The sequence below is a fragment of the Trachurus japonicus genome, chromosome 18, assembly GCF_045865225.1.
Source record: "Trachurus japonicus isolate A0001 chromosome 18, Traja_1.0".
Taxonomy (NCBI): Eukaryota; Metazoa; Chordata; class Actinopteri; order Carangiformes; family Carangidae; genus Trachurus; species Trachurus japonicus.
Genome location: NC_140924.1, coordinates 27,914,838 through 27,986,926, shown reverse-complemented (window position 1 = coordinate 27,986,926; position 72,089 = coordinate 27,914,838). Strand labels below are relative to the sequence as shown.

Genomic DNA, 72,089 nt, shown 5'->3' with positions numbered 1-72,089 from the left:
AGGGCGTAAGGAAGTGAATAAGGAACAGTGAGAGATCCAGAGAAGCCCTTTGGACACTATGACAGACATCTCGTACTGCCCGAGCCTGTAGTAGGAAGACCAGTCCAGCTGTAAGTGCAGTCGCCTCTGTTGTGGCCCGGGTCCGAACAGAGACTGACATGCACCACATCACTGCACGTGATCAACCCCCCACGGGATCGGTATCTGTATTTAAGGGAACGGGGTGCCTGACGGCCCACGAAGCCCCAGCTGCGGAAAACAAGTGACTTGTATTCCGATTGATTACTCTGCAAAGTCTGTGCTCACTGGGCCACTGAGTGCGGGCTACGAGTTGAGCTGAGACTGTGTCACATACATGTAATGCAGTGAGATGTTAACAGCCAGCTCTGTATCCTCAGGAACCATGTGGTAACTTCCACAGTCAAAAAAAAACACAACCGAACACACCTTTTAAACCTGAATCCCAGGCAGGGGGAGCTGGCCAGCTCAATGGGGAGGACTGGGTGGCACGCTGGTCCATGAGAAGGGAGGCCAGGCCAGTCTAACAGCAGGGGGAAAGGCGGCGAGGGGGGTCGATGCAGGCAGCGGCTGGTGCAGAGAGATGGAGCTCCGGCGGATCTGCGGAAACACAGAGAGAGAGTGCGAGACACCAAGGCCAAACTACAAAGTACAACAGAAATTGACAGTTCAAAAATGTACTGAGAAGAGAGAGCTATGAGTTGAGATTTCACTGCATTACATGTATGTGACACAGTCTCAGCTCAACAGACAGCTCTGTATCCCAAGTGACCTTAGTGAGTTCTAGACAGAGTAGAGTTCGCTTAGTGCAGGGTTGAGTACTCTGAACAGTGACCAGGAACATCTCCATGTGGTAAATTCCACAGTCCAAAAATACAACCAAACGCACCCTTTAAACCTGAATCCCAGGCGAAAGCACCAGTACCACGGAAACAAACAGAGAGTATGTGCCCCACGTACTTGGCCCCGGAAGGGAATGTGGAGGGCGTAAGGAAGTGAATAAGGAACAGTGAGAGATCCAGAGAAGCCCTTTGGACACTATGACAGACATCTCGTACTGCCCGAGCCTGTAGTAGGAAGACCAGTCCAGCTGTAAGTGCAGTCGCCTCTGTTGTGGCCCGGGTCCGAACAGAGACTGACATGCACCACATCACTGCACGTGATCAACCCCCCACGGGATCGGTATCTGTATTTAAGGGAACGGGGTGCCTGACGGCCCACGAAGCCCCAGCTGCGGAAAACAAGTGACTTGTATTCCGATTGATTACTCTGCAAAGTCTGTGCTCACTGGGCCACTGAGTGCGGGCTACGAGTTGAGCTGAGACTGTGTCACATACATGTAATGCAGTGAGATGTTAACAGCCAGCTCTGTATCCTCAGGAACCATGTGGTAACTTCCACAGTCAAAAAAAAACACAACCGAACACACCTTTTAAACCTGAATCCCAGGCAGGGGGAGCTGGCCAGCTCAATGGGGAGGACTGGGTGGCACGCTGGTCCATGAGAAGGGAGGCCAGGCCAGTCTAACAGCAGGGGGAAAGGCGGCGAGGGGGGTCGATGCAGGCAGCGGCTGGTGCAGAGAGGTGGAGCTCCGGCGGATCTGCGGAAACACAGAGAGAGAGTGCGAGACACCAAGGCCAAACTACAAAGTACAACAGAAATTGACAGTTCAAAAATGTACTGAGAAGAGAGAGCTATGAGTTGAGATTTCACTGCATTACATGTATGTGACACAGTCTCAGCTCAACAGACAGCTCTGTATCCCAAGTGACCTTAGTGAGTTCTAGACAGAGTAGAGTTCGCTTAGTGCAGGGTCGAGTACTCTGAACAGTGACCAGGAACATCTCCATGTGGTAAATTCCACAGTCCAAAAATACAACCAAACGCACCCTTTAAACCTGAATCCCAGGCGAAAGCACCAGTACCACGGAAACAAACAGAGAGTATGTGCCCCACGTACTTGGCCCCGGAAGGGAATGTGGAGGGCGTAAGGAAGTGAATAAGGAACAGTGAGAGATCCAGAGAAGCCCTTTGGACACTATGACAGACATCTCGTACTGCCCGAGCCTGTAGTAGGAAGACCAGTCCAGCTGTAAGTGCAGTCGCCTCTGTTGTGGCCCGGGTCCGAACAGAGACTGACATGCACCACATCACTGCACGTGATCAACCCCCCACGGGATCGGTATCTGTATTTAAGGGAACGGGGTGCCTGACGGCCCACGAAGCCCCAGCTGCGGAAAACAAGTGACTTGTATTCCGATTGATTACTCTGCAAAGTCTGTGCTCACTGGGCCACTGAGTGCGGGCTACGAGTTGAGCTGAGACTGTGTCACATACATGTAATGCAGTGAGATGTTAACAGCCAGCTCTGTATCCTCAGGAACCATGTGGTAACTTCCACAGTCAAAAAAAAACACAACCGAACACACCTTTTAAACCTGAATCCCAGGCAGGGGGAGCTGGCCAGCTCAATGGGGAGGACTGGGTGGCACGCTGGTCCATGAGAAGGGAGGCCAGGCCAGTCTAACAGCAGGGGGAAAGGCGGCGAGGGGGGTCGATGCAGGCAGCGGCTGGTGCAGAGAGATGGAGCTCCGGCGGATCTGCGGAAACACAGAGAGAGAGTGCGAGACACCAAGGCCAAACTACAAAGTACAACAGAAATTGACAGTTCAAAAATGTACTGAGAAGAGAGAGCTATGAGTTGAGATTTCACTGCATTACATGTATGTGACACAGTCTCAGCTCAACAGACAGCTCTGTATCCCAAGTGACCTTAGTGAGTTCTAGACAGAGTAGAGTTCGCTTAGTGCAGGGTTGAGTACTCTGAACAGTGACCAGGAACATCTCCATGTGGTAAATTCCACAGTCCAAAAATACAACCAAACGCACCCTTTAAACCTGAATCCCAGGCGAAAGCACCAGTACCACGGAAACAAACAGAGAGTATGTGCCCCACGTACTTGGCCCCGGAAGGGAATGTGGAGGGCGTAAGGAAGTGAATAAGGAACAGTGAGAGATCCAGAGAAGCCCTTTGGACACTATGACAGACATCTCGTACTGCCCGAGCCTGTAGTAGGAAGACCAGTCCAGCTGTAAGTGCAGTCGCCTCTGTTGTGGCCCGGGTCCGAACAGAGACTGACATGCACCACATCACTGCACGTGATCAACCCCCCACGGGATCGGTATCTGTATTTAAGGGAACGGGGTGCCTGACGGCCCACGAAGCCCCAGCTGCGGAAAACAAGTGACTTGTATTCCGATTGATTACTCTGCAAAGTCTGTGCTCACTGGGCCACTGAGTGCGGGCTACGAGTTGAGCTGAGACTGTGTCACATACATGTAATGCAGTGAGATGTTAACAGCCAGCTCTGTATCCTCAGGAACCATGTGGTAACTTCCACAGTCAAAAAAAACACAACCGAACACACCTTTTAAACCTGAATCCCAGGCAGGGGGAGCTGGCCAGCTCAATGGGGAGGACTGGGTGGCACGCTGGTCCATGAGAAGGGAGGCCAGGCCAGTCTAACAGCAGGGGGAAAGGCGGCGAGGGGGGTCGATGCAGGCAGCGGCTGGTGCAGAGAGATGGAGCTCCGGCGGATCTGCGGAAACACAGAGAGAGAGTGCGAGACACCAAGGCCAAACTACAAAGTACAACAGAAATTGACAGTTCAAAAATGTACTGAGAAGAGAGAGCTATGAGTTGAGATTTCACTGCATTACATGTATGTGACACAGTCTCAGCTCAACAGACAGCTCTGTATCCCAAGTGACCTTAGTGAGTTCTAGACAGAGTAGAGTTCGCTTAGTGCAGGGTTGAGTACTCTGAACAGTGACCAGGAACATCTCCATGTGGTAAATTCCACAGTCCAAAAATACAACCAAACGCACCCTTTAAACCTGAATCCCAGGCGAAAGCACCAGTACCACGGAAACAAACAGAGAGTATGTGCCCCACGTACTTGGCCCCGGAAGGGAATGTGGAGGGCGTAAGGAAGTGAATAAGGAACAGTGAGAGATCCAGAGAAGCCCTTTGGACACTATGACAGACATCTCGTACTGCCCGAGCCTGTAGTAGGAAGACCAGTCCAGCTGTAAGTGCAGTCGCCTCTGTTGTGGCCCGGGTCCGAACAGAGACTGACATGCACCACATCACTGCACGTGATCAACCCCCCACGGGATCGGTATCTGTATTTAAGGGAACGGGGTGCCTGACGGCCCACGAAGCCCCAGCTGCGGAAAACAAGTGACTTGTATTCCGATTGATTACTCTGCAAAGTCTGTGCTCACTGGGCCACTGAGTGCGGGCTACGAGTTGAGCTGAGACTGTGTCACATACATGTAATGCAGTGAGATGTTAACAGCCAGCTCTGTATCCTCAGGAACCATGTGGTAACTTCCACAGTCAAAAAAAACACAACCGAACACACCTTTTAAACCTGAATCCCAGGCAGGGGGAGCTGGCCAGCTCAATGGGGAGGACTGGGTGGCACGCTGGTCCATGAGAAGGGAGGCCAGGCCAGTCTAACAGCAGGGGGAAAGGCGGCGAGGGGGGTCGATGCAGGCAGCGGCTGGTGCAGAGAGGTGGAGCTCCGGCGGATCTGCGGAAACACAGAGAGAGAGTGCGAGACACCAAGGCCAAACTACAAAGTACAACAGAAATTGACAGTTCAAAAATGTACTGAGAAGAGAGAGCTATGAGTTGAGATTTCACTGCATTACATGTATGTGACACAGTCTCAGCTCAACAGACAGCTCTGTATCCCAAGTGACCTTAGTGAGTTCTAGACAGAGTAGAGTTCGCTTAGTGCAGGGTTGAGTACTCTGAACAGTGACCAGGAACATCTCCATGTGGTAAATTCCACAGTCCAAAAATACAACCAAACGCACCCTTTAAACCTGAATCCCAGGCGAAAGCACCAGTACCACGGAAACAAACAGAGAGTATGTGCCCCACGTACTTGGCCCCGGAAGGGAATGTGGAGGGCGTAAGGAAGTGAATAAGGAACAGTGAGAGATCCAGAGAAGCCCTTTGGACACTATGACAGACATCTCGTACTGCCCGAGCCTGTAGTAGGAAGACCAGTCCAGCTGTAAGTGCAGTCGCCTCTGTTGTGGCCCGGGTCCGAACAGAGACTGACATGCACCACATCACTGCACGTGATCAACCCCCCACGGGATCGGTATCTGTATTTAAGGGAACGGGGTGCCTGACGGCCCACGAAGCCCCAGCTGCGGAAAACAAGTGACTTGTATTCCGATTGATTACTCTGCAAAGTCTGTGCTCACTGGGCCACTGAGTGCGGGCTACGAGTTGAGCTGAGACTGTGTCACATACATGTAATGCAGTGAGATGTTAACAGCCAGCTCTGTATCCTCAGGAACCATGTGGTAACTTCCACAGTAAAAAAAAAACACAACCGAACACACCTTTTAAACCTGAATCCCAGGCAGGGGGAGCTGGCCAGCTCAATGGGGAGGACTGGGTGGCACGCTGGTCCATGAGAAGGGAGGCCAGGCCAGTCTAACAGCAGGGGGAAAGGCGGCGAGGGGGGTCGATGCAGGCAGCGGCTGGTGCAGAGAGATGGAGCTCCGGCGGATCTGCGGAAACACAGAGTGCGAGACACCAAGGTGACCAAAATGAAAATATATGTAAACCAGAGCGAGAGAGAGAATAAATAAATAAATATTCGATTCACAAAATGCAACCAATAGTAATGTTCAACCTTATTTGTGAAAAGTAATTCAATAGGGAATGGGCGCTGTAACGTCACCCCAGGAACTCGTCGCTACTCATTACACAGTAACTGTGAAACCTTTGCAGAAAGACACACAGTTGCCCCCGAAATGAACAAATTATGTTTCTCTGCATGCATGTGTGACATGAAGGAGTTGGTCAATATCAACATTTACAGGCAGGGGTAAGTGTACCTCTTGAGTCCACCAAAACTGAGCAGCGTCGTAGTTTTTAACTTATTTTTGGTCACTGATGTTGCCTGTTTTACAATCTCAGGCAGAGCCAGCTGTTTTCGATGGTCTGCTGATTGGAAGGTAAGTTAAATAATAAGCACAGTGCTCTGGCATCCTGTTACTTCTGCTGCTCAACTGAATGACCGGTCCAAGATGGCGGCCGCATTTCCCGCGCCCCAGCGTTCGATGCGGCGTCTACTCTTCCTGTGTCATGTGTTAACAGCAATCTCCGTGTGTCAGTGCTCACCTGGTGCTCACACAGAATTTAAAACAAGCGCCCCTAGAAGACGCACACAGTCAGACTTGCAGTGTGCCTGCGCCATGCTCTATACTAACTGCGAATAACGTAGTGTAGGGTGTATTTGAAAGAGGAAAGTCCCCCGGTAGTTGAACCGCTTTTCTACAGCATAATATGACCGAAATAAACGAAAACATGTCAAGACTGTTGCTTCGACAACCAGAAAAGCTCCTACCAAAAAAACCTGTTGCACTCTCATTATCTCTCACTGCAGACAGTTCAGTTACCGTAGCTAACGTTACCTCTGCTGCAGCCCTGCTATGCTAGCACAACGTTTCCTTCCGGAGAGCGGCAGAGCACATACAAAAAACACAGACACGCACCCACAATAAATGTTAGTATGTTAACAATATACTAATATTAACATTCAAAACTTACAGCAAGTCCGGTGATGCTGGCTGCAGTCCTCCGCGTCCTCCGCTTCCTCCGTGCTGTGTTTGCTGTTGCTGCTAACCACTGCTCGCCTTGGGTCAAGGGTCAAACCCTCCTCTTATGTTGTTTTCCAAAGAGCGGTAAGCAATCAGTGTATTATGCGCATTAGCGCCACCTTCAGCTTCGGAGGGTGAACTACCCTGGCAGGGATAATGATCCTGCAGCTGCTCAACACTTTCTGTCGTTCCGCCCCCGGAAGTTGGGCGGTAGCGACAACTTGTTCTGAACGTCCCATGCTATACGTGGTTAGAAAGCTTCGGTTAACCCGATTATTTCAAGACCATTCACGAATTATATGGTTGCTCACAGCTGTAACAGTATCAGTGGTTAGGTCGGCTAACCACCGCTAAGCTAACGTAGGATCGGCAGTGACGCACATCCGCTTTCTGGCATTTTACAACTTGCACGTCAATCCATGAGCTCAGTGACTGATCGTTTCAAGCTGCAGACCTCCACCGTCAGGCTGCCTCATAATAATCAGGCCCAGTCGTGTAGCAGTTTGCTTGAACGCTCTCCTGCTCTCCCTCCCCTGTTCTCTGAATTTACGCAGACACAGACCATCCTGGAGCATCTGAAGTCCCAAGAATAACGTGTTAACAGGAAGAGGAGTGGATTGATTGGGTAAGTATGCTACTTATTAGCTGGTTAACATGTTAAATTAAATTACGTGTTGTCACCGTGTTTAGACGACCGCGGATTGTCGCCACATGAGGGCTGTACATAGATATACGTAGATGCCGCATTCGGGCGAGGAGTAGTTCCTCCTGACAAGCAGTCAACAACAGTCAGACCGTCAGACAGGTGTTGTGCCGTCGTATGCACCCTTACCGTGAAAAGCACCCCCTCGCGGGAGCGCGCTTAAGCCACTCCGCTGTTGGAAAAGTGAAGCAATTCGCCTGAATATCGCAAACAAACACTGGGGGAAATGCTGCCTCGTGATTTTATTATTTGTGAAGGGAATAGAAGAGAATGACATTGGTTCGTTACACTATTTAAAACTCTACCAAAGAGTGCAAGTAGCCTAACCGATGTTCTTCTTAACACAAAATCAACACAAGGAGCGCAAACCAACACGTTTTCAACCGCAGTGAAGTTAGTTTTCGCTCCTTCTCAATACATTAAAAATTCAGAGAAAATATAAGATGTGTGCAATAAAAAGAGGTATAAAATATATTTTAAAAAATAATATAAAATATTACATGTGTTCAAATGCAATAAAAACAGGTGAGTGTCATGGAGGAGGCTTAGATATTCTGTTCTGTGGTGATTTTGAGCAAATAGGTCACATGGCCTGGGAGTTATTGAGCTAATCCTCATATTTACAATATAAAATATGTTTAAAAAAATAATATAACATATTACATGTGTTCAAATGCAATAACAAAGGATTGTATCATAGAGCAGGCTTAGATCTACCATCCTGTATGATTTTGAGCCAACAGGTCACATGACCTGGGAGTTATTGAGCTATAAGTCTCATATTTAAATGAAATAAATGAATAGCCTATTTAGAGATGTCAATCCAAATAGGTCATGTGACCTATTTGCTCAGAATCAACACAGGACAGAAGATCTAAGCCTTCTAAGCCTCTTTTTATTGCATTTGAACACATTTTTAATGTATTGAGAAGGAGCGATTGTCTGTCAAATATTCAACTTAAAACTAACTGCCAGCAGCCACCTTTTAGTAGGCTATGCCATCATATTGTGTGGAAATATACCCCAGCTATAATTACAAAATGACATTTTTTGAGCAATTTCAAGGCATTTGACGTGGCAAAATGGTCGAAAACAATAACATTCTGATCTAGAATGTGGCCTGCAATGAAAAGGATGCTGGGATAAGAGAGGCAGGGCAGGGCTGTGTTGTTATACTTGCCACGATGTGCACCCCTGGTTAACTTGAACTAGGAAAGTGCCACATGGATGAAACTCACTCTGGTTACACATAATACTCCCATCTCTAGACTGTGAAAAGCATTTGATGCTGGGATCAACCAAAAAGAAATACAGGGGGGGTGCTTTTCAGGGCAGGGCTGTGTTGTTCCACTTGCCACAATGTGCACCCCAAGGCAAAATTGCTTTTCAGTCTAAAGATGGGAGTATTATGTGTAACCAGAGTGAGTTTCATCCATGTGGACCTTTCCTAGTTCTGGTACCGCTGATCCAGAGTGTCAGTGTTGTGGATAGGTTCAGCTCATAGACAGCTGGATAGGCTGAGAGTAACCCCGGGTAGGCTGAGCTCGCTTCGTGATACATGCACATACACTCACGTATTGATAAACAATGCACTTGATAGACTCACGGATTCAAATCAAAATGCAGCACCAGGTGACAGTTTTTTTTATCGGCAGCAGTGAAGGTGTGTGGTGGTGGTGGTGGTGACTTGGCTCTTAAAAACACAGATACAACTTTTTACTACAGCTTTTAGGCTATTCATAAAATAATCAGAGCACAAAAGTTACCCGGGCCATGGCCCCCCTGGCCCCCCCGGTTCCGCGGTGTAGTTGGACTTGGGGTTAATCCTATTGAGTTAATTTTTGCTTTATAATTTACCCCACCACCCCTTTTTCTTTTTTCTTTTTTTTTTATCCTCCAACGATTAAGAAAGAGGCTTCTGTCTTCAGTCATGACGAGGTCAGGACACCTTTTTTTTGCTCTCATTTTTTTTTCTCCCACTCCTCATGAGTGATCATTGACTTCAGAGTCTATAAGTAAGGCGATTTTCTCTCTCTCTCTCTCTCTCTCTCTCTTTTTCTCCTCTCACCTTCTAACTTCAAGGTAGATATTTTTGTAATAAGATTAATAATTAAAATGAACTATATAACTGATTTTGGGGAATTACTTAAAGAAGCGGCGTGGACCCGTTCTCCCTTTCTCTTTCTTAAAGTGTGTTACACCTCCGCACAGATGTGGCGGAGCGAGAGGAGTCGGCATAATAGGGCAACACTTTTTTTTTTATGTTGCAACTTTATTTTTGACTATATGTTTGTCCTATTTGTGGGTGGCACAGAGGGTTGGGGTGGGGGGATGTACAGGACCTTCTCTATATCTTTGTATTCTACTGTGCTGGCATAAAATCAGCGTTTATCAAAATATTTTGTTACTCAGTCTCTGTTTATATATTACCTTGTCCTGAACTTTTTGCTTTTGAAAACCAACATGGGTAGTTTGAAGATCTTTTGTTGCAACTTCAAGGGTCTTAACGGTCCTAATAAAAGAGTAGCCTGCTTAGATTTATTAGCAAGAAACAACATTGATTTAGCTATGCTCCAGGAGACACATCTGCAAAAAGATGATGTCAATAGACTGGAAAACCACCTTTATAAAGTATGTGCTTCCTCTTCTGCACTAAATAAAACAAAAGGGGTTATAATATTAATACGTAGAGCACTACGAATAACCATCATTGATAAAGGGGGTGATAAAGTTGGTCGAATTGCCTTTTTGAAGTGTATTAATAATGAAAGAAAAGTGGCATTCATCAATATATATGCCCCTAACTTATATGAAGAGGTTTTTTTTACTCAGTTGAATAGTATATTGGCTGAACTCTCTGACTTTGAGTTAGTAATTGGCTCGGACATGAATGCTATATTGGATCGAAAATTGGATAAATCAAGTAATTCTTACTCTAATGTACAATCAACTAAAGCATTACAACATCTACTTTCTGATTTTAATCTTATGGATGTCTGGAGGTTACATCATCCCACTTCTAAGGAGTACACTTTTTTTTCAAATCCGCATAAAACCTTTACAAGGATAGATTTTATTTTTATGTCTGCTTCTATTATCTCTGTGGTTAAAAACATAGAAATAAGGAATATGACATTAACAGATCATCATGCATATGTATGTCATTTGATGTTCTCCAACTTGTCTAGGAGAGCCACAAGGTGGCGGTTTGATTTAACTTTGTTGCAAAATCAGGATTTTTGTGAACAATTTGAACTGGAACTTTTAGAGATTAATCGCCACTCTGTGTATGATGCTAGATATCTTTGGGACTCAATAAAAGGCTTTATAAGAAATTATGCCAGTTCATATTCTTCTAGACTTAAGAAAGCGCAGCTTCAGAGAATTGGCGTATTAGAAAACTCAATCTCTGACCTAGAACGATCTCAACAAATACTTTACTCTGAACAAGCAGCTAAGTCCTTAACTGAAATAAAAGTGGAACTAAACTTATTACTAACGCAGAGAGCTGAGTCTGTTATACATAAAAATAGAATGAATTATTTTTTTCATGGTAATCGCCCCAGTCGGCTATTAGCCAATAAATTAAAAACAAACGATCAATTTACAAATATAGCAGTTATTGCATCAAAAACTGGTGCTATGATATCTGACCCTCACTTGGTCAATCAAAGATTTTCTAGCTTCTATAAAGAGCTGTACACTTCAGATAATATTTCATCAGCATCAGAGAAGGACAACTATCTGCAGAAAGTTGATGTGACGGGGTCAGTTTTAGTGTTGTATGTTTTGATTCTTTGTTTTCTTGCTGTGATTTAAGTTTATAGAGCATGTTAAGTTTTGGTGTTTTGTTATATTGCATGTTGTGTTATTTTGCAGTAGTTATGTTATTTTGTATATTTTATAGAGTTCGTTATTTGAGATTACTTTGAATTGGTGTTTCTTTTTTTACAAGCTGACCTTGAACGTCACACAGCCAGCAGACTAATCACCGCAACAAGCCGCAGCTGGTGGCATGTGCAGGTATAACCTTTTTATTTAGGCAGCGGCAGTGAAGCAGCAGAGGACGCCAGGCAGAGAACCAGCCAGATCACCAGGAGACCACCATCGTAAAAGACCCTCAGACCTGAAGTGCAGCAGCCTGTGTCTGTTCGGCGTAACAACTCCAGCCTGGGTGCATGACGTAAAGTTATCACCCAGGAAAAGCGTGAGTGTTATTTTCCCAATTGAGTTGCAGACACTAAGAAGGCCGGCTGCAGGGCCAGGCGAGAGGAGGGAGTGAGAGTGTGGACAGGTGTGTCGACAGAGAACTGGTGGCTGTGTTCTGCGTCTCTAGGCGGAGTGCTGGATCCGAGGGGACCCGCGTGGCCATAGATGGAAGAAGACGGCCGGAGTTGAGAGGGAAGCATCGTGGGATACTAGAGGGGTGTTGTTGCGATATACCCCTCTCCCGGTTAAGTACCTCTCTATTGCCTATTTTAAGCTTTGGATTTTATTGGGATTTTAAACCGTGGGAATTTCCCCTTTTAAACTTCGGAACCCTGTTCTTGACCACTCGTTGTTTCCTTTGTCCCTTTCAAAGGCCTCATCCCCTCCCCATCACCTCTGAAGATTGAGATCAGCATCTGGTCCTGAGAAGGATTCCTCCGGGACTATCTGAATCCGGGCAAAGAGACTTTGGACTGTTTACAATAAACCTTGGTGAACTTTTCATTTTAACTGTGGTTTTTAACTCTGCTCGAATCTGATTTTAAAAAGAACCTGTGCCAAATAGTTAGAGTCCTGGGCTCTTCAACCCAGGTGGCGTTGTCGGCAACACTTTTAACTAAATTATTATTTTTAGTTCGAACATCGCCACGTGACATTTTCTGGCGTTGTCGGCAGGATCAGGTACCTGAGCAGAGTTGAAACCAAGGTATTTTTTGTTTTACACATTTTTATTTATTATTGGATCCTTTTAACCAGTTTTAAAAATGATGATGATGATGCCTGTGTTTCCGGGTGCGCCATGGGTACCAAAGTTTGGGGGCCCAAATTTGGAGCTCAAATATGAGGATTGGAAAGAACAGTTAAAAGGGCTAGTGCAATATGTTGAGACAGAACAACAGAAAGTGGGTGTTTTAATGGGGGCACTAACAGGGGAAGCTAGAGGGCAAATTAATGTGTTGGAGGAGGAAAATCGCAACACAACTGCAAAAATCTTTGATGCATTGAATGGTCTTTATGGTGGGCGGGCTCCAGTGTCAATTGTCAGAGCACAGTTTTATGGATGCCGGCAGAAGCCGGATGAATCTGTACAATCCTATGTTCTCAGGTTAAGGGAGCTCAATTACAAGTTGCAGCAATCCGACCCAGACGGAGCCCCCACCGATGTCCACTTGAAGGAACAGTTTCTACTTGGGTTGGAGGAAGGACCTTTAACCCAAACATTGAGGAGATATGCCCGTCAACACCCAGATGGGACTTTCAATGCCCTTCGACAGGAAGCCCTGTTATTAGAGGAGGATGGATGTGGACACAAAAGGCCAGAGGTAATATGCACTGCTGTGGGGGGGGCAAATAATCCTCATTCTCGCCCGCAGGAAACGGATTGGAAAACAGAACTTAAAAAAGAAATCATGATGGAACTTAAAGACCAGTTAAAAGACTGGACACAGGAACTTGTCCGCGAACTCAGGCCAAGAAGCCCACAAAGGCAGACCAGCTACACACAGCGACGAGAACCGGAACGACATAGAGTGCCTGCTTCGTCCAACTCGTGGTCAGCCGATGGTAAGCCTATTTGCAGACGTTGTCAACAAGTGGGTCACATTGCTCGTTTCTGCAGAGACTCTAACCAATCAACATCACCTTTAAACTAACTTACCCTAGTCTGGGGCCGTTGACTCGCTGTTTTGGTAGGAAACGGATCCAGGGCGAGAGAGACAGACCTTTCCTTCAAAATAAAAGCACCAAGCTAATAAAATGGGGTAAAACTCTTTAATTTAAGGAATATAATTTACAAGAAAGTCTCCGAGCCATTAAGTTAACATTTTGCTTTTATTGTATTACAAGTTAATATTTATTTTATAAGTTTTATGTTGGTGAATACTTTTATTTTGGTGAATTTGGTGATTTCGGTATCCCTACTGACAGGAACCAGAATGCAGACTAATTGGGAGGTAACTGACACCAGGCTCTTCGCTTGTCTGAAGAGCCTGGTGATGCGAGGCTAAACTTACCCCACTACTGAGGCTCGAGCAGTGGGGTTAGGTGAGGGTGAGAGGTTACAAGAGCCTACTGATGCCTTAAGTGGACAATGCCCACATGTTGAAGTGAAGATGGATGGGGTTACACTGTCAGGACTGTTAGACACGGGCTCACAGACCACATTGTTACAACATAGTGTTTTTTCTCAACATTTCCCTGAATATGCAGTTAAAGAACTCCCAGCCATGATTAAACTTAAAGCTGCCAATGGCCTTCGTATCCCGTGCCTGGGTTATGTCACAATGGACTTTGTCATTGAGGGTCATAAATTAGACCAGCGTGGAGTTTTTATTGTGAAAGACGAGTTTTCAACTAACCCCCTCATTATCGGCATGAATGTGATACGAGCATGCTGGGATACTGTGTTCAATAACCCAAATGGTCCAGTGTCTTTTTCCTGTCAGAACCCAAGATTTCAGAATGCCTGGAGGTCGGCCTTCGCTGTGTGCCGCAGAACTGTAGCCTCAGGGGACGGTTTCCTGGGCTACATCTGGCCAGCCTGCCGCCGAGGAGTCACGATACCAGCGAGAAGTGAAGTAGTGGTCTGGGGCCGTGCCAAGACAGGGCCGCAAGGGCGTGATTATCATGGACTGGTAGAGGCACTCCAGGAGCCCGGTGCTGTTTCTGTTGCCCGGACACTGGTTGAACTGAAGCAAGGCCGACTTCCCGTCCGCCTCCGCAATTTGCATGATTTCCCTGTCTCCCTAGGGCGCTACCAGAAGCTGGGCAGACTGTTTCAAGTGGATGAAACGGATGTCCATGGAGCACGTGATGTCAGCCTAATACCTGATACTGATGGCATGGTGGAGGTGAGACTGGTGGATGTCTGTGATGAGGTAGAAGAAGACCAAGTGTTCAAAGTATCGAAGTTGGCTGATCGGCCTGACCTAACCCAGGAGGAACAAGGTCAGTTAACAGCCCTGCTGCAAAAGTGGGAGAAAGTTTTCTCCACACATGAGGAAGACTTTGGGAGGACAGATGCTGTGAAACACTCCATCCCCACCGGTGATGCAGCTCCTGTAAGAGAACGCTTCCGACCTTTACCACCTCTGCTGTATAAAGATATGCGAGCCCTACTAGCAGGTATGTTACAAAATGGCATTATAACTGAAAGTTCTAGTCCCTGGGCAGCTCCCATCGTTATGGTGAGAAAGAAAGACGGCAGTTGGAGATTTTGTGTTAAACGAAGCAGAACTACAACACACGCAACTAGAACCTAGGTACACAATGATGATAGACATGTTGAAATATTTGATAGGGTAGAATCCGGGGACACTGATTCTAGTTAACCAGCTCTGTGAATTTTTGTGAAAATAGCTTATATTCAGCGACACGTAGTATTAGTAGACAGTTGGTGTGGGTGGGACAGTTTTCTTTGATTTTTTTACAAAGCTCCACTAAAATGCATTTGATCCTGATTTGGGAAAATTTTCAAACACTCATTGTTTAACTTTGAAAGAAGTCCAGTTTTAAATTGATGAAAAAGGATTTTATTTGTTTGTTAGGTTTATCTTTGATTTGTACACAAGACGGGGTATAAGTGAGATAAGGGTGGAAAACTATCAATGCTTTTCCACCACCCCGACACACAACTCATGTTAGAGGGGAAAGTACCCTCCCCCTGCTCTGTTGTGCTGCAGCTCCGAGCACACACACACACATTGACGTCACATGCCCGCGCTGCAGTACAAACACACACATCCTATTATGACAGTAAGAGTATCACTATGAAATAATGCTAGGCGGGGATTGTTTGAATTCAAATAGGTTATTTTGAGATAATGTTAAATGTATTGCCTCAACAATCTGAACCACACATCTCATTGGTGAATCCTGCATGTACAAACTTGGATAATTGAGTACAGAAGCTAGATGCTTCCTTAAACTAGACGGCTACAGTTGATCCTCAAGTGCACTTTAAAGAAGTCCTGAGGGCAAATTGCACATTGTTGAATAATGATGTTGAAGTTGGGGATAAGATCATATTTTTCTTTGACTATCCCAATTTTCACATAGACAAGAAACTGTTTAAATCTGTTGAAGAGATCTCGGAATTAAAAGATATTCTCAGTCATCTCTGGGCTAAACGTAAGCATGAAGTTCTGATTAAAAACAATTATGAGCCTGTTGTTATAACAATTAAATCACACTGTTTTTTGTCCCTGTTGTAACCAGTATCCTCTCAGACATGAAGCAGTTGAAGGCATTAGGCCTGTGCCTGATACTTTGTTGAAAGCTGGTGTGATTGTGCCATGTGCTGGTTCTCCAGTGAGAACCCCCCATTTTTTCTGGTGCATAAGATTCGACCTGAGGGCGAGCCTGTGGAGTGGAGATTTGTGCAAGACCTGCAGGCTGTAAATATTGCTGTGCAGGCCAGGGTGCCGATGGTACAGAATCCATACACTATTTTGTTTTGAATTCCAACACATAGTATATGATTTTTTTTTTTAGTTGTTGATCTTTCAAACGCTTTCATGTAGTTTGACAGTCAATTTTGGTTTTGCCTTGTTGTTTTTTGGTGGGACGCTGTATGCGTTCGCTCGTTTTGCGTGAGGGTCAGTGTGAATCTTCAACGATTCATAACTGTGCTCTGAGGGACAGACTGGAGACTCTGGAGCGGCCAGAGGGGAGTGTTTTGGTTGCAGAATGTTGATGGTATTTGGATTGCACGTGAGACCAGAGAGAGATGCATTAAAGCTGCTCTGGCTCTTTTCACCCACCTGGCTGTACAGGGGCACTAGGCCAGCCTGTCCAAACTGCAGTTTGATGCCACAGAGGTCACATTTTGGGTCACGTGATCTCAGCAGAGGAAAAATCCCTCTCATTCAAGAAGAAAATTTCAATTCGGAGAATCTCCAAACCTTTTAAAGAAACAGGTATTATGATTTTCTTTGGCCATGGCAAGCAAGCAGAAAATGGGTTGTTCATTGTGCAGTAATTTAGGCACCATTAGCAGCAATTGCTCATGGGAAAGGCCTAAAAGCTCAAACCCTGTCACTTAGATGTGACACTGACGACTGTGGACACTGACGAAAGTTTTTCAGTCACTTTAAAGTAGTAGTAGAAAAACCTCCGACACTTGGACTACCTGACTGCTCATGACTTGGACCATAACTGTTGACGAGAAGGGTGGGACTATGATTTCTGACAAATACTGTTTTAACCCTGTTTCTCTCCTGCCAACTGTTGAAGCTGGAAAGCCACTTGACCATGTGACCATCATAATGTCTGTTTGCTCCCACAGGCTAGACTTAAAGGATACTCCACTCAGTATTTGTTGTACATTGTTCATTTAAAGTCCACATTAACGACATTGACCCCTTCCCTTTTTAGGTCTTACCAGGACGAATGTAGCTGCACATGTAGCTTCAAGGCTATTTCTTGTCTCACAAATGTTGTGCCAGTTGTTTTTCTCTAACATCCCTGATTCCATCCCCACAGTTGTGGCTACCACTGGCAGACGCCACCCGTTTGATAAGACTGTCTCTGGGCGAGGGCAATCTGTGCTGTTTTTCTCCCTTGTTTACATTTTCCTCCAGTGTGAAGGTGACACATGGGTTGAACCATGTGTCAAATGGGGGGATGACTGATGATTGAATGATTGAAGTATGTATGGAATCACTGGCCAGTGTGTGGATGAATGATGTGATATTGTGCATTCTCGTTGTTGTCTGTTTGTTTTTTCCTGTTGTTTGTTTTTCGTATAAATTTTACCAACAGGTGAAGGTTGCCCTACAGGGCCAGCAGACACAGAGCTGTGTGACCGCAGGTCAGGCGACTCCATCGTGGTGAACGACCATGACATCCCTGTAAGCAGCTCGGGTGCGGCCTAAGGGTGGCGACCAGTTTCCTGCTGGTTATCTCCATCACCGCGTGGCTGTCGGTGCTGTTACTGAAGGACATCTACAACCGCAGGACGAGCAACAACGTCATGACAGATTCACCTCACCCAGACCACAAATCTACACCACACGCTTTGCACTCTGGTGAAGACATCTGCTGTTACTGTGAGTAACACAACATCGAGCTGGAGGACAACGTTGGATGCAGGGCAATGATGAGAGCTGCAAGGGTGCTGACCAACGCAAGCTGCCGTGCTTGCGTTGGCCTGTCACATGAGAAAGGTAACTCTGTGCCGTTGAACACCTCTTCCTATGATTGATTTTACCCAGAAAGAAATGGCCCTGCACTCGTAGCTCACAACCCGACAGAGGAATGGCTGAGGATTCAACGCAACTGTTGTGAGTTACGAGGGGCTGAAGGTTTGTTCCTGGAGTGTTTCCACAGTTGTTGTTTTGAGAACAACTCCACTTTTCCCAAAGGACCACAAATCCTACTACTCAGAGAAGCGCAGTTTGTTCACTGTTACACCCAGAGAGCAGTCTCTGGGTACATCAGCACGTGGATAACCTGTGATGGCGACAGGTAATGTGGGACGAGAACTTGGACATCTTCAGATGTGACCTGATATGGTCGCAGGTTTCAATTCTCATAAACATTGACTTTAGGATCACTCTCACTCTCACAAGAACTACAGAGTTGCAGGATGAGCTCCTTTAAGTTTTCCATATTCAGTGTTGATAATTTTTCACATTGAGTGATGTAACCAATAAAGTTTTTTTTTTTTTATGTTTTCAGTTTAGGATAATCACAAAACACCATGTTTGGTTTTCATGCATTGCTATATGTGTGGGTTTGATGTTTTTGCTTATCTTTAACAGTAGTAATTTATCATTGCTTGTGATTTTGTTTCTACTGCTGGACATGACGGTGATTACTGAAAGTCTGAATTTCACAAACACAGTTTTGATATCTCCGATTGTTTCATGTTTTTGGTTATTCGTACCATTGGTGACATCAGTGGTGGACTGGAATGTCGAGTGGGTTTCCCCCCCTTCTGGGGAGGACGATGAGTTGCTTTACCTTTGTATTTTGCCTTAATCATTCCTCACTGATGTGCAACTTATGTTTTATGTGTGTTGTTCTGAACTATATTGGAGCTGTCATATCCTGTTGATGTATGAGAGGGAATCAAGCATTAGCCTTGTCACGAAGGGTTAACTCATGGAGAACTGTGTGCCAGGACGTGTGAAAAGAACTGTTACATTTTGTTTTTTTTATTATTAGTCTAATTACGCTCGTGTAATCAATGTTAGTGATTTCTACTTATAGTTGAACAACGATCATGGTTTTTGGAGATGTTTGATTTATCAGCTTACACCGTGTTATGATTTTAATCTTTTTCCTTACATTTTAGTCTCACAATTTGATTTGTTTTGTGTTATTCTGGGTCGTCTGCATATTATTTGAAGTAGATTAGTTTAGTATTGATTATGGGATTTTTTTCCTCATCATATTCGAGGTTTTTCCCCTTTTATCTTAAGTTAAGAGCAGCTAGACGGATGAGTCTTTTACCCTCCTCTTGTAAAGTGAGGGGAGGGGTTTTGGCTCTTCTGTGCCTGTGACCTGGGGTCCTCTGCCTGGGGTCTGTAAACTCCCGAGTTGGAGACTGGGGTTGCTGGCGTTTGGCTGGTGCGGGGCAGGGCACCAAAGGTCATGGGGTAGTTCAGTACAAAAATTTCCTGTTTCTTGTTTGGTTTAGCATAAAAATGCTAAAAAGGGTGGAATGTAATGGGAAATTTTGGCATAGCCTGTTATGTGCTTTAAGACTGGGGCACAAACATGTTATTCAAGTGAACATTCCTATGCTGACAATTTATGTGGCCTTATCAGGGGAAGCAATATCCACACAGAGCAGGCCCGAGGTCAGGACCTGAAGGATCTCTTTGACACAGTGCCTGTGGGGATTTACCACTATCACTATCAGGTGGTAAAGCAGGCATGGCTGTCAGGGCGCCATATATTTTGTCTGTTCAAAGCTTTGTTTTACTATAAGATAACGTGTCTCTAAACTTCTTCAGCTCACTCGCACACTGACTGTACTCCCGTTTGGTTGTGTGTGTGACTCCATTCATGAATGCCCTTTTATTAAAACTCAAGAAAGACAGCTGACGTGTCCAGTTATCTTTTTTTTTAATACTTTGGTGAAGGAACAACATTTTTTGCCACCACAGTAGATGATGAGATGAGAACTGAACCTCACATTAGTATCTGGATCACAAAGGGACTACCAGGCCTTTGATACTTGTCAAGACAACGCCTGCTTTTCTGTCTCCTCTGGTTTGGTTTTTGCTGCCACCTACTGTACCACAATGTGAAACACCATGACTGACTTTCTAAAGCCAGAGGGGGCTGACATGAAATCTGGATGTGCCAATGAGCCTTAAGAAGAACTGTCTGTGGCAATGTTCATGGTTGTAAAATGCACAAAAAAGTACTACAAAATATTGTAGTAATATATGCACCATTCACCATGGGAACCACCTGGTTCCAGTTTTCAACAAACACCAACAATGAAAAGAAGTAACAATAATAATAATAATGGATTACATTTATATAGCGCTTTTCTATTGTTACCTGATACCCAAAGCGTGTAAGTAAAAGCTTCAAAGCTTTCATTTCCTCAAACATGACCGCTGATCACTGTCAGCGTCTGGAATGAAAAACCTAACAGAGAAGCTGACTGAATTACACCTCAAGAAGGAAGCATCATATACCATTGGTTTGTATATATTGATTTTATTTTGGTCCAACATATGCTGCATTTTATCATTTATTACAACATTATCATACATTCTGTAGGATATTTTAGGAATAAAATCTACACATGTAAGAATACAGATGTTATCATGTGAATTACAGTTTCTTCTTATTAAAGAACATTATGACAATAATCAACAGGTGAAAACAACATCTGTCCACTTGAAGGTTGAGAAATATAGAAATAACAGAAGTTAAATGTGTTTATTTTGTATTATTTTGCATTATTGTTTCTACTCCTCAGTGTTATGGCTGAGCCTAAAATGTTGTACATGTGTTTATTCAAAGTTGCAGCTTCATCAAAGCTCAATCTTTGTCTAAAATCCAGTTTTATATTGTTTTTTTATTAAAGGAAACTCCTGATTTTAATATGCACAACACAATCCCCCACTGACCTGACAGTTACAGTTCAGCTTGATTCTCCTCAAGGAATTTGACCAAGTTTTTCAGTTTTTCCAGTGTGTTTTCATGTTCTTCCATTTCTCCACCTAGTTCCTCATTTTCTCTGTCAACAAAGGTCTTGGTTTTCTTCACGAAGCCCTTCACATTCTCCAGATATGTCGCCACTGGTGGGAAGTCATCGTCGAATGTGTTACTTTTCTTCATGTAAGTAATCATTTGGTCCAGCAAGTCGATGGAATCATCAAGGAATGCTGAACTCTTGGGCATTTCTGTCAGTTTTTCCTAATGGGGAAAAGCAAAACAGCTTTGTGTAAGGCACAACATCAGTTTATGTTGTAAACATAACACAACATACTAATGAAAAAATCAGTTTATTCATCTTTCATCACAGCATGACATCATCATGTTGTGAACATGATAGTACTGGTTCACTCACCTTTACTCTGTCAGACTGTTTTTGGACTTTTGCAAGGTTTTCCTTCAGCTGGTCCTGTAGATCCACAAGGAGTCAACATTCAGTTAGAGTTTAGCACATGTGACAGCAGCTTTAATGTAGAGCAATCATTAAGAATTACAAAAAAAAAAATCAGCTGTAAACGTTCTTGTCATGAATCACAGTGGTTGTAGACGTGAACATGCACTTATTTCCTGTAGCAAAAGAAAGTTCAAAGTTCATAATCAATTCACCAGTTTGTTCTTGTCCATCAGTGAATTTGCGAAGCAGATCAGACTCAGCAGAGTGAAGATGAGGAACAGGCCTTTAGTTGCTGCTGCTGCCATCATGCTCTAAACAGAAAGTATACAATCAATGGAAAATTGAAAATTAAATACTGATGTTACTATTGATCATATATTTATTATTTTCATTTTTCTGATCTTACCTGTGATGTAAAGGAAGGAGAGCTGCTGTACAGGTGATGAATAACAAAACTGATGAGAACAGACCCTGCAGGAAGCTTTATACTGTATGCTACACCTGCTGTCACCTCCCTGTTGAACAACGTATCTGTGTGAGTGTATGGGTGTGGGTCTGTGTGTTGGTAAATGTCATGAGAACGATGCCAGCCTCAACTGCCACATCTCATGTTGCTTCATGTCACTTAAGTTTCATTATGTAGAAAGTTATTGATAAGTTTCATTTCACTGGCACTTTACTGTTAAACCTGTAGCAAAATACAGAATGTCATACACATTTTACAATAAAACACAGTGCAGTAAACCACAGACAAGAAACTGATACATGTGGCTTTGTAGAAGAAAAGAAAAAGAAAACCATCACTTCCTGTTGTCTCAGGTGTTTGTGAGGAGAAAGTCAGCGTATGAAGCTCCCATACGCGCGGGAAGGGGGGTGCTGCAGCCCCCCCTGTCAGAGCGCCCGCCACCCGTGCCGGAGTATCTTAAATGCTTGCACTATTTGTGCGGCGTACTGCTTGCACTATTTGCTAATTCTGCAACAGCGTTCAGCTGCTTTCAGCATTCACACCATTTCCATTCTTGGAAATGCTTTTTCTAGTTAGTGTGAATGCTGAAACCATTCACACTAACTAGAGTGAGTGGGTGAGTTCTTACTACTTTCCGCCGTTCTGTGGACTGCTTCTAGTCCTACATACTTTGTGCTATTTCAACAATTAAAATATCAAATTGTGCAGCTTTTTCTGGACAAGAGCGGCATTACTTTTCTCATTTCAACTATTTATACTTTTTCAAATATTTAACTTTTTCTGATTTTTTTTGTCCCATTAGAAATACATTGGAACGGTCTTCAAACTCTGAAACTACTGGTCCTACTTTGAACCTCATTTGCTTCCACATACTTTCACCTACAGACTTCATTCAAATTCTGAGCTGTAGACAAACTTCTAATGTATTCATCCTGTGTGTACAACTTTTTCATAGCTTGTACCGTTTTTGAGATAAATCCTTTAAAAGCACATGAGGATTTCTGACAAATTTCACACTTTTCAATGAGTGTGTATGGGGTTGGGTCAGAGTGGGTGACGTCATCGTAGAGTGCAGTAGATCCAAAAAAGCGACTGGAACTTTTCTTCTGAAACTACCAGCAAAGCTACAAATGACACTCTACACTCATGATTTTGGAAACAGTTTGTAGCCACACTTGTCTTCTGTCTTACAATGCCGGCAAAAATGCACAGAGACTCAGAGAATAATTTAAAATATTTTTTAAATGCAGCCTGGGTGCTCTCTCTCTGCCATTCGGCCCAATGCAATTTTTTTCACAGCAGAGTAGCAGGAGCTCAACTTTTTAATTCGCTGGAATGGGCATTATACTTTGTTTGATTTCATCAAAAAATAGCCACAAGTCACAAAAAAGTCCTCTACTTACTTGTTTTCTACTCTTTTCTTTTTTTTTTTAAAGCATCATTGAAAAATCTCACATTCATCAAAGTCTCAACCTCTCTTCTCCCCAACTTCACTAGTGGGTAGGGTGGCTGCTTGCCAACCCCAAGGTCACTGGTTCGAAACTAAGGGAAGCACTCTTGTTATAATATTCTGCATCTTTTATCTCCCTCTGTGGTTGAGAGGTTAGTTTGCTGGGTTGCCAATCATGAGGTCCAGGGTTGTGGACATGTTTCTTGTTTATACTACTGCTCTAAGATTTAAATGCACTGGAGCAGCAGAGAAAAGCAAAGCTCTTGAATGATTTGTATCCATCATTTCTTGTCCTGCGCTGCCCACTATTGGACGTCACTGGCAGAATTAACCTCCCCTCCCCCGCCTTCAATTGGTTACAGGTGTTTGTTATCTCCTTGATTACTCGTACCAGTTTGCAGCACATCATCACATTACAATGAATGACAACAGTCTTGAAAGCTGTGTGCTCTCTATAGCTGAGTGGCAGAGTAAAGGTTTAGGGATCATGAGGTCATGGGTTCAATTCCTGCCTTAGGCATTTCACATCATTGCTTGATTTTTGATTCCAATTATTCAGCTGTCATTGGACAGTCTTTGATTCCTCATAGTATAAAGCTCATTGTAACTCAGGTCCTCTGTGGCCATATGGTTAGTGTGTTAGGTTACCACTCATGGAGCTGTGGGTTCAATTCCTTCCTTGGACATGTTTCTTGTATGCCATTCCGCATGTCTTTGTCAATTTATTCTGCTAATTCAGCATGGTTCAGCAATGGCTTTCAGCATTCACACGCATGTTCCCTTAGGAAATGCTGTTTCTAGTTCTTTTTGTAATATGTACTCGCTGACAGACTGTTGACCTGCTCCTGTATAGGGGTGTAAGAAAATATCGATACGGCACAATATCGCGATATTTTGAACGGCGATACTCATTTTCATTTTTTTTTTTTTTTATTGTTTATTTGTGATGGGACTTTGCATATTAATGAACATTATAAAAAATGTAAATACACCAGATACTGTATCGATACAAGGACGCCAAGTATCGATTTTTTATTATATAAATTGAGATGAAAAAAAAAGGTGAATTCATTCATTCAGGTGCTCCTAGTGAAAAAATTGAGGAGCACAGAAAAAAATTAGGAGCACTATTACATTTCTTAAATAACACAATCTTATTGTTTACACACAATTTCTGGTACTTGAGACACAATGGCCTCAACATCTACCTCATGCACCAACCCCCTGAACCAACTCTGCTAAACTGCAAGCACAATTCCTGCTTTACACTCAAATTGCAGTTCTAAAACACACTTCTTTCAAAACACAACACACAACTCTCTGCATTTGGCTCAATTTTCATAAAGAAAATATCTTGTTTTCACGAGTAACACACTGTTATTCAAAATTCTAAAGTTAGTTTCCCTACTATGCACACTGACTCATCACATGGGTAAACACTTGTCACACAGTTTTACAATTAGCAATCAGCTTTAGCAAAAAAGGCAACAGGCAGTGATGGACTGGAACCAAACAGAAAGAGGCCACACATACTGTAACACAAACACACACACTGATATATATAGCAGTGATCATAATGATGATGAGAAAAAAAAATGCATTTATCACCAAAACTGCATGTTGATGGAAGGATTCAAACCTAGAATAGAACAAAGTATTATGTGTTCAGTCTTTCAAAATTGTTCGGCCGTAAACCAGCTGACCCCGACCCACTCTTTTTTTTTTCTTTTGTGGTCACATCAGCACGGCTGCATCACGACCACCTCGGTTGCGTCTTCACTCATTTCATTTGTTTCGGTGTATTTGAGTGTTCTGAGTATAAAAACAATATTCTAAAATATTTTACAACACATTTACAGTATATACTGTCTGTAGTTGCTGCAAAAAAAAGAAACAAAAAGCCTACAGTAAGTCATTATGATGAATGGAGTAGAAGTGTTTTCCATTCATCATAGTGTTTTACACAGAGCATATCAGTGTTCAACTGGTTCTTATAAATGTCTATTCATATGATGGTGTGTGTGTCATTTGAGACTAAAATAGCATTTTGAGAATAAATAACATTGTTTTGAATTGTACTGTAAGTTTCATTTTGCAGGAGAAGTTAGGGGTTTTGCCCATTGTGTGTGTTTTTTTGGATTTGTGTGTAAAGTTCTGAGAGTACAGTATGAGGCATACTTTCAGAAAATGTGTGTAAACAATCGAGAAAAACTGTATTACTGTAACACTCAGACAACGTACACACACGTGCACAGTGCCATCATAAGGCCAACTGCTCTGTCAAAAAAACAAAAAAAAACAAGTTGTAGGCTACAGACAAACAGATTAATCCAGAGGGGTATTGCACAAAACCTAGATAAGGGATTAAGCCGGGATATGTTGGTTATCCTGGCTTAATTTGGCCTCAAGTCAGTTGCATGAAAGCAGCTCAAATCTATCCTGGTCAAGTTACCATGGTGATTCATTCTCTGCAGCTAGCCTGCTCCAGACCAGGCTAACAGCAAGGCTTAGTTGATTCTGTTGTCTTTATCTGTGAAGTCAGCAGTCACTCTGATCAGAAATCAACGTGTTTCAGACAGTTATTCCATGTCCTTATGTTCATATTGGCCTGATTTATAAACAAACAAAATACATTTACAAATCTGTGTCCATCTATGATATTTTATGACCACTAGTAGCTATATATTACTGGCTTCTCATAAAAAGCAATGTAGCAAAAATGGCATATAGATTTATTTTTCTATTTTTTAAAATAAAATGTTAATATATTGGCCTAAATATTGGTTGAGGTAAGAAAATGAGAATAAAATTGAGTGACTGTGAGCAACCACCTTCCAAATAATTTATACACCTCATGTGAACATTGTTATCAGCAATTTATTGAAGCAGCAGACTGCATAATGTTTTTATATTTACCGGTAATTCATTTTCACCTGTTGAACTTTTGGTCACTTTTGCTGTATGAACTTGTATTACTTGTTATGTACTTAAGATTATAAGGAATTTGGACAATGAATCAACTTCCACTGCTCATCATTTAGGCAAAGTGCACAACTGTTCATTTGTGAAAGGAACTTGAGTTGTGATTATAGTTTTGGATTATTAAATCAGTCCACAGTTGTGCGCTCTCTCTGAGCTTTATGACAGCGGTGCTTTTTTTTTTTTTTTAAGAGGTGAGTCACCTGACGTCAGCACTAAGTTCCTGTTGATTGGAGGAAAGTAGCCACACCTGTCCTCTCATCGGTGAATCTGTGATCAATGTCTGTGGTCTACTGACGAGAGAATAAGTTCCACCTGGCTTGACAAAGCCGCTGCTCCTCAGCCTGGCTCGACGTTAGTGCAACCAATTAAGCCAAGATGCTCCGACCAGACTAAGTCAAGCTCGCGCTTGCTCAGTTATCCTGGATTTCTTTATTCTACTTTTGTGCAATAGCCGTGTCTGACCTCACAACAACGGTCAGACACACCTGGAATAATCAGTTTGTTCAATAATGTAAGACAGGAAATAAAGGAGCTTGTTGAAGTTCAGGAAGTAGTGGAGCTGTGTATAAAGCCTGTAGGCTACTGTATATTTGATTGGTTGACAGACTGACAGATCAGGTTATTTCTCTGTGTTCACCTGATGATGCCTCATTACTTTCTATTTCACAGAAACATTGTAAACATCTTTCCAAACTTTTCCTGTTTGGGTTCTGGCACTAAAATACAACCATTACAATATGCTCACAATGACACACAAAACCTGTGAACCTGTATGAATGCCAGAAAAAAGAAAAGATTGTTGTTATGACTCACAGTGCCTGTAGATTTAACCTAATTCAAAATGTATAGGAGGTTAAGCAACAGAACATTTGCCAGTTTCTTCTTCTCTCTAGTGAACTTACTAAAGGGATATTTCAACATTTTGGCAAATTCACCTATCTACAGTAAAGGCCGCTTTTTATTTATTTATTTTTTCTCTCTGGTTTGTTACTTCTCTTTTAATGACATGTATGGACCGAAATAAACGAAACGAAACACTGACAGCAAACCACAAACATTTTTCTCGTGGCTCATGTCAGCACAGCCCAGATACTTTACATGACTTGAAATAAGACAAATGAAATGTTCATGTTGACAACCCACATCAAATGAAATGAACATGCAACCATCAGTCTTACTTTTTATTTTTTTAGATATAACCATTTGTACAAAAAGAGTCTCTATTGCAACATTTTGTTCATTTTCATTGTAGCAGGTTTTATTTAAGAAATGTATCAGAAATACATGGATTTAATCATTTCTACAGTTTAGGGATACTCTCAATATGTTGACAATGAAAAAATCCATACATTTAGCAGATTGAACATTATAATTTGAATTACAATTTCTGCTAATGCACGAAAAGTGTGAAAATAAACCAACAGGAAGAAACAGCAACCGAATATCAGCTACCTGTCCATCTTAATATATGAACCAACCAGAAATAACAGAAGTTAAAAGTGTGTATTATTGTTTATTTTGGAAATTCTTCCTCTGATAGTGTATGGTTACACACGTACATAATATTCATTAGATTTTCACACTCTGTTGATAAGTGTTTAACATGAGTCATGAGTTGAGAAACAGCAACAGAATATAAGATACATGTCCATCTTAATATATGAACCAACCAGAAATTTAATTAAAAGTGTTCATTGTTTATTTTGGAAATTCTTCCTACACATGTTGTACATAATATTCATTAGAAAGTGTTAGTGTTTAACATGAGTCATGAGTTAAAATCCAGCTCAATGAAGCTGCACAACACAATCACCAGCTGATCTGAATGTTACAGTTCAGCCTGATACTCCTCAAGGAATTCAATTAACTTTTTCTGTTTTCTCAGATTCTTTTCTTGGATCTCTATTTGTTCACCAAAGTCCTCATATTTCTTGTTCACATAGTCATTGTATTGCTCCAGGTAGCGCTTGTTGTTTTCAAAGTATGTGTCCAGTGCTGGAAAGTCAGGAAGACTCTTCTTCATTTCTTCCTGGCTTAATGCCATCTTTTGGTCCAAGTCTCTTCCAAGCTCTGCAGCTTTGGCCATCCCTGCCATGAGGTTTTCCTAATGGGGGGAAATAAAACATGAAACACAAAGTCCCTTAAGAACAAATCACACTTTTTTCATCCTGTCACTGTATCTCATTATTCATGTAAGTCCACTTTCATGATGAAAATTTAATCTGCCTGTGTGACTCACCTTCAGTTTATCTACTTTAGTTCGCATCTCTTCATACTCTTCTTTGATCTTTTCCTGCAGATCCACAGTGAGAGTCAACATCCAGTTACAGTTGTACACATGTGGGTTTTAATACAGAGCATATTGTAACAACTGCAGATTAAATATGAATATAAAGATGTTAAAGGTAAATGAATGAGAATAAAACATTAATATGTCAGTAAAACAGTAAATATTCGTGTTCTGACTCACAGTGGCTGTTGTATTATAGCAGAGAAGATTAGAAATTATTCATTTACCAGTTGGTTCTTGTCCATCAGTGAATTTGCGAAGCAGATCAGACTCAGCAGAGTGAAGATGAGGAACAGGCCTTTAGTTGCTGCTGCTGCCATCATGCTCTAAACTATTAAATTAAATTATACAATGGAAAATTGAAAATTAAATACTGATGTTACGATTGATCATATATTTATTATTTTCAATAAATTCTAATATGTAAAGTGTGTGAAACAGTTTCTGATCTTACCAGTGATGTAAAAGGAAGGAGAGGTGCTGTACAGGTGATGAAGAAAAAAACTGATGAGAACAGACACTGCAGGAAGCTTTATATACTGTATGCTACACCTGCTGTTACCTCCCTGTTGAACAACCTGTTTGTGAGTATGAGTGTATGGGTGTGGGTCTGTGTGTTGATAAATGCCATGGGAACGATGCCAGCCTCAACTGTCTTACATCTCATGTTGCTTCATGTCACTTAAGTTTCATTATGTAGAAAGTTATTGATAAGTTTCATTTCACTGGCACTTTACTGTTAAACCTGTAGCAAAATACAGAATGTCTTACACATTTTACAATAAAACACAGTGCAGTAAACCACAGACAAGAAACTGATACATGTGGCTTTGTAGAAGAAAAGAAAAAGAAAACCATCACTTCCTGTTGTCTCAGGTGTTTGTGAGGAGAAAGTCAGCGTATGAAGCTGACATGCTTTTCTCTGTTGTTATCAGTTGGTCCGTTACAGTTTTTGTTGGTGTTTTGTTGTTGTTTTGCTATCACAAAAAATGTATTCAGTAACCACTATGAAATATTAAGAGTAGATCCCTGAACTGTTACAGTAAGAAATGATTAAATGTATTTCTGATAAATGTATCAAATAAAACCTACTACAATGGAAATGATCAAAATGTTGCAGTAGAGACTCTATTGGACAAAATTTGGAAAAAGTAACGATGGTTGCATGTTCATTTAATTTCATGTCAGTTGTCAACATTGTCTCATTTCAAGTTATGTAAAGTATCTGGGCTGTGTCTGTCAGTGACAGGGCTGACATGAGTGAAATGTTTGTGGTTTACAGTCAGTGTAGTGAAATACACAATTCACAGATTAACACATCCACTTAAACACTCCTCATTGTCTGGGGGAATCTGTTGGTCTGGCAGAACAAACAAAGGTAAGTTCACCAGACAAGAAGAAACTGGTAAATGAGCGGTTGCATATCCAGTTGCAATACCATAATCTTATTTTAAAAAGTACTTAAAAAGAGGATGATTAATTTATATAAGTTAGAGTAATGAGTGGTGATATGTGCTATGCTGCTGCTATTTTTGTTTTATTTTGTTCTGTATGTTTGATTGTCTTTCTCTTTTCTTTTGTTCCTAATTTTTTGAGGAAGGAAGTAGGGGAGGAAGAAGGGAAAGGAGAAGAAGAAGGAAGGGAAATCAAATCAAGCAGCTTCTCTCTTTTCACTCTTTTGTGACTGCTTATTTCTTTTATTAATAAATAACAAATTGTACATTTTAAAATTTTAAACTAACTTGAGTTGTAACAGGGTTTTTTTTTCTCTCTGGTTTGTTACTTCACTTTTAATGACATGTATTGACCGAAATAAACGGGGGGGAAAAAAAGTCTACATAAGATAACAACAATACTTCCCTTTTTTTCTATTGATACATGTTCATATGTTTTGTGTGTCGTTGTGAGTATATTGTATGGTTGTATTTTAGTGTCAGCACCCAGGAACAGACCAGGAAGAGTTTGGAAAGATGTTTACACAGTTTCTGTGAAAGAGAAACTTACGAGGCATCATCAGGTGAGGACAGAGAAAGAACCTGTTCTGCAGATGAACATATTTGGACATTCTCAGTTACACAATTGGCTGGTGACACTGGGAGTATATATTTATTTATTTATTTATTTGGTTCATTTCGGGCATGTCAATTAGTCATCATCATCACACATCATCTTAATCCAATTAATACAATACACATGACCGAAAGGGAAAGCGGGAGAAGCAAAAGCTTATCTAGTCCCGCCCCCAATACTCACATATTCATTTTTTCTGCATGTTACATTTTTGACATAACATTCTTCCAGTATTTTCAAAATTTAACAATTTGACATAACATTTTTTGTTTATTTTTTTTTAACATGACATTTCTCACTTTTTTTTTTTTTTTTTCAAGGAGTTTGTTGAGTGTGTCATCATTTCCCATTTCTTCACCTGTACAGCAGCAGGTAAGATGAGAACATTTTGCTATGAAAATATTCTTAGGCAGGTTCAACAAGTTCAAATGTTCATTTATAGTTTATATATATATAGTTAGTTATATATATAGTTAAGAAAGTCACATACAAAAAGTCTGTATTTATACCTAAAGTGCTCTATTTTTCTCTTAAGTTTAGAGACTGTTTGAATGACAACAGCGATGGCGGTGGCAGCAACTAAAGGCCTGTTCCTCATCTTCACTCTGCTGAGTCTGGTCTGCTTCACAAATTCACTGATGGGCAAGAACCAACTGGTAAATGAATCTTTTCTAACCTTCTCTGCTATAATTCAACAGCCATCGTGAGTCAGGACAAGAATATTTACTGTTTTACTGACATATTAATGTTTTATTCTCATCTATTTACCTTTTACATCTTTATATTCATGTTTCGTCTGCAGTTGTTACAATATGCTCTGTATTAAAACCCACATGTGTACAACTGTAACTGGATGTTGACTCTCACTGTGGATCTGCAGGAAAAGATCAAAGAAGACTATGAAAAGCTACGAACAAAAGCGGACCAAGTGAAGGTCAGTCACACAGGCAGATTAAATGTTCATCATGAAAGTGGACTTACATGAATGATGAGATATTGTGACAGGATGAAAGAAGTGTGATTTGTTCTTAAGGTTGTGTCTCATGTTTTATTCCCCCCCATTAGGCAGACTACATGGCAGGGATGGAAGAAGCTGCAGAGCTTGGAAGAGACTTGGACCAAAAGATGGCATTAAGCCAGGAAGAAATGAAGAAGAGTCTTCCTGACTTTCCAGCACTGGACACATACTTTGAAAACAACAAGCGCTACCTGGAGCAATACAATGACTACCTGAACAAGAAATATGAGGACCTTGGTGAAAAAATAGAGAACCAAGAAAAGAATATGAGAAAACTGAAAAACATAATTGAATTCCTTGAGGAGAATCAGGCTGAACTGTAACATTCAGATCAGCTAGTGATTGTTGACTCATGTTAAACACTTGTCAGCAGAGCGTGGAAATCTAATGAATATTATGTATGTGTGTAACCATACACTATCAGAGGAAGAATTTCCAAAATAAACAATAATAAACACTTTTAACTTCTGATTTCTGGTTGGTTCATATATTACAGTAAGATGGACAGGTGATATTCGGTTGCTGTTTCTTCCTGTTGGTTTATTTTCACACTTTCCGTGCATTAGCAGAAACAGTAATTCATTCATTCAAATTATAATGTTCAATCTGCTAAATGTATGGATTTTTTCATTGTCAGCATATTGAGAGTATCCCTAAACTGTAGAAATGATTAAATCCATGTATTTCTGATAAATTTCTTAAATAAAACCTGCTACAATGAAAATGAACAAAATGTTGCAATAGAGACTCTATTTGTACAAATGGTTATATCTAAAAAAAATAATTTTAAAAAAGGTAAGACTAATGGTTGCATGTTCATTTCATTTGATGTGGGTTGTAACATGAACATTTCATTTGTCTTATTTCAAGTCATGTCTGGGCTGTGCTGACATGAGCCATGAGAAAAATGTTTGTGGTTTGCTGTCAGTGTAGTGAAATATACAATTCACAGCTTAACACATTCACTGGGAGAACAACCAAATGTAAAGGGATATTTCATCATTTTGGCAAATTCGCCTATTTCCAGAATCCCTCTAGTCTTAGGAGTAGGTTCATTACCTTTAATTGTCGGTGCAAGCGACCTTTAGATAGGTGAATTTGCCAAAATGTTGAAATATCCCTTTAAGTTCACTAGACAAGAAGAAACTGGTAAATGAGCTGTTGCTTAACCTCCTATAAATTTTGAATTTGGATAAATCTACAGGCACTGTGAGTCATAACAACAATTTTTTTTCTTTTTTTCTTTTCTTTTTTTGGGGGGCATTCATACAGGTTCACAGGTTTTGTGTATCATTGTGAGCATATTGTAATGGTTGTATTTTAGTGCCAAAACCCATACAGGAAGAGTTTGGAAATATGTTTATACTGTTTCAAGTAAGTAAGCAATTGCAGGTTATTTACTGTAGTTTCCTTTAGTGGTAACATCTAGGCCGTCTTGTTTTCTAACTGTATGACATTTTAAATACATGTACGTAAATTTCCATCCATCGATCCATTGTCCGCCGCATTATCCGGAGTCGGGTCGCGGGGGCAGCAGTTGGAGCAGGGATCCCCAGACTTCCCTCTCCCCGGACACTTCCTCCAGCTCTTCCGGGGGGACCCCAAGGCGTTCCCAGGCCAGCCGAGTGACGTAGTCACTCCAGCGTGTCCTTGGGGCCTCCTCCCGGTGGGACATGCCCGGAACACCTCACGAGGGAGGGGGCATCCGATACAGATGCCCGAGCCACCTCAGCTGGCTCCTCTCGATGTGGAGGAGCAGCGGCTCTACTCCGAGCTCCTCCCGGGTGACAAAGCTCCTCCCCCTATCTCTAAGGGAGCGCCCCGCCACCCTGCGGAGGAAACACATTTCAGCCGCTTGTATCCGGGATCCAGTTCTTTCGGTCATGACCCAGAGTTCATGACCATAGGTGAGGGTGGGAACGTAGATCGACCGGTAAATCGAGAGCTTTGCCTTTCGGCTCAGCTCCTTCTTCACCACGACGGACCGATACAATGACCGCATTACTGCGGCCGCCGCACCGATCCGCCTGTCAATCTCGCACTCCATTCTCCCCTCACTCGTGAACAAGACCCCAAGATACTTAAACTCCTCCACCTGAGGCAGGAACTCTCCCCGACCTGGAGGGTGCAAGCCACCTTTTTCCGGTCGAGAACCATGGCCTCGGACTTAGAGGTGCTGATTCTCATCCCAGCTGCTTCACACTCGGCTGCAAACGGCCGTTCCACGGCCAGGACGAAAACCGCATTGTTCCTCCTGAATCCGAGGTTCGACTATTGGCCGAATTCTCCTCTCCAGCACCCTGGAATAGACTTTCCCGGGAGGCTGAGGAGTGTGATCCCCCGGTAGTTGGAACACACCCTCCGGTCCCCCTTTTTGAAGAGAGGGACCACCACCCCGGTCTGCCAGTCCAGAGGCACTGTCCCCGACTGCCACGCGATGCTGCAGAGGCGTGTCAGCCACGACAGCCCCGCAACATCCAGAGACTTGAGGTACTCAGGGCGGATTTCATCCACCCCCAGTGCCTTGCCACTGAGGAGCTTCCAGGCTACCTCAGTGACTTCAGCTTGGGTGATGAATGAATCAACCTCTGAGTCCTCAGCCTCTGCTTCCTCTACGGAAGGCGTGTCAGTGGGATTGAGGAGATCCTCGAAGTATTCCTTCCACCACCCGACGATATCCCCAGTCGAGGTCAACAGCTCCCCTCCTCCACTGTAAACAGTGTTGGCGGAGCACTGCTTCCCCCTCCTGAGGCGCCGGATGGTTTGCCAGAATTTCCTGGAGGCTGACCGGTAGTCCTCCTCCATGGCCTCCCCGAACTTTTCCCAGACCCGAGTTTTTGCTTCCGTGACCGCCCGGGCTGCCGTCCGCTTGGCCTGCCAGTACCCGTCAGCTGCCTCGGGGGTCCCCTGAGCTAGCCAGGCTCGGTAGGACTCCTTCTTCAGCTTGACGGCATCCCTTACTTCCGGTGTCCACCACCGGGTTCGGGGATTGCCACCGCGACAAGCACCGGAGACCTCGCGGCCACAGCTCCGGATGGCCGCGTCAACAATGGAAGTGGATAACATGGTCCATTCGGACTCAATGTCTCCGGCCTCCCTCGGAATCCGGTCAAAGCTCTCCCGGAGGTGGGAGTTGAAGACCTCCCTGACAGGGGATTCTGCGAGACACTCCCAGCAGACCCTCACAATACGCTTGGGTCTTCCAGGTCTGACCAGCTTCCTCCCCTGCCAGCGGATCCAACTCACCACCAGGTGGTGATCAGTTGACAAGACATACGGCTGGAGGTCAGATGACACGACTACAAAGTCGATCATTGACCTCCGTCCTAGGTTGTCCTGGTGCCACGTGCACTGATGGACACCCTTATGCTCGAACATGGTGTTCGTTATGGACAGACTGTGGCTAGCACAGAAGTCCAATAACAAAACTCCACTCGGGTTCAGATCGGGGAGGCCGTTCCTCCCAATCACACCTCTCCAGGTAACACTGTCGCTGCCCACGTGAGCGTCCCCCAACAGAACGATGGAGTCCCCAGTTGGGGCACTTTCCAGCACCCCTCCCAGGGCCTCCAGGAAGGCCGGGTACTCTGCACTGCCGTTCGGCCCGTAGGCCGAAACGACAGTGAGAGACCTATCCCCGACCCGAAGGCGCAGGGAAGCGACCCTCTCGTTAAGAGGGGAGAACTCCAACACATGGCGGCTGAGCTGGGGAGCTATGAGCATGGGCAACTCCAGAGTGGAAGAGAGTCCAATCTCTCTCAAGGAGTTGGGTTCCAGAGCCCAGGCTGTGCGTGGAGGTGAGCCCGACTATCTCTAACCGATACCTCTCAGCCTCCCACACGAGCTCAGGCTCTTTCCCCCCCAGCGAGGTGACATTCCATGTCCCTAAAGCCAGAGTCGTTGTCCGGGGATTGGGTTGCCGGGGCCCCCACCCACGGCTGCCACCCAAATCACACGGCACCGGCCCCTTCTGAACCCTCCCGCGGGTGGTGAGCCTACGGAAAGGCGGGCCCACGTCGCTCGTTCGGGCTGCGCCCAGCCGGGTCCCGTGGGCCAAGACCCGGCCACCAGACGCTCGCCTGCGAGCCCTGACCCCAGGCCTGGCTCCAGGGTGGGAATTGCATACATGTATTATGAATTCATGTACTGACTCACTCACCCACTAAAGTGGAGTTGCCCAATACTTTCTCTGTAAAAATGAAACTTAAAAAATCTATCAAGATGAAGAAATATAACATATGTTTTATGAAACCACACACACACACACACACACACACACACACTGTAAGTGAATGATGACTCCCACTGTGGGTGTACAGGTGCAGCTCAACAGTCTGTCAGCAAGTACATATTACAAAAAGAATTGAAGTTTGTTTTAAGTTGTGAAGATGTTTTAATTTTCTCATATGTGGCAACATACAAGACAGAAATGAACACAGTTCCCGAAATCTCAAGCAAATACATGAGCTTACAAAGAAATGAGCCTCTGTGTGTCTCTGTATTGTAGGTATTGTTTCATTATATTGTCAATATGTTTGATATGATTATCTGTAGCTTTCAGTCTGGCTGCGCTGCAACACACATAGTACATCATTTTGTTTTGATTGTGTTTTCAACTGTTTTGAACAAAGTGTGTTGGCATTTGAAAAATGTGTTAAATAAGTTTAGTGTTTTGCAGGTGATGGACTAACTGAGAAGAGAGTTCATGAAGTTTGGTAACTTGAATATTAGAATTTGAACTACAGTTTCTGCTAATGCGAGAAAACAGAATATAAGCTACTTGTCCATCTTAATATGAACCAACCAGAAATAACAGAAATTAAACATGTTTATTTGGTTTATTTTGGAGATTCTTAGTGTAATGGTTTAATGATCTTTAAGGCCAAACATTAAAATGAAGCTTCACAATACAGACTCAAATGAACATGGAGGTCACAGTTCAAATGCAACCCTCATACATCTGACTGTTTTTAATTTTTCTCAACTTCTCTTCATTCTCCTGTAGACTTTGGTTTTCTCAACAAAGCGCTTCATGCTCTTCATGTATGCAACCATAGGCAGAAAGTCGGGAAGTAACCCTTTAATTGCTGCCTCTGCTATTGCCATCTTTTCATAAATTGAGCTCTTGAACTGGATATGCAACCGCTCATTTACCAGTTTCTTCTTGTCTGGTGAACTTACCTTAGTTTGTTCTGCCAGACCAACAGATTCCCCCAGACAATGAGGAGTGTTAAGTGGATGTGTTTGTGTATTTCACTACACTGACTGTAAACCACAAACATTTCACTCATGTCAGCACTGTCACTGACAGACACAGCCCAGATATTTTACATAACTTGAAATGAGACAATGTTGACAACTCACATGAAATGAAATGAACATGCAACCATCAGTCTTACTTTTTCCAAATTTTGTCCAATAGAGTCTCTACTGCAACTTTTTGATCATTTCCATTATAGGAGGTTTTATTTGATAAATTTATCAGAAATACATGGATTTAATCATTTCTTACTGTAACAGTTCAGGGATCTACTCTCAATATTTCATAGTATATAATAACAATGAAGAAATACATATGTAGCAGCCTACCTTGAATATTAGAATTTGAATGACAGTTTCTGCTAATGCGATAAAAGTGTGAAAATAAACCAACAGAAAAGTAACAGCAACAGAATATAAACTACCTGTCCATATGAACCAACCAGAAATAACAGAAGTTAAAAGTGTTTGTTTTGGTTTATTTTGGAGATTCTTCATCTGGTAGTGTAATGGTTACACATCCCATGTTGTACAAGTATTCATAAGAATTTCCCGTTCTATTAAGTCTCTAACATCCTGATTTGTGTCAAACATTTTCAACAAAGTCAAGAGTTTAAGTCCAGTTCAATGAAGCTTTTCAATGAAGCTGCACAACACAATCACCAGCCGACCTCAAAGTTACAGTTCAGCCTGATTCTCCTCAATGAATTTAATTAGGTTTCCCATTTCTCTCACTTTCTTTTCTCGGTTCTCTATTTGTTCACCGAGGTCCTCGTATTTCTTGTTCATGTAGTCATAGAATTCCTCCAGGTAGCGCTTGTTGTTTTCAAAGTATGTGTCCAGTGGTTGAAAGTCAGGAAATCTCTTCTTCATTTCTTCCTGCCTTAATGCCATCTTTTGGTTCGAGCCCTTTCTGAGCTCTTTAACTTCTTCCATCCCTGCCATGTAGTCTGCCTATAGGGAAAATAAAACACAAACTCTGTACACAAACCTCTTTCATCCACAGTACCTCATCATTCACGTTACTCCAGTTTCATACAGTATGAACACATCCCGAAAACATTTAAACTGGCTGTGTGACTCACTTTTGCTTGGTCCATTAAAGTTTGTAGCTCTTCATACTCTTCTTTGATCTTTTCCTGCAGATCCACAGTGAGAGTCAACATCCAGTTACAGTTGTACACATGTGGGTTTTAATACAGAGCATATTGTAACAACTGCAGATGAAAACATCAAAGGTATCCAGGTGCTTGTAATCTCTCAGAAAACTTGCCGATGGATGAGAATAAAATATTAATATGTCAATAGTAAATATTCTTGTTCTGACTCACGGTGGCTGTTGAATTATAGCAGAGAAAAAGAGAAAAGATTAATTTACCAGTTTGTTCTTGTCCATCAGTGAATTTGTGAAGCAGACCAGACTCAGTAGAGTGAATATGAGGAACAGGCCTTTAGTTGTTCTGCTGCTGGAAGCTGCCACCGCCATCGCTGTTGTCATTCAAACAGTCTCTAAACTTTAGAGAAAAAATTTCTATCTGTGTCTTATCTGCTCTCATCTGTACAGATGAAGAACTGGTAATGATGACGTACTCCTTTATATACTCCCAGTGTCACAAACCAAAAGAATGTGTTTATCTGCAGATCAGGTTATTCATTTATGCGATGATTCCTCATTACTTTCTTTTTCACTGAAACTGTGTAAACATCCTTCCAAACTCTTTCTTGAGTGTTGCAAAGAATATGTTTATCTATAGAACAGGTCATTTTTTTTGTGTTCCCCTGATGATGCCTTGTTACTTACTATCTCACAGTAACAGTGTAAACATCTTTCCAAACTCTTCCTGTATCCTGCTTCTGAGTTCTGACACTAAAATACAGCTATTAGCCTACAATATACTCACAACGACACACAAAACCTGTGAACCTGTAGTATGAATACAATGATTGAAAATATTTGTGTTGTGATTCACAGTGGCTGTACTTAAACATGATTGGTTTTACTTTTTACTTTTTACAGAGAACCATTTGATGCAACATTTTCATTGTGTTTTCATGACACAATATTAGTTCGATGAACAATAGACCTCTGTCCCTCTCTTACTGTATTTACCAACATGAAGACAAGTGAGCAACAGAGTAGCTGAAGCAGAGCCGGCCCCTGGCATAAACCCTCTATGCGGTTGTTTAGGGCCACAGCCGTTAGGTGGGGGGCCACATGATCAGAAAGGTACCGGGGTTCATCAAGTCATTTAAACATCGGTCTGCACGCACGCTATGAGCTTTATATGTAATTTGAAGTCAATATTCAGCTTCTTTTATCTCACATTTGAGACATTTGGTGAAAATAGAACGGCAGAATAACAACATTTGTGCTCAAAAAGCAATCTTACAAAATTTCATTTTAGACTTGTTTTCTACACTTATCTATTACTGTATTCATATCCTATTTCAAGCACCAAAACAGTTCATTCTCATGACTGAAGGTGTGTTTTCACAAAGGATTTGAAATTTTTCAAAAAGCAGTCCTCAAATTTCCAGCATTTGGCCTAAATTATTTCTTTATACAGTGTTCTAGGACAAACTGGCCTCAGTGTGCTTACAGCGGAGGTTCTAATATTTAGACATAAAACACTTGAGTATTGTTAAATCTGCAAGTATCTTAAAAAGATAAATTTAAGAAAATATGTTAAATTTGAGAAAATGGCCTCAAACCTCAAAGGGCATAAACATGTCTGTATTCAGTTTTAACCAGTGATTTGGTGTTTGCGCTTAAAGTGGGCCACAAACAAAAATCTTGTTTAGGGCCACCAAAATCCTAGGGCCGGCCCTGAGCTGAAGATAAGATTGAATCTAATGAACCTCCAGAGCACCAGTGGAGGAGACAGGAAGTGTTCCTGTGTTTTTCTACCTAATGTCCCTCTGAGTTGAATCTGGCAGCACAACTATGGTCTTTGTTAACCTACTCACCAACCTGGTACTGTCTCTACACAGAAAGTGTTTGATGTTAGAATTACTCATGACGAAGGTCTCACACAACAGTGGTTCTTGTACACAACATTTATCAGTTCCAGGTGCTGAATTTGAGGATTTATTAACAGATCAGACATCTGCTCCCAATGTCCCTTATGACATTATAATTATAGTGTGTGTGTCTGTGTGTGTAAACATAAGGTTATTATTTTGTCATTTCACAAAAGCAACCAAAATTCAATGACACATCAGCTGTTTTATATTTATTAAAAGTTGTAGGTATCCAAAACATTGTATGTCACTGTATATAATCATTAAATAATATTTATGATAAATTCATGATCTTTAAGGCCAAACATTAAAATAAAGCTGCACAATACAGACTCAAATGAACATGGAAGTCACAGTTCATATTGACCTTCCTCAAAGAATCTGATTAACTTTTTAATTTCTCTCAACTTCTTTTCATTCTTCTGTATTTTTACAGCAAGTTCCTCATTGTTCTGTCCAAAGTAGACTTTGGTTTTCTCAACAAAGCGCTTCATGCTCTTCATGTATGCGGCCAAAGGCGGAAGGTCAGGAAGTAACCCTTTCATTGCTGCCTCTGCTACTGCCATCTTTTCATCAATTGAACTGATGAACTCTGAATTTCTGGCCTCTGATGACTCGTATATTTCCTAATGGGGGAAAAATAATAATGATAATGTTTCATGACATTATACAACCTCAGTTTGCTACATTGCTATTTATAGGGCAATAAATAACATGTAACTAATATTTAAACTAATTACTCACCTTCATTTTGTCTAAGAGTATTTGTGCTTTGTGAAGTTTTTCCCTCAGCGTTTTCTGCAGATCCACAGTGAGAGTCATCATTCAGTCACAGTGGAGGACATGAGAGTATAACAGCAGCTAAACTACAGTTTATGATGTAACAACTGTGGATAAAACAAATAAACATCTCAACAGTTCACTCAGAAAACCTGTAAAACGTGTGGATTAGATAATCCAGATTTTACCAGTGTTTCCTTGTCCATCTTTGAACTTGTGAAGCAAACCAGACTCAGCAGAGTGAAGATGAGGATCAGGCCTTTGGTTGTTCTGACACCAGCTGCTGCTGCTGCTGCTGCTGCTGCTGCTACTGCTGCCATCACTGTTGTCAGTGCACATGAATAAGAATCTAATGGCAAGTTCTTAAACTGCAATTGAACTTTGTACATTCATGTCTGTCAAAAAAGAACACCTCAGTAAAATGTTACTCAGCTTACCTGCTGCTGGAAGGAGAGCTGCTGTATAGGTGTACAGAGAGAAACTGATCAAAGAGACACTTCACAAGAAGTTTTACCGGTATATCCTCCTGGCGTTGCCACCCACATTGTGCAACTCACCTGTGTGTGTCTATCTCTCTGCCAGTGTGTGTACCTGCAGAACGGGTTATTCGTCCTTACTTTCACTTTCACCAAATCTTTCTGTCATCTGGCGAGCAGAGAATGATTACTGGAAGGAAGAGATCTTAATACCTGTGTCCCAGTACACCACTTGACTACTGGTTGTGCCACTTTATTTAACATGAGACATTGAACAGAAAACACAAACACCCACTCAATGTCAGCAAACAACACAGGATTCATGGTTGCTACAGTGATGTAGGTAATATAATGTATTGTACAGTGTCAACGAGCCCAGAGTAGGGGAGACTGGGGATGGTTCTAACACTTTTTGTCTCAGCTCCCATAACTTGCAGAGTGTTCATGGTACTGTATCTGGCTCCCAAATGTTGACACAGAATACCCTCATTTGTTCTCTACAAATAGCAGTGCCTTAAACTTCTCAAACTATATCACAGAATTCACTATTTGATGTCAAATGCAAGGAGTGCCACTGTTACAACCTACCCCACTACCGGGGTAGGTTGTAACACAACCTGGAGTAAATTGTAACAATGAGATTAAAAAACTAAAAACTGAGACCAAACCAGAAAAAACATGCATCTATGTAAGTTTATTGTGCATGTTCCAAAACTAGAAGCATCTTTCTGTGGTATCCACAAGGCAAACCCGGAAGACGGTTTTGCCGGTTTGGTGGAATTGTACGGTTACGTTTCCATGGTTTTCAGTCGTTGTCATAGTTGCGGTAAACGCATGGATCTATTAACGCTGGCTTTTAACACGGATGTCAATTTGTGTGATATCTATTGTTAAAAGCTGGTGTGATGATCCATGCGTTTTACAGATTTTCATTGAAAAAAAAAAAAAAATCCATGCATTTACCGCGACTACTGAAACCATGGAAACGTAAACATAAAATTCCACCGGTAGAGCAAAACCGGCAAAACAGACTACGTTTTTGACGTTCGGAAAAAGGTGGATATGAACAAAAAGAACTCATCACTGACGGCTAAATGAAGAACAATGCCAGTGGTGTGGATCCTACTGTAACATTAGAAAGCTGTCCTAATAGTCCAGTCATTTTATGAGAAAAGGTTAAACAAATTGCAACAGAAGCAAACTCAACTGATTTTGTATCCTCAACATGTCCTAAGTGAGGGAAAAAAAAGCCCAGAAGAATCCCATTAGGGGAAAGTTTCGAAAAACACCCAAACATATCCCATTTATACGCATATAAAAAAAAATTTTCACGTGTATAGGGTAAAATTTTTAACCTTTAGATATCTCCATGAAAATTACTGAGTTGATTACTTACATTAAGACAAACAAAAAATGTATTACAAGTTTTTTGAAATTCTTTGTTAACATGAGCAAATTTGCATAAATGTGTATACATTTGCATAAATTCCACCGTTTTGACGGCACATGTATATATGAAGTTGCTGTGGTGGTACCGGCATGAAAATTGGAATGAGTTGACTCCATCGGTCAACCGACAAGTTGACCACTTTAAATTTCAAGATGACTGCAATTTTTCAAGACAGCCACATCCTTAGTAGAGCAGGTATGACATGAGCCAACAGTGCATAATCCAATTACGTATGGCTAATTTGCATACATACAACACCTGATCTAAACATTGAGTAGAGCAGGTGAAAATGTCTTGTTCAATCTTGTTAACATATAATATGTTAACAAGATTGAACAAGACATTTTTAACTGTAATATGATATTACAGTTATAAAAGAAATGGAACCAATTTAGGCTACCCATGAGCATTAATAGAGACGGAGCATGTCATACCTGCTCTACTAAGGATGTGGCTGTCTTGAAAAATTGCAGTCATCTTGAAATTTAAAGTGGTCAACTTGTCGGTTGACAGATGGAGTCAACTCATTCCAATTTTCATGCCGGTACCACCACAACAACTTCATATATACATGTGCCGTCAAAACGGTGGAATTTATGCAAATTTATACACATTTATGCAAATTTGCTCATGTTAACAAAGAATTTCAAAAAACTTGTAATACATTTTTTGTTTGTCTTAATGTAAGTAATCAACTCAGTAATTTTCATGGAGATATCTAAAGGTTAAAAATTTTACCCTATACACGTGAAATTTTTTTTTTTATATGCATATAAATGAGATATGTTTGGGTGTTTTTCCAAACTTTCCCCCAATTGGGATTCTTCGGGGCTTTTTTTCCCTCACTCAGGACATGTTGAGGATACAAAATCAGTTGAGTTTGCTTCTGTTGCAATTTGTTTAACGTTGACCCCTTTTTTGGCCTAAAATTAGTGGACTATAAAGAACATATCTGATAATACAGATGAATGGTGAACATGTATGAATGTAAACCTTCAGCAGGAAGTCAGAAGCAGAGTGAGTGGGTACATATGATATTGATCACATAACTCTAATGTTATCCCTTATTGGTGAAAGTGATGCTGTCACAACCATCCCTTTGTTACAACCATCCCCAGTCTCCTCTAACAGCTGAAGGCTTAAAGGAGAATTCCGATCATTTCTGACCCCTAAATCGTTGTCAATTTTAGTCACATTTTTTGCTCCCCCCAGCACTGGGTGACCATCAGGACAACGATTTAGGGGTCAAAAATGACCGGAATTCTCCTTTAAAGGAGTCCAGAGCAGTTTAGTAATAGATAGTGAATGTGTTTGACAAACACCAGCTACATTGACTGACAGACTGGAAACAAATTTTTTAATTAGATTTATTTATTTATTTGATGTACATTATTATCATCTGTAGCCATTTCAGCTGATGTGTAGAAGTGCATTACTGTAAGAATGTCAATGTAATTTACATATTTCTGAAATGAGAAAGAAAATAGCAAATATGAGTTCATGAAAGAAAAACTACCAATCACAGCCGTCAAACAAGTTGAGTGTTGTTCTTGGTCAGAATGTGAAGCTTTTAAGGCCATATTATGGGTATCTTAAACTGAAGGTAGGAAACAGATAAAGCAGATAAAATACCACAAATAAACAGTTACAGTTCGTCGTTACTCTTAAGGCTTGTTAGCAGCTTCTGCAGGGATTTGAGGTTCTGTTTGTAGTCCTCCATTTCTGTAGTTTTTTTCTCATTATCCTTCTTTATGTAAGGCCTCAATGCCTCCACAAATGTCTTTGTGTCCTCCAAAAATTCCCCCAGTGCTGGAAAGTCAGTAAGTACTGGTAATGACTTGAATAGTTTAATTGACATGTCCATTAGGGGTGCAACATCACCCAGGAGCTCTGATGTGAAGACAGCATCTTGCTTGTTCTCTTCCTGTAAGAGAAAATGAAAGCACAAATTACATTTACTCTGCTGTTACATTCTGTTATGAAAGACGTCTGAATGACTAGTGTATATCATCACTAAGGATACTAGTGGGTTTTCCTTCATTCAGGATTGACCTTCCACATAATGACTGACTCACCTGCTTTCTCTCTGTTATTTGCAGTAGTTTCTGAAGGTCTTGTCTCAGCCCCTCCTTGAAAAAAACAAACATTTGTATTCGGGGCAGATGGAAATTACATTTTACTAAAATGTGTAATTGTTTCATTATTATTCAAATATGAATGCTGACTTTAACATTACCATAAACAAAGTTTAAAAAATGATCAATTCACCAGTTTGTTCTTGTCCGTCTTTGAATGTGTGAAGCAAACCAGACTCAGCAGAGTGAAGATGAGGAACAGGCCTTTGGTTGTTCTGCTGCTGGAAGAAGCTGCTGCTGCTGCTGCCATCACTGCTCTGACCAAAATGAATCAATAAAGAATTGAATTGAAAATAAAATAGAACAACTACAAATCAACTTTGTGTCTTAACTTATAAATTGTTATAAAAGTGCATAATATGCAACAGTGTATAGTAGTTTCTGATTTTACCTGTGGTGTGAACTGAAGGAGAGCTGCTGTACGGGTGATGAATGACAGTGTGATAAGATGATCAAGTGCAAACAGCTTTATATGCTGCTGCTGCTGTCACCTCCCCATTGCACAACTCACCTGTGGGCGTGGATTCGTGACATGTGTTTTCCTGGTATGTGAATATGTTTACATGCAGGCTGGCTCTTACTTTGTCTCCAATTTCTTTCTTCGCAGAAATAGTACTGGGCATTTTCACTTTGCAGGAAATTAAATGTACGTCCATGATACAGTATGTCATAGGCCATATACTGTACAGTAGGTGCAAGATGTGAAACTAATATGAATAGGGGTTTTATAGAAAATTATGCAAATTATGTAATCATTGCATTGCAACTTGCATTTTACCAGTGTATTTTGTCTTTTCCACTACGGTGGCTGAGAGCTGGGATTATGCCTAGATCAATAAACTTAATTAACTCAAAAGGTTTATAATCACACTTCACCAATTTAAAAAACAAGACAGAAAAATGACACTATAGACACCCAAGAAAATGGTACACAATAGAACTCACTGACACAAAGCACCAAAAGCTTAGAAACTTCCTTTTTGCTGATCATTTTCTCAATTGACTGTGTATCCAAATTGTCCAATAAGTCCAAGTCATGGGTTCAAGTCCTCACTGTTTATCCTGGTTTAATTATCCAGATCATGTTTTTATGTAAGAACCCTTTGGATAAAATGTATCTTCTCCCCTCCAAGTGCTTTAGTGTGGTGTGTTTGTCTTTGTCTTTGTACGTTTAGGTGCTTTTAATAGTGGCTTACTCACAGATCTGGTATTGTCTCTACAGAGAAATGTATCAGAATTGTCTTTAAAGCGCAAGGAAGACATCAGACAACTGTGGTTCTCATATATTAAGTTTATTTTGGTTGTCAACATGCACAAAATTTTATTTGCAATCATAACATGTTATTACTTGTCAATAGCAGTCAATAGTACATCTTACATGTAAAAGCATATATACAGTCATTAAAATATCAGATGAAGTTTATAATCTATAGTTTGTAAGGTGTAAGAATAAACCAGCAGGAGAAACAGTAATAGTTCAGCTCAGTAACTGAACCTGCACATTTAAGGTACTAATTAACCTCAAGGTTAAAGTTCAGCTTTATTCTCCTCAAGGAATTTGATCAATTTATTTATGATTCTCAATTCTTCTTCACTGTCCTCTATTTTTGTGTCCAGGTCTTCAAATTTCTTGTTGAAGAAGTACATAACTTTCTGTATCAAACCCTTGATGTGTATCAGATCTATGTCCATTGGGATAAGATTAATAGGTGATGCCATGATTCGTTCAATGGATTTCATAGAGTCACTCATGCTCTTTGAAATGATCGACAGTGTTGACTCGTCAATTGCCTAATGGGGAAAAATAAAATAGCATCATGATGTGGCTCAACCTCAGTTTGCTGTTTGTTGGATTGTGACTGTTTAACTCACCTTCAGTGTGTCTGCTTCTAATTTTATTTTCTGGCGCATTTCCTTCAGATTTTCCTGCTGATCCACAGTGAGAATCAACATTCAGTTAGAGGGACATGTACACATGATAGCAGCATTGATATAGATTAAACAAACATGAAAATGTTGACAGCATATGTGCTTGAAATGATTTAGAAAGTTTGTAATGTATGTGAATAAAACAATTTAGGACAAATGAAAGATTCTATAAAAAAGAAAGAAAAAAAAAGTAACTTACCAGTTTCTCCTTGTCTAACAGTGAAGTTGAGAAGCAAACCAGACTCAGCAGAGTGAGGAGGAGGAACAGGCCTTTGCTGCTAGAAAAAGCTGCTGCCATCACTGTTGTCATTCAGAGTGTAAAGGACAGATGAAGAATATCAGAGCATGTTCTTCAGCTGCAATTGAACCTTTTAAATTCATGTCTGCTAAAAATAAAAACTTTATATTACCTGCTACTGGAAGGAGAGCTGCTGTACAGGAATGTGGAAACAATGGACACACACACACACACACGCACACAAGACACAGCTTTATATCCTCCTGATGTCAACGCCCCCATTATACAAGTCATCTGTGAGTGTCTATCTGCCTGTCAGTGTGTACCTGCAGAACAGGTATTTCCTGGTATTCACCTATGCTGTCGTATTACTTTCTATTTGAATAAAGGTTTGGGTGATATTAATTGTAAATGTAGAAAAAAAGAACCTACATATTGTAAAGAAAGACAGACAAGAACTGGGTTACATGTGATGAATGAAAAATGGTGATTTAGCCTCCATAAAAAAAAAACCCAAAACAATGTTCTAAGGCTGACTTTGGTATTAGACAAGGTCTGGGAAGCAAATCATTTGAAGTGTTTGTTCAAGGTTCAAGTTTTATTGCCGTTCATGCTTTTTTTTTTTTTTTAAGTATATTCTTTGGCGTTTTTGCCTTTATATGATAGCACAGTGAGATAGACAGGAAAGGGGGAGGCAGAGAGAGGGGGAATGACATGCAGGAAAGGTCAGCCTGACGCGGGATTCGAACCGGGAACGCCTGCATTGAGGACTGTAGCCTCTACATGGGGCGGCCGCCTTAACCACTGCGGCACGCACCGCCCCACTGTTCATGCTTTCATATGAAGAGAATAAAAGTCATCCTAAGTACAAGAAGCACAATAAAATGACAATAAAAAACATGTGTGCATGTTTGTGTGTGTACATGCGCATGTGTTGTCTGTACCACTTTGTGTCTCTGTTTCTTCACTTCCATTTTCATGAACTGGTCAAATTTTAGAAGAAGCCAACTCATTAGAAAGCTGTGTGAGATTGTGTTGTGTTTTCTTGTGCTGCCCACATGTGCAAAACTGAATGTCTTGTAATTGAATCCCATCACTCATTTCAAAATTTCAGGTACAATTCCCCAGTCATCTATGTCAACAATAAGAAAAAGATTACAAAAACACACTGTATGGAGGAGTGTACAACATGACACCCATCTGGATATACTGTACCTCATTAACATTTAAACTATCAAGGTAGATAACGGGCTTTAGATTTCAGGGCAAAACACTGATGGTAACAGTATAATATTCACACAGTGTGTGGGGCTTCTATGATGCAAGACACAAAACAAGCCTCCAGGAAACAAACTGTGCAAAAATATGCACTGCACTGAATTGTGCAAGATGAATGTGTAAGGCAGATGGGGACAGTGGTAAGATGAAGAACTTGATAAATGGACACTGATCCTCCTCAAGGCCTGGTTAGCAGCCAGGAAACTGTTCCAGGGCTTCAGAGTCATTTATGAAAACGGTTCTGTGCATGTTACCTGGTGAGTTTGTAATGGTTTCATTGGAACAAGGTGAGTTCTGTAAATGTGTCTATCTTCAGAGTTTTACTTTGATCTTGAATCACGTCTACGTCAACAAATTAACTAATATTTTTAGAGGGAATTGTATTCATGACTATGGCCACCAGGGGTCACTATTTGATCATATTTAATGTAAAAACCAGCAGCAGTTCAGAACATGCTTTGACTTGGGTATACTGCCATTTTCAGCAATGCAAAAGTTGATGACTTGTAAATGCAACATGACTTAAAATTAAGACTGTTACTATGGCCATGTTTGCACAGATAAAGACTTACTTGTAATCTCTCAGAAAACTTGTCGACGGATGAGAATAAAATATTAATATGTCAACAGTAAATATTCTTGTCCTGACTCACGATGGCTGTTGAATTATAGCAGAGAAGATTCATTTACCAGTTTGTTCTTGTCCATCAGTGAATTTGTGAAGCAGACCAGACTCAGCAGAGTGAAGATGAGGAACAGGCCTTTAGTTGTTCTGCTGCTGGAAGCTGCCACCGCCATCGCTGTTGTCATTCAAACAGTCTCTAAACTTTAGAGAAAAATAGAGCACTTTATAGCCTAAATGGAGATTTTAGTATGTGACTTTCTGTGTCTTATCTGCTCTCATCTGTACAGATGAAGAACTGGTAATGATGACGCACGCCTTTATATACTCCCAGTGTCACCACCCCATCGTATATCTCAGAATATGAAAAGAATGTGTTTATCTGCAGATCAGGTTATTCATTTATGCAATGATTCCTCATTACTTTCTTTTTCACTGAAACTGTGTAAACATCTTTCCAAACTCTTCTCGTATCTGTTCCTCAGTTCTGACACTAATATACAACCATTACAATATGCTCACAACGATACACAAAACCTGCACACAATGATTAAGAAAATATTGTTGTTCTGACTCACTTTTCTGACTTGTTTTTTTGTTTTGTTTTTTGTTTTTTTTAACTTTTTCCAGATATACAGTAATCATTTATATAAATACTGTCTCTGATGCAGCATTGTCACTGTTTTTTTTTGGACACAACATATTCCAGTTATTAGTTCAATGAGCTGTAACACAACCCATGTTGTCCGACTTGTGTCCCTCTCTTACTGTATTTACCAACATAGAGACAAGTGAGCAACAGAGTAGCTGAACCCAGGCCTCGTCTGCAGCTCAGTGTGACACTGACTCCACTCTGACGGCTCTGCAGTCGTCATACAGGTATTATCAGTCTACATCTGTATGAACACATGAGCCTGATATGAGCTCTTTGTTGGAATGAACCAGTGGAGGGGACAGGAAGTGTTCCTGACTGTGTTTTTCATCCTAATGTCCCTCTGAGCTAGCCTCGCGTCAGACAAGTGAAGAGCCTGGTGTCTATTAACTCCAAATTGTGTCTGCATTCTGGTTCCCGTCTGTAGCGGATACCGAAATCACCAAATTCACCCAAATAAAAGTGTTCATCACCAATATAAAACTTAAAAATAGACATTAACTGGTAATACAATAAAAGCAAATTGTTAACTTAACTCCAATTTCATGTGAACCACTACACTACATTATGTAATTCAGTTAAAAATTATTATTAAATATTATATTTTCATACACCACAATTATTTTGTAATTTCACATAATAAATAATAAAATCCAATGACAACACATCAGCTCTTGTATGTATTACGTAAAAGTTGTAGATACATTCAAAACATTGTATGTCTCTGTGTTTAATAATTAAAGAACAATTATTATTCAAATTCATGATCTTTAAAGCCACATTAAATGAAGCTTCACAATACAGACTCAAATGAACATGGAGGTCACAGTTCAAATGCAACCCTCATACAATCTGACTATGTTTTTAATTTTTCTCAATTTCTCTTCATTCTTCTGTATGTTTACAGCGAGTTCCTCATTGTTCTCTGCAAAGTAGTCTTTGGTTTTCTCAACAAAGCGCTTCATGCTCTTCATGTATGCAACCACAGGCGGAAAGTCAGGAAGTAACCCTTTCACTGCTGCCTCTGCTACTGCCATCTTTTCTTCAATTGAGCTCTTGAACTCAACAGTCCACTCAGAAAGCCTTTAAAGCTGTGTCAATTAGATAATCCAGATTTTACCAGTGTTTCCTTGTCCGTCTTTGAAGTTGTGAAGCAAACCAGACTCAGCAGAGTGAAGATGAGGATCAGGCCTTTGGTTGTTCTGACACCAGCCTGGAAAAACCAGCTGCCGCCTCCATCGCTGTTGTCAGTCAAACAATCTCTGAACTTGAGAGGAAAGCTTAGCACTTTAAGTATAAATGAGCTTCTTGAAGCTCCTCTTCCCGGTTCGTCAAATTTGGACGAACTGGGAAGAGGAGCTTCAAGAAGCCTCCACTACAAAACAAGCTTGAAAAATAGACCTATTTAATTTTTTTCGGGACAATTTCGCAATTCGGGGCTTCAATACAAGACGGACATTACATACGAGCAGCATGGAGGTATTTGGATGTTTTTTGGTGTGTCTTTTTGTTACGAAGACAGTTGGTATCCATTTGCAACCGTTATATGGACATGCACTGCTACGCCGAGACCCTCTGTAACTCAGAGAAGCCACGGAGGACTCTGAAACTTCTCCCAGCCCTTAGTCCACATGAGGGTGAGTTGATCATGAGTGAAATTTCAATTTTGGGTGAACCATCCCTTTAAACATGATTGGTTTTGCAAAAAAAGAAAGGAGTTCCACCGCACACGCTCTTCTTCTTCTTTTTTTGGACTTAATTCCTGACACCACCGGCACCATTGTGAGGTTCCTATCTGTGTGCGTGTGTGTGTGTGTGTGTGTGTGTGTGTGTGTGTGTGTGTGTGTGTGTGTGTGTGTGTGTGTGTGTGTGTCACAAAAGCAATCATAGATCAAATCCAATGACACATCAGCTGTTTTATGTATATTTATTAAAAGTTGTAGGTATATCCAAAACATTGTATGTCTCTGTGTATAATCATTAAATAACAATTATGATAAATTAAGGCCAAACATTAAAATAAAGCTGCACAATACAGACTCAAATGAACATGGAGGTCACAGTTCATATTGACCTTCCTCAAAGAATCTGATTAACTTTTTAATTTCTCTCAACTTCTTTTCACTCTCCTGTATTTGTACAGCGAGTTTCTCGTTGCTCTTGCTAAAGTAGACTTTGGTTTTCTCAACGAAGCGCTTCACTTTCTTCATGTATGCGGCCAAAGGCGGAAGGTCAGGAAGTAACCCTTTAATTGCCGCCTCTGCTACTGCCATCTGTACGTCAATTAAGCTCTTGAACTCTGAATTTCTGGCCCTGGATGACTCGTATATTTCCTAATGGGGGAAAAAAAATAATGCTTCATGACGTTATACAACCTCAGTTTGCTACATTGCTATTTATAGGGCAATAAATAACATGTCACTAACATTTAAACTAATTACTCACCTTCAGTTTGTCGAAGTGTTTTTGTGCTTTGTGAAGTTTTTCCCTCAGCGTTTTCTGCAGATCCACAGTGAGAGTCATCATTCAGTCACAGTGGAGGACATGTGAGTATAACAGCAGCTAAACTACAGTTTATGATGTAACAACTGTAGATAAAACAAACATATCAACAGTTCACTCAGAAAACCTGTAAAACTATGTCAATTACAGATAATCCAGATTTTACCAGTGTTTCCTTGTCCATCTTTGAACTTGTGAAGCAAACCAGACTCAGCAGAGTGAAGATGAGGATCAGGCCTTTGGTTGTTCTGACACCAGCTGCTGCTGCTGCTGCTGCCATCACTGTTGTCAGTGCACATGAGTAAGAATCTAATGGCAAGTTCTTAAACTGAAATTTAACTTTGTACATTCATGTCTGTCAAAAAAGAACACCTCAGTAAAATATTACTCAGCTTACCTGCTGCTGGAAGGAGAGCTGCTGTATAGGTGTACAGAGAGAAACTGATAAAAAACACACTTCACAAGAAGTTTTATATCCTCCTGGCGTTGCCGCCCCCATTGCACAATTCAAATTTATGTGTCTATCTCTCTGCCAGTGTGTGTACCTGCCAGTGTGTGTACCTGCAGAACGGGTTATTCGTCCTTACTTTCACTTTCACCAAATCTTTCCATCATCTGGCGAGCATGCAGAGAATGATTACTGGAAGGAAGAGATCTTAACCTGTGTCCCAGTACACCAGTCCACTACTGGTTGTGCCACTTTATTTAACATGAGACATTGAACAGAAAACACAAACACCCACTCAATGTCAGCAAACAACACAGGATTCATGGTTGCTACAGTGATGTAGGTAATATAATGTATTGTACAGTGTCAACGAGCCCAGAGTAGGGGAGACTGGGGATGGTTCTAACACTTTTTGTCTCAGCTCCCATAACTTGCAGAGTGTTCATGGTACTGTATCTGGCTCCCAAATGTTGACACAGAATGTCACAGAATACCCTCATTTGTTCTCTACAAATAGCAGTGCCTTAAACTTCTCAAACTATATCACAGAATTCACTATTTGATGTCAAATGCAAGGAGTGCCACTGTTACAACCTACCCCACTACCGGGGTAGGTTGTAAAACAACCTGGAGTAAATTGTAACAGTGAGATTAAAAAACTAAAAACTGAGACCAAACCAGAAAAACACATGCATCTATGTAAGTTTATTGTGCATGTTCCAAAACTAGAAGCATCTTTCTGTGGTATATGAACAAAAAGAACTCATCACTGACAGCTAAATGAAGAACAATGTCAGTGGTGTGGATCCTAACATTAGTAAGCTAAAGAACATATCTGATAATACAGATGAATGGTATGAATGTAAACCTTCAGCAGGAAGTCAGAAGCAGTTCATAGTCCATGTATAATTCCAGGAAAGATGATGACACTTAATAAAACAACAAAGATAAAAGGTGTTACAACCATCCCCACCCCTGTCAGTAACTGTTTCACTAGCTGTACCAGCATGGTGGTTTGAAATAAACATTGATGAAATGACTCATATTTCACCTAAGAACCCGCTCTTTCATCGTATACCAATTACTTAATTCAAACTTCTACGGCAGGGGTCTTCAACGTTTTTCAGGCTAAGGACCCCCAAACTACTGGAGAGATGGAGCAGGGACCCCTGCTAAATACATTCATACATGTTTTTATTAAACTGGGCCTCGTATCCCCTTAATTCAGTACCAATCTATTCAAATAATACACTGGTATAGTCATATATTCATGTATTAAATTATTTTAAAGGTACAGTGAGTAAGGTGGCCATTCATTCAGTCATTTATTAACACACTTTGTTATGTCAACAATGTCTGTTAATTGCATGATAATCATGCATACAAGCTATTTAAATTGACATTTTTATTTTAAGCATAAATGTGGAAATACAAAATAGTATAATCAACCAAAAAGTTCATGAACCCCTTGCAGTACCTCTGCGGACCCCCTAGGGGGTCACGGGCCCCCTGTTGAAGACCTCTGTTCTACGGTATTGATACTAGTCAAAATTAAGGCTTGGTACAAAATATTAATTTCTGACCTAAAAAAATGTTTTTGGGCTGCAAAACTTACACACTTATTGACACAGCCATGCAAATTCACATGCAATGTCAGGGAGTGAGTGGGTACACATGATACTGATCACATAACTCTAATGTTATCCCTTATTGGTGAAAGTGATGCTGTCACAACCATCCCCTGTTACAACCATCCCCAGTCTCCTCTAACAGCTGAAGGCTTAAAGGAGTCCAGAGCAGTTTAGTAATAGATGGTGAATGTGTTTGACAAACACCAGCTACATTGACTGACAGACTGGAAACTATTTTTTTATTTGATTTATTTATTTATTTGATGTACATTATTATCATCTGTAGCCATTTCAGCTGATGTGTAGAAGTGCATTACTGTAAGAATGTCAATGTAATTTACATATTTCTGAAATGAGAAAGAAAATTGCAAATATGAGTTCATGAAAGAAAAACTAACAGCCGTCAAACAAGTTGAGTGTTGTTCTTGGTCAGAATGTGAAGCTTTTAAGGCCATATTATGGGTATCTTAAACTGAAGGTAGGAAACAGATAAAGCAGATAAAATACCACAAATAAACAGTTACAGTTCGTCATGACTCTTAAGGCTTGTTAGCAGCTTCTGCAGGGATTTGAGGTTCTGTTTGTAGTCCTCCATTTCTGTAATTTTTTTTTCATTATACTTCTTTATGTAAGGCCTCAATGCCTCCACAAATGTCTTTGTGTCCTCCAAAAATTCCACCAGTGCTGGAAAGTCAGTAAGTACTGATTTGAGTAGTTTAATTGACATGTCCATTAGGGGTGCAACATCACCCAGGAGCTCTGATGTGAAGACAGCATCTTGCTTGTGCTCTTCCTGTAAGAGAAAATGAAGGCACAAATTACATTTACCCTGCTGTTACATTCTGTTATGAAAGACGTCTGAATGACTAGTGTATATCATCACTAAGGATACTAGTGGGTTTTCCTTCATTCAGGATTGACCTTCCACATAATGGCTGACTCACCTGCTTTCTCTCTGTTATTTGCAGTAGTTTCTGAAGGTCTTGTCTCAGCCCCTCCTTGAAAAAAACATTTGTATTCGGGGCAGATGGAAATTACGTTTTGTGTAATTGTTTCATTGTTATTCAAATTTGAATGCTGACTTTAACATTAAAATATTTTAGCCAAACAAAGTTAAAAAATGATCAATTCACCAGTTTGTTCTTGTCCGTCTTTGAATGTGTGAAGCAAACCAGACTCAGCAGAGTGAAGATGAGGAACAGGCCTTTAGTTGTTCTGCTGCTGGAAAAAGCTGCTGCTGCTGCTGCTGCTGCTGCCATCACTGCTCTGACCAAAAATAATAAAGAACTGAAAATAAAATAAAATAGAACAACTACAACTCAACTTTGTGTCTTAACTTATAAATTGTTATAAAAGTGCATAATATGCAACAGTGTGTAATGGTTTCTGATTTTACCTGTGGTGTAAACTGAAGGAGAGCTGCTGTACGGGTGATGAATGACAGTGTGATAAGATGACAAAGTGCAAACAGCTTTATATGCTGCTGCTGTCACCTCCCCATTGTACGACTCACCTGTGGGCGTGGATTCGTGACGTGTGTTTTCCTGGTATGTGAATATGTTTGCAGGCGGGCTCTTACTTTATCTGCACTGCACAGAAATGGTACTGGGCATTTTCACTTTGCAGGAAATTAAAGCAGAAGTAAGCGATATTTTTGTGTTAATATAAGTCTTAAATAGTTATATCTTCCGACAGCAATCACTTACTTAGAGTGTTTCGACCGAAACACGGGTCTGTCAGCCACTCTGCTCTGCTCTGAGCTGAGGAGAAAACTTTTCTTGTATCCTACAAGTTTTATCCAATGAGGAGAGAGAACGGCATGCAGGGCTGTGTGTGCAGCCAAGGGATGTGCCTGAATGTGGTGACGTAGGGACGAGGACCAATAGATCCATGACGAGGGCGGGGGCTGCTAACTCCATCGGCTGACAAGAAGTTATGGTGCGTTCAAGGCAACTCGTAACTCGTGTTTTTCTGACCTGTGAAGTTGTACCAGTTTGATCTGGTACGAGTTCATGGGTCGGAAGTTACGAGTGGCCGCTATAGTGACTTTCACAGGCAACAGGACGGAAAAACACGATATACGGGTTGCCTGGAACGCTACAAAGTCGTGACTCGAAGCCGTAATTTACGGTTTCAAAAGCCTACCTGGAACGCAGCATTAGCCAAAACGACCGGATCGCTTACTTCTGCTTTAACACAAACATTCCGCTTACTTCTGCTTTAAATGTACATACATGATACAGTATGTCATAGGCCATATACTGTAGTAGCTGCAAGATGTGAAACTCATCATCATCATTGCATTGCAACTTGCATTTTACCAGTATATTTTGTCTTTTCCGATGTCTGAAAGATGGGATTATGCCTATATCAATAAACTTTATCAACTCAAACAGTTTATAATCACACCTAATCACCAATTTTAAAAAAACAAGACAGAAAAATGACACTATAGACACCCAAGAAAATTGTACACAATAGAATTCACTGACACAAAGCACCAGAAGCTTTTGAGCTTCTTTTTGGTGATCATTTCCTCAATTTACTGTGTATCCAAATTGTCCAATATGTCCAAGTCACGGGTCCAAGTCCTCACTGTTTATCCTGGTTTAATTATCCAGATCATGTTTTTATGTAAGAACCCTTTGGATAAAATGTATCTTCTCCCCTCCAAGAGCTTAAGTGTGGTGTGTTTGTCTTTGTCTTTGTACGTTGAGGTGTTTTAGTAGTGGCTTACTCACAGATCTGGTATTGTCTCTATAGAGAAAATGTATCAGAATTTGTCTTTAACACACAAGGAAGACATCAGACAACTGTGGTTCTCATATATTCAGTTTATTTTGGTTGTTAACATGCACTAAATTTTATTTGCAATCATAACATGTTATTAGGCTACTTGTCAATAGCAGTCAATAGTACATCTCATCAGTCATTATAATATCAGATTAAGTTTATAATCTATAGTTTGTCCTAATGCAAGAAAGGTGTAAGAATAAACCAGCAGGAGAAACAGTAATAGTTCAGCTAAGTAATTGAACCTGGGTACTAATTAACCTCAAGGTTAAAGTTCAGCTTTATTCTCCTCAAGGAATTTGATCAATTTATTTATGATTCTCAATTCTTCTTCGCTCTCCTCTATTTTTGTGTCCAGGTCTTCATATTTCCTGCTGTAGAAGTTTATAACTTTCCGCATCAAACCATTGATGTGTATCAGATCTATGTCCATTGGGATAAGATTAATAGGTGATGCCAAGATTTGTTCAACGGATTTCATAGAGTCACTCACGCTCTTTGAAATGATCGACAGTGCTGACTCGTCAATTGCCTAATGGGGAACAATAAAATAGCATCATGATGTGGCTCAACCTCAGTTTGCTGTTTGTTGGATTGTGACTGTTTAACTCACCTTCAGTGTGTCTGTTTCTAACTGTATTTTCTGGCGCATTTCCTTCAGATTTTCCTGCTGATCCACAGTGAGAATCAACATTCAGTTACAGGGACATGTACACATGATAGCAGCATTAATATAGATTAAACAAACATGGAAATGAAATGTGTGCTTGAAAAGATTTAGAAAGTTTGTAATGTGAATAAAAAATTTAGGACAAATGAAAGATTCTATAAAAAAGAAAGAAAAAGAAAGTAATTTACCAGTTTCTCCTTGTCTAACAGTGAAGTTGAGAAGCAAACCAGACTCAGCAGAGTGAGGAGGAGGAACAGGCCTTTGCTGCTGGAAAAAGCTGCTGCCATCACTGTTGTCATTCAGAGTGTAAAGGACAGATGAAGAATATCAGAGCATGTTCTTCAGCTGCAATTGAACCTTTTAAATTCATGTCTGCTAAAAATAAAAACCTTATGTTACCTGCTACTGGAAGGAGAGCTGCTGTACAGGAATGTGGAAACATGGACACACACACGAGAAGCTTTATATCCTCCTGATGTCAACGCCCCCAGAAGGTATTTCCTGGTATTCACCTACAGTGTCGTATTACTTTCTATTTGAATAAAGGTTTGGGTGATATTAATTGTAAATGTAGACAATAAGAACCTACTTATTGTAAAGAAAGACAGACAAGAACTGGGTTGCATGTGATGAATGAAAAATGGTGATTTAGCCTCCACAAAAAAAAACCCAAAACAATGTTCTAAGGCTGACTTTGGTATTAGACAAGGTCTGGGAAGCAAATCATTTGAAGTGTTTGTTCAAGGTTCAAGTTTTATTGCCGTTCTAAAACATGCTTTTATATGAAGAGAATAAAAGTCATCAAGTACAAGCAGAACAATAAAGTGACAATAAAATAGTGTGTACGTGTGTGCATGTTTGTGTGTTTGCGTGCGTGCATGCGGGCATGTGTTTTGTCTTCACCACTTTGTGTCTTTGTCGTTGCTTCACTTTCTTTTTCATGAACTGGTTAAATTGTCGAAGAAGCCAACTCATTAGAAAGCTGTGTGAGTTTGTGTTGTGTTTTCTTGTGCTGCCCACATTTGTAAAACTGAATTGAATCCCATCACTCATTAGAAGTTCAGGTACAATTCCCCAGTCATCTATGTCAACAATAAGAAAAAGTAACACACTGTATGGAGGAGTGTACAACATGGCACCCATCTGGATATACTGTACCTCATTAACATTTAAACTATCACAGCAAATAACGATCTTTAGATTTCAGGCCAAAACACTGATGGTAACAGTATAATATTCACACAGTGTGTCATGAGAAGAAAGTGGAGTCGGGACTCCACTTTCTTCTCATGACCAGTATAATATTCACACATATTCAGGATTAACACAGTGTGTGGGACAAAACACAAACCTCCAGGCAACAAACTGTGCAACTGTGCAAGATGAATGTGTAAGGCAAATGGGGACTGTGGTAAGATGAAGAACTTGATAAATGGACACTGACTCCTCCTCAAGGCCTGGTTAGCAGCCAGGAAACTGTTCCAGGGCTTCAGAGTCATTATGAAAACGGTTCTGTGCATGTTACCTGGTGAGTTTGTAATGGTTTCATTGGAACAAGGTGAGTTCTGTAAATGTGTCTATCTTCAGAGTTTTACTTTTATCTTAAACACGTTTGAATCACATCTACGTCAACAAATTAACTAATATTTTTAGAGGGAATTGTATTCATGACTATGGCCACCAGGGGTCACTATTTGATCATATTTAATGTAAAAACCATAGACTGTAGGTAAAAACCAGCAGCAGTTCTGAACATGCTTTGACTTGGGTATACTGCCATTTTCAACAATGCAAAAGTTGGGGCGGTGTTTAGCTCAGTTGGTAGAGCACCCGCCCCATGTGTTGAGGCTGTAGTCCTCGCTGCAGGCGGCCCCGGTTCGAGTCCCGCGTCGGACGGCCCTATCCTGCATGTCATTCCCCCCATCTCTGCCTCCCATTTCCTGTCACACTCTCAACTGTCCTATCAAATAAAGGCATGAAAAGCCAAAAAATATACTTTAAAAAAAAAAAAAAAAAAAAAAAAAACAATGCAAAAGTTGATGACTTGTAAATGCAACATGACTTAAAATGAAGACTGTTACTATGGCCATGTTTGCACAGATAAAGACTTTCACAAATGAATTACAGTTACACATACAGTATTACACTTACCAGAAATTGACCTATACGCAACTTTAGAAAGACTGTAAGCACACACTCCTTAGTTCACTGTAGAATGTGATGTGCTTTCTTACACTATATTATTTCACCTTACTATCTTATATTGTATTATATTATATTGCTTAGTTAGTTGTGACTGAGTATTGTGCAATGAATTAAAGGAAGATCACATATACACCACAAGTTGTTTGTAACCTATATTGAAATGTGAATTTACATGTAGTCTTAAAAGCAGAAGTAAGCGGAATATTTGTGTTAATATAAGTCTTAAATAGTTATATCTTCCGACGGCAATCACTTACATAGAGTGTTTGGTCTGAAACACGGGTCTGTCGGTCACTCTGCTCCGCTGTAAGCCGAGGAGAAAACTTTCCGTGTATCCTACAACCTTTATCCAATGAGGAGAGAGAACGGCATAAAGGGGCGGTCCTCTCTGTGTGTGCAGCCAAGGGATGCGCGTGAATGTGGTGACGTAGGGACGAGGGCGGGGACTGCTAACTCCATCGGCTGACAAGAAGTTAGCCAAAACCACCGGATCACTTACTTCTGCTTTAAGTGACAGTTAGGACACTTTGATAGTCATGTTGTCAGTAGGCCTACTCTCATGAGGGTTGTACTTGATTATAAATAAAACTATAGCAAATGTGGCACATAATATTACTAGCCTATTTATTTAATCCTAGTGGACTATTCTATTTACTACCAATCTATAGAGGAAAGCATCACTGCATATTGCTCTATTAGCCAAACTCCCACTTACTTTAATGAATGATAGAACCATCGTATCAGACAAGGAAGTAGACACACGCACACACACACACACACACACACACACACACACACACACACACACACACACACACACACACACACACACACACACACACACATACCTAGATACAGACCAGGACCGTTCATTCCCTAACAATCAATCAGGGAAATTGGCAGCCCTGTTGCGCTGCTTCACCGGGGTCCTGATTCCATAGCCAGCCTCCGTCACTACTGCGTCAGCACTGATGAGCTCAGCGTTACCGGTAGAGAGGGAGGGGAGGGGAGGGGAGGGGAGGGGGCGGGGGAGCAGGGGAGAGGGACGGAGAAAACAAGGAGAGAGAGAGAGAGAGAGAGAGAGAGAGAGAGAGAGAGAGAGAGAGAGAGAGAGAGAGAGAGAGAAGGAGGGAGGGAGAGAGGGACTGGGGTGTTGCCGCCTGTGAGACACACTCACGCATCACAGAGTAGCAGCAGCAGGGAGAGAACAGAGCATCCCACCGTCCTCGTCCTTCTCCGGGAAAACAAGGACCTGCTCCTTGAATTATTGAAGCCGCTCGCGAACGCCTTTGTATTATTAAACATAATCAAAGCCGCGATATTACGGAGATATTGTTGAAAGCTCGTGGCCAGGAGAGCTCGGTGTGACTTCGCTTCAGCACCTCGGACAGCGACAATGGCTCCTACTATGGTGGAGGACGGAGCTCAGCTCGGTGAGTCCCGCCGCCGCCTCAGCGCAGCAATCAGTCTGATCAGACACAGGTGTGAGGGCGGAGGGCCTTTCTGTTCTGCTGCCTTCACGACTCTCCTATTTAAAGTCGTAGTGTTGTTCATTTGTTACTTTCTGAACCTTGCCTTCTTTTTCAAAATAAGTATAATTAACCGGACCTAGCTTTTCACGTTTTATGAAAATTTAAACCTTATGTTGATAACATATAGGCTATAAGACTCTCCGCCTCCATTTTGCGGCTAGCTTAAGGGCAACAGCTAATTATCAGAAGAAAAAAAACTAGGAGGGAGATGACGTTGTGTTTTTTCGTCATTAGTAACCAATTCATAACTAATTTATTTTTTTCGTTATTATTATCAATAAGCAGGTGTTAGCCTACTACAGTATAATTGAAACACGGGGAGCACCTGTTTTGTTTTGTTGGATTCCTCTCCCCGCCCTCCCGCTGCCACATCCACCTGCCTGTTGTTGTTGTTGCCGTGAAACCCACCCAGGGCATTGGAGTGAAATATTGATGAGAAGAGAGAGAGAAGAGGAAAACAGGATGTACAAAATGCTGTGATTTAAAACTGACATGAGTTGACTGCTCACCCATGGGTTAGTCTGAATGATGAATCTGGATCTTACACCAAAACAAGCTGCACCAGTAGGCTAATATCACCTCGAGGAATAATAGCCTGCCTTAAGAAATAGCCTACAAATTACAAGGAAAGCAACAATGAATCTAAATTGTGTGTGGTTGTTATGTGGGCTAATATCACCGTAAATTCCTGTGTCAGTTTATGAAAATAGGCTACATATTGTTTACATATTGTAGCCTATATATTATATTATATTCGATTGATCACATTTTTCCACTGTCTGGTGATCTATCACATGATCCATTGCATGTGAAATCTACCCACCCATCCCAACCTCCACCCTTCTCCCACTCTCTGTTCAACTGGGTGTTAACCTCAGTGCTTTTCCACTGGGCCACCCCCACTAACAGCAGGAAGTGGTCTGCCTTTTTGAATTGAAATAGACCTATTAACTCTGATTGCACGAGGAGGCCGGTGATTGTTGTCGAGTCATAGTTCAACACCGTGAAGGATTTAGACACAAATCTCCCTGAAATAAGTATTGCTTCAGTGATATTATAGGAGCCTTAGACAGTATTGAAAGGAATGAGGTCCCTACTTTTGAATAGAAAGCTGGGTTATGCTTAATGCAGTTTCACTTGTAGATGGGATCTCACAGGGAAACACCCTGCTTATACGGCTTTGCCCAGAGCCTAATATAATCTCTGAGAATCTATTTCACTACGTTATATAAGATGCTGTTTGTTCTCTGTATCGATTTCCTGGTGTTGCCTATCATCACTCAGAAAATCTCTCCAGAACTGTTTACATTGTGGGTCTGCAAATCATGGACTGATTGTGCTGGTGGTCCTCTTAATCCTTGTCATTATCAAAATGAATGATATGACACCAGAAAAGAGGAAGAACTGATATTGCAGTACATTTGTTTCTCTGTTTGTGTTCCTACATTCAGCCTTTTTTCATCAAGAAAGCAGCCAGTCATATAATGATGTTACGCAGCTTTAGCAGGACTTCATCACAGTCATCACACCAGCTGTTTCCTGTTGATATACTGTGGCCATGTTTGGAATTTGAACACAGTTAATGACGATTCTTCGTCAGGGTGAAACAGATTGATCATTGTTGTCATCTCCCTCTAAGTCAAGACTGCTGCCTGCGTCACTCAGGAAAACAAAATGGACACACAGCAATAACACAACCTGTTGAGGTTTTGCAACATGAACAACTTGTTTGTTTATGTGTGTGTCATGCTGTTTGTTCGAGTATGTTTGATTAAAATCATTTTTCCCTGTTCTCCCTCTGCCCCCTGTCCTCCTCACAGTGGCAGTGCCAGTGGGTGTAGCGGTGGTGAGTGTCTTTGGCCTTGTCTTCACTGTGTCAGCCTTCGCCTGGATCTGTTGCCAGCGTAAAAACACCAAATCCCAGAAGACACCCCCCTACAAATTTGTTCACATGCTCAAAGGGGTGGACATCTACCCGGAGAGCCTCAGTGGCAAGAAGAAGTTTGCTGCAGCTGCCGCCACAACAGCCAACGACACCAGTAAGACTGATGTGAACGGAAACTGCCACACCATGCCGCCGATGAGCCCGAGCGGCACCAGCAAACTGGCAGCGAGTCCAAACGGCTCCAGAACGGCTCTGCACCTGGATCTGGAGAAACGGGATCTGAACGGCAACTTCACCACCAAACCGTTTCACCACCACCACCAGAAGGTACGCAGCTCCCCAGACCTGGAGCTGCCCTCCCCCCACGCTGGCTTCACCCAACCGGGGGTGATGGACCGACACGACCTGCCGTCACCGTCTAGCACTCTCTCCAGCCAGGCGCCCACCCCAGCTGTGGACAAACCCCATGGAGAGGAGAGGGAGGGTGGGCTAGGAACTCTCCACTTCTCATTGGAGTACCAGCCAGAGAAGAAGGCATTCATTGTCCATATCAAGGTACAGTTTGTGTTACAGTAAAGGGATAGTAGCATTTTTTTAAAGTGGGGTTGTATGATCTACAAATAGCCCCTAAGTACTTTAATTGCAGTAGAAGACTCTCTGCACTCCTCCCGTTAGCAACGCCAGCCCATAATAGCCCTGCCCAGAGATTTACAAGTGTTGTGAACAGACCCAAAGAAACAACCTATTTTCGCGGCCTAAAAGAGTTTTACCTGAAAAAAAAATACACAGTTCCATTGTTCACTATAATATAATTTTTTCCAGCCCCTCAAAGTGCAGGAAAGACTCAGTTTTTATTTGGACCTAACCAACTGCTGATCGGCGGGCGCTAACCCTGGGCGGAGGGATACGTGAGTTGGTTAACTTAGCTCCAAATAAAAACTGCGTTTTTCCTGCACTTTGAGGGCCTGGAAAAAAATATATTATAGCGAACAATGGAACTGTGTATTTTTTTTCAGTCTTCAGTCTTCAGTCTTTCAGTCTTCAGTCTAACAGTCTTCATTTTTTTTTTTCAGGTAAAACCTCTTTTAGGCCACGAAAATAGGTCGTTTCTTTGGGTCTGTTCACAACACTGTATGTTGTAAATCTCTGGGCAGGGCTATGGGCTGGCGTTGCTAACGGGAGGAGTGCAGAGAGTCTTCTACTGCAATGAAAGTACTTAGGGGCTATTTGTAGATCATACAACCCCACTTTTAAAAAAATGCTACTATCCCTTTAAGGCTGCTGTTGATGTATAGAGGTATAAAACTTGATTGACAGTCTTGACTGATTGTTTGGTTTGACCCTTTTCGATTCAGGAAGCCCATGGCCTGTCCCCAACTGATGAACAGTCGTTGACCTCTGACCCCTACATCAAGCTGACCTTGCTCCCGGAGAAAAAGCATCGGGTGAAGACCAGAGTCCTGAGGAAGACTCTAGACCCCGCCTTTGATGAGACCTTCAGCTTCTACGGGATCCCACTGGCTCGGGTGTCGGAGCTGGCCCTTCATTTCATGGTGCTCAGCTTCGACAGGTTCTCTCGCGACGAGGTCATCGGGGAGACCCTCGTCCCCTTGTCCGGGATTGATTTGTCAGAGGGGCGTGTCCTGATGAGCCGAGAGATCATCAAGAGGAATGTCAAGGTAAAATCTCAATCCTTTTATTTCTTAATCCTCTCATTATGGCCACCATAACTTAAATGGTTACCTTTAAATGATTTAAATTCAATTTAATCATTGTGATTAAATATATATAAACAGTAAATTGTATCATTTTGCAGCAGCTAATCAGCATAACAGCAACTCCAGCTACACTGAAACTAACCATGAAATCACTGAAATTTGTAACATCGTTCCAGTAATGACTCATCATTTTTCTCATTGCAACATCAGTGTCTGCATCATTGGTCCTCAAAGCATTGCAACAGAGCAGTTTAGAGAGATGTATAAAAGTAAAAGTGAAGAATATTAATCAGTAAGATACATTTTTATTATAAAGTTCTTTATTGATCCAAATATCATGAATCACAGAGCTTCTCTGCCAACTCATCTAAATGTAAATGTGTCATATTATATTTCTTCAGCCCACATGAAACATTTAATAGTTTTGAATCTTAATTTAACTCCAATGGTAAAATCTACATCGTAAAATGCATAAAAAGAGTTCATTTTTATCTTATCTGCCTCGAGCCATGTTACAAAAGTGTCCCTCTTAAATTAAGTCGATTGAGAAAGCAGAAAGGAAGTCCATCTCTCTGTGGAGAAAGTGAGACAATATCTGTTTCACCATTATGGATTTGCAAGATGATACTGAAGTCTGGTGTTTGCTTTAATGGACTGTTGGGAGTTTGGATACAGAAAGCCTCTGGTGGGTTTTTTTTTTTAAATCAAATTTTGCCTAGGTTTATTATCCATTTTACAAAGTCTTCTATATTCCTATGAATATTTCTCTGAAATCTTGCAAATACTCAACTACTCTACTGTCAACTGTAGCTTTAAACAGTCCCTCACAGCTGGACTTGACAGGACATGACACGTTTTGTCTTTGAAATAGAAATGAAACCATTACAACAGTGGTCCATGGCATGAAATAATCCCAGTGCAGCAATGCAGTGGGGGGCTCAGTTTGAGAGGAGACCAGCTCACATGAACCTTTACGCTGCCAGTAACGTATCAAATAGTTGGAGTGATGCCCACACCACAGCAGTATGGATCTGCGGGCTGTTGGTCAATAACCTTCTCCTCCTGACTGGCTGTTCCTGGCAACTGGGAAGACCACAAATGTACTGCAGCTCATTTCCAGTAGGACATCTCTCCTTTGAGAGGAGTGTAATGTGCTGCACTATCAGCACCACCCTGAGATGAGGTCCCCATGTGGACAATTTATCTCTATTTCCAATAAATGCTCTGGACTGAAGCAGGTTCTGGGTGCATTACATTCTGTGTTTGGTGAATTTACAAGATGGAGTGAAGGAGGTCTAGATTTCTACTAGGTGGTTTGACTGTATAAAGGTTTTGTCCATTTGCAAGTGGAATGTGATATGGTACCGGTGTAATTATAGATCAGTGGGCTGATATTGTTCTCTACACATCTGGAAGCTCTGTGCCCTCCAAGTGAAAGCAGATATACAGTACACACAGACAGTTATACCTTCCCAGGAGGAATGAGAGCTACAGTATCTGTTATATCTAAAGATCTCTGGTATGATATAGTACTCTGGGAAAGTGCCGGGAAATGAAGCTGTGATATAAAAGCTTGATTTCTTCTCTGCAGAGCTTAGTCAATGTATTTCTATCATCAAGAGGATAATATTTCTTAAACTGACTCCCCCCCATGCTGAGAATAACCTTTTTTTTTTATTCCATTTCTCATTTGGTTTCCAGCAGAGACACAAATCTCATAAACCTCAGCTGTAGGGAGGAGTCTGTATCGTCTGAACCCCTTTTTGTGCAATCCAAAGAAAAGTGTGGGTTATTTTTGGATTCTTCTCTCGGATTTTATTTTGGCAAGTGCAGAGATTTAAAGACTTGGCTTATATTTTTTTTTAATTGCAATGTATCGGCTGCACTCGCAAGTTGTTTTCTTCCTCTAGGCAGAATATGTGTGGAGATTTATCCTGATGCTGATGGTGCAGCAGAGTTCACATTCACAGTGTTGTAGTGGCTGTGTGGTTTATTCTGTATTACATCTGTTTAGTACTGCATTTACATAAAGATATTAAATACAATATCTTAGTGTTGCTGTATGTATGAAATGAAATGCAGGGAGATGATTTCTGGCTCAGTATTCTCAGACGGGACGTGGACATCGTTCTCTCTGACTGGAGGCTCCTCTCTGCTAACAGGGTGGAGTCCCCTTTGTCTGTGTGCCACCAGTTTTATCCGACTGCTTTGTGCAAGTGTGAGCGTGTGTGTACGCGTGAGTAAGTGTGTGTGTGTGCCGATTAATGAAATCAATACAATGTGTCGCAAGCGGCGCAGCCATCGCCCCGTTTTCACCCTGGAGGACGAGAAAACCAATGAAACAGAACAAAACGTCTTTTCTTTAGAAGAACGTTTTCCTGTCAGCTACAATAAATCTGCAGCGTCCTCAAGGGAGAGACACAGAAAGACTCTGGCAGCGTACTCACTTCATGGATTCGCAGAGACCTGAGCATGGGGTCAGGGCTGGAAGTTGTCTGTGTGCTAGTTCCCATTGCCATGGCAACTGCGAGCGGAGGTGTGATATCCCGTTAAGTGTGATCGCAGCATCTGAGGCGCCAACCGGTTTCGGGCGGGGACGCGGACGTGGATGTGTGTTAGAGAGCAGTGACATGGCAAAGGATCTGATGCGGAGCAGATTAGGGAGCTTCACAACCACACGCTGCTGCTGGTTCAGTTCAGAGAGCAGAGCCGCAGAGACAGGTGGTGATTACTGAGGCCACAGACGTTTAATCTTCAGAGCTGACACCATTTCCATTCCACAAAGCTGCAGTTCTCACCTCCACTTTGTTGATAGTAGCTAATTAATTGTTACGTTGTTTAACTAACCATCACCCCACTCCCCCGTCTCTCCACAGAAGTCGTCAGGCCGAGGAGAGTTACTGCTGTCACTGTGTTACCAGTCCACCACCAACACTCTGACCGTGGTCGTCCTCAAGGCTCGCCATCTGCCCAAGACTGAAAACAATGGACCTACAGGTACTTGTATTTTTAGTTGAACCCTCTGAAACTCTGCCTATGTCTCCCCTGTTTACAGAGACAATCACAAATGCATGTGTGTACACAGTTGTCTCACATGGATGAGACAAAAAGTCTTTTGCTCTTCCTGCCACACAGCCTAAACTACTTTGGATTCTGAGATAGTTGCTATAATGACACAGTGACTGCACTCAAGTAATCTGATCAGGATGTGATAGAGAGCACTGAAGTGACAGCCCCCTACCCACCCCCATCACACACACACACTTAGTGTTTACACAGCCCAGCCCCTTTTGTCCTCATTTTCTAACATCCATCATTTCCGCTCCATTGATCTCCGTATTGATTTGGCTCAGAGAAGATATTCAGCTCTGCCACTCTGCAGGCTCTGCAGGGACGGCTCTTCACCCTGACGTTTCTTACATCATCTGTTTCTGTGTCGTTGTTTTCCTCCAGATCCGTACGTCAAAGTGAACATGTACCAGGGAAAGAAGCGCATCTGCAAGAAGAAGACCCACGTGAAGAAGTGCTCCCCCAACCCGGTCTTCAATGAGCTCTTTGTCTTTGACCTGCCCTCTGAAGAGGGCCTGAGGGACACCAGCGTGGAGCTGCTGCTGATGGACTCAGACACAGGTAACTCGCGCAGCCCCAACACCGTCCTGGGGCGCCTGGTACTGGGCACGTCGGCGGCGGGCACCCCCGGCGAGCACTGGAGGGAGATCTGTGACCATCCGCGTCGCCAGATCGCCAAGTGGCACGCCATGTCGGAGGATTAGAACGCGGCGGTGCTGGATTCTGACGTCCATACCCTGTGTGGTCCAACCAGCAGGGACGGAGTGAGGATGGACAGGACCAACTATCCTGTTCCTATTACAGTACCCATTGACTTTCAGTGAGGGCGGGTGGGAAACGGGGGTAGGGGAGGGACTTTGATGTTGTGGGGCGGGCCATATGAAGTGATGTCATCATTCAATCAATCATCCGATCACTTATCTTTAAAGTTATTGGGGTTCACTGGGGACGGCGGGGCATGACAGAGGGAACCCCAAAGCTTTAAACAATCCCAAAGACTGTCACAGAAAACCACCTGGTAACATACAACATCATCTCCATGGCAACAACAAATTGTCACGGTAACCATGTGCAGTGTAGAATGTCTTAAATGTCGTTATTACTGCTCTTCTTTTCTCCCTTTGCCTCTTCTTCCTCCTCCTCTTCCTCCTCCTCTCTTTCTTCAGCTCTTCCTTCTATAAATAGTAACCTAGTCCATTGTATGAAAACCAGAATGAACCACATCTGACAATGCTGTAAAAATGTGGATTATTAAAGTTTATTTTATAATGACAATGTTTTCTTCATAAAGATGTAGATGGTTTTCATTTCTGTTTTTGTTTTGTACTCTTCTAGTTGATTTGTTGAACATGTTTTGTAAGTATAAGTGGTATTTCATATTTCATTACAAGAAAGCCTAAATTAGGTGGTCTGAGAAAAGACTGGAACAGACTGAGTGCATTGGGGACAGTAACTGGATGCGTTTATGGATGTTTGTTTCGATATGAGAGTGCTTGTGCTGATGCGACTGTGTGTGAGTGTGTGTGAGTGTGTGTGGGTATGTTAGCTCTGAAGACATATGAGCCACATAATGTTTACTGTAGGTGTTTTGTCCCCTTTACTGTGAGCACAAAGACAGCTGAAATGTAAATGTATGTACCTTACTATAAAATATGGCAAGTTCTGAAGAAAAATGTATTTGCGGTCTTTATTTCTCATGATTAGATGTGTGTGTGTGGGTACGTGTGTGCATTCAGAAATAAAGAACATTTTTAATATTTTAGCACTATGAAGTTAAAGGTCCAATACGTTAGTTAAAAAAAAAATCTAAATCTTATCATATAAATCTTATAATATAAGATTTAGATTGTGAATCTAAATCTGAATCACAAAGGTCCTTAAAACATCTCCCCATAAAAAGGTGTGTTTTTGTGTTTTAAAACATGATTTAACTAAGAAAATTTTAAAAAGCACAATAGTTTTGAGGCTACGTTTAGTTTTTATTTGTATTTATCTTTTTTATTTATTTATTTATTTTACAATTGTAACATCTGATGGCTTCATTACACTGAAAATCACTTAGAGGATTACTGTCTCTGAGGTAAAAGCCTCTTTTAAAACACAACAGTCTGAGCAGCGACTTGTGGTGCGTCCTCACCTCCAGCACCGTGGGGATGAAATCATCTGGATCCTTTCCAGGTCTGATGATGTAATAACTGCTGAGTGGCTAAGTGCTCAGGGATGAAGTCATCATGCCTGAATTTAATATCAGCTAAGTGGTTGAGTGAGGTAGGACAGCTGGCTCAGCGTGCACATTTGTCTCTCTTTCTTTTTTTCTTTTTTCTTTTTACGGATACAACAAAAAAAACCTTTTTATTCATCTCTCTCTGCTTTATACTTCTGTCACAGCTCTTTCCATCCTTCCTCTCTTTACTCTTACACCAGGTTACATCATGTGGTGGAACCTCTGGAGGAGCAGGTTGTTCTGTCACCTGTACTTCCTCTGTGAGGCCGCTCTCTCTTATAGCTGCTCATTTAAACCTCTGTCGTTCTTTGAAGCAATAAAACAGATCTGTGGTGGCTCCCTCTCCAGTATTCCTCCTCCCTTCTAGTTACCAAATTCAATTAGGCCTTACACTTATCATGATGACCTCCTTTTTTCAAGGACATTTTGAAAACTGTGTCAGTGATTGCAATCCAGGAATGGAGCAGGAAACAGACAGGAAACAGCCCAGTCATACTACAGTACTAGATCATCAGTCATGATGAAAAGATTCAAAAAGCCTGGCTTATATCATACTGTGTATTATTCTGAAACTGGAGTCATCAATATTTTCTATCAATAATGAGTCAGAGATGAAAAGGAATCATATGTAATGATCAACCCACAGAGGAATATGACCCAAGCTGCAGCTTCTTCAGCTCTTTAGTTTATGGCTGCAACTTAATACTGTTCACTGTCACTGCTCTCAGCAGAATAGCTAACAGCTGCATCAGGCAGATATTTCACCAAGAACTAAAACAGCCCTGTATATGAACAAATTGTAGCATTAAGCAGCTACAGAATGAAAGGTAAACAGAAAAACAATATGCTGGATGTGTGAATAGGTTGAGTTTGCCTGCTGCTCATTTATCTATTACAGTCAAATTCATTCAAGCTACTATTCAAGCTGCCTGCAGCAAGTGATAAAATAATCAATTTTGTATGTGATTCATATTCGCACTCAAGAAAATATTTTTGAGGACATGCTTGAAGAGTTGCAATTGGGCTGTATGATTTGTCTAAAAACCCACCATACCCCACACACCCCTCTCCCTTTTCTCTCTTTTTAAATTGTGCAGACATATTGATTGACTGCACCGGCTTGTAAACAATTCACTGGGCCTAACAGCTCCTAAATCCGTGCCATCCTCTGCCTCGCTGTGCTTCACTATTATTAATATACCTGCTCAATGTTGTGAGATCCAAGCAACAAAATATAACGGAAGAGCAAAAGGAGAAATGTTGGTTAGTAAAGTAATAGTAAAAAGCACGTTTATATCCCCATCAGACGCACAAAAGAAAAGAATGAAGCACAGACATGTTTCTAAAGATCTTTAGGTTTTCTCTTGATAACAAATGTGAGTTTCATTCTGTCCAGACAAAGACTGTTGAGACCACAGCTGCTGTTTCTGATTTCTCCTTCTTCATTGATTTAAGAGTCAGTCAACCTCCTGAGCTTCTCTCTGCTGCTTTAATGACATCACACACACACACACACACACACACACACATATACATATAACTGACCTGCAAGACAAATGCTTTATATATCATAACTTCTCCATTTCAAGACTCGTATAGCTTTAGTGTGGGTGAATGACTCACAGCTCTTAGTAGTGTGTGTGTGTGTGTGTGTGTGTGTGTGTGTGTGTGTGTGTGTGTGTGTGTGTGTGTGGTGACAGTAGGCTCAGTTGCAGTGGTCCCTCAGGATCTAATCAGAGTGGCTTTTGTGATGCAAAGCTAGACCTTAAAGTCTATTACAATCCTCAGTGACTGCACGCACACACACACACACACACACACACACACAGAGAGAGAGAGAGAGAGAGAGAGAGAGAGAGAGAGAGAGACAGTCACGTTCCTCTGCACATCTCCTCATATACACAACTATATAACTTGGCTACATCTTAACATGATAACATCTTACACAAGAGTGTGTGTTATCTAGGGGGCATGTGCATGTGCCTATATGTAGAAGAAAGGGATTGGCCCTAATTAGGGAACTAGTGGGAGGGCACATGGACCAGATTAGATCTCTGTTCTTATTAATACATCCCCTTAAAACAGTTGAGCAATGT

General features: G+C 41.5%; 2 protein-coding genes and 5 long non-coding RNA genes across 7 annotated transcripts; 1 reads left to right on the top strand and 6 right to left on the bottom strand.

The window, feature by feature from the left end:
* Window positions 1-20,420: 20,420 nt before the first annotated feature.
* On the bottom strand, window positions 20,421-21,518 carry LOC146969523 (uncharacterized). Its single transcript, XM_085759915.1, has 3 exons — window positions 21,413-21,518; window positions 21,162-21,215; window positions 20,421-21,007 (listed from the first exon to the last, which is right to left on the bottom strand). The coding sequence occupies exons 1-3, from the start codon at window positions 21,506-21,508 to the stop codon at window positions 20,726-20,728; spliced, it is 432 nt and encodes a 143-aa protein (XP_085616041.1). The 5' UTR covers window positions 21,509-21,518; the 3' UTR covers window positions 20,421-20,725.
* A 16,094-nt stretch (window positions 21,519-37,612) lies between these two features.
* Window positions 37,613-38,152, bottom strand: LOC146969522 (uncharacterized). Its single transcript, XR_015034181.1, has 3 exons — window positions 38,114-38,152; window positions 37,821-37,874; window positions 37,613-37,689 (listed from the first exon to the last, which is right to left on the bottom strand). It is a non-coding gene; the product is annotated as an uncharacterized LOC146969522 (long non-coding RNA).
* A 1,796-nt stretch (window positions 38,153-39,948) lies between these two features.
* Window positions 39,949-40,998, bottom strand: LOC146969521 (uncharacterized). Its single transcript, XR_015034178.1, has 4 exons — window positions 40,974-40,998; window positions 40,725-40,843; window positions 40,501-40,554; window positions 39,949-40,382 (listed from the first exon to the last, which is right to left on the bottom strand). It is a non-coding gene; the product is annotated as an uncharacterized LOC146969521 (long non-coding RNA).
* A 3,043-nt stretch (window positions 40,999-44,041) lies between these two features.
* On the bottom strand, window positions 44,042-52,071 carry LOC146969520 (uncharacterized). Its single transcript, XR_015034182.1, has 3 exons — window positions 51,985-52,071; window positions 44,538-44,591; window positions 44,042-44,386 (listed from the first exon to the last, which is right to left on the bottom strand). It is a non-coding gene; the product is annotated as an uncharacterized LOC146969520 (long non-coding RNA).
* A 2,280-nt stretch (window positions 52,072-54,351) lies between these two features.
* On the bottom strand, window positions 54,352-55,326 carry LOC146969519 (uncharacterized). The gene is made up of 4 exons (XR_015034179.1): window positions 55,294-55,326; window positions 55,031-55,163; window positions 54,842-54,895; window positions 54,352-54,690 (listed from the first exon to the last, which is right to left on the bottom strand). It is a non-coding gene; the product is annotated as an uncharacterized LOC146969519 (long non-coding RNA).
* Window positions 55,327-57,094: 1,768 nt separating this feature from the next.
* On the bottom strand, window positions 57,095-57,644 carry LOC146969518 (uncharacterized). Its single transcript, XR_015034180.1, has 3 exons — window positions 57,549-57,644; window positions 57,304-57,360; window positions 57,095-57,222 (listed from the first exon to the last, which is right to left on the bottom strand). It is a non-coding gene; the product is annotated as an uncharacterized LOC146969518 (long non-coding RNA).
* Window positions 57,645-60,698: 3,054 nt separating this feature from the next.
* On the top strand, window positions 60,699-69,442 carry syt4 (synaptotagmin IV). Its single transcript, XM_085758940.1, has 5 exons — window positions 60,699-60,998; window positions 62,918-63,537; window positions 64,338-64,661; window positions 67,577-67,697; window positions 68,154-69,442. The coding sequence occupies exons 1-5, from the start codon at window positions 60,962-60,964 to the stop codon at window positions 68,471-68,473; spliced, it is 1,422 nt and encodes a 473-aa protein (XP_085615066.1). The 5' UTR covers window positions 60,699-60,961; the 3' UTR covers window positions 68,474-69,442.
* The last annotated feature ends 2,647 nt before the right edge of the window (window positions 69,443-72,089 follow it).

Coding starts and splice junctions, on each gene's coding strand:
- LOC146969523 (XM_085759915.1), bottom strand. CDS start 21,508: ATGATGGCAGCAGCAGCAACTAAAGGCCTGTTCCTCATCTTCACTCTG. Junction 21,216..21,412: donor TGATGGACAAGAACAAACTG/GTGAATTGATTA, acceptor GTGGATCTACAG/GACCAGCTGAAGGAAAACCT. Junction 21,008..21,161: donor AACAGTCTGACAGAGTAAAG/GTGAGTGAACCA, acceptor TTTCCCCATTAG/GAAAAACTGACAGAAATGCC.
- syt4 (XM_085758940.1), top strand. CDS start 60,962: ATGGCTCCTACTATGGTGGAGGACGGAGCTCAGCTCG. Junction 63,538..64,337: donor CATTCATTGTCCATATCAAG/GTACAGTTTGTG, acceptor TTTTCGATTCAG/GAAGCCCATGGCCTGTCCCC. Junction 64,662..67,576: donor TCATCAAGAGGAATGTCAAG/GTAAAATCTCAA, acceptor GTCTCTCCACAG/AAGTCGTCAGGCCGAGGAGA.